At 42.7% G+C, this 72,089-nt stretch overlaps 2 long non-coding RNA genes across 2 annotated transcripts; one reads left to right on the top strand and one right to left on the bottom strand.

The window, feature by feature from the left end:
* Positions 1 to 31,320: 31,320 nt before the first annotated feature.
* Positions 31,321 to 64,962, top strand: LOC307032483. Its single transcript, XR_013806275.1, has 4 exons — positions 31,321 to 31,459; positions 42,441 to 42,554; positions 64,695 to 64,733; positions 64,845 to 64,962. It is a non-coding gene; the product is annotated as an uncharacterized lncRNA (long non-coding RNA).
* Positions 54,321 to 60,828, bottom strand: LOC307033643. Its single transcript, XR_013806594.1, has 6 exons — positions 60,748 to 60,828; positions 59,685 to 59,753; positions 59,421 to 59,486; positions 55,085 to 55,147; positions 54,922 to 54,987; positions 54,321 to 54,556 (listed from the first exon to the last, which is right to left on the bottom strand). It is a non-coding gene; the product is annotated as an uncharacterized lncRNA (long non-coding RNA).
* Positions 64,963 to 72,089: the final 7,127 nt, after the last annotated feature.

Raw genomic sequence — 72,089 nt, 5'->3', positions numbered from 1 at the left:
ATTTCATCACACTGTCTGACATGATTCCCCAATGTTCTTTTAATATATGCAACCTCGTTGAATTGTGACTGCATGCCCTCAAAAGAAACAAATGGGAAAATCTGGCAACGCCCTCTCAGGAAATAGTGGGAGTGCTTTAAAATCCCAGCCACTGGTAAACGCTGGGTTTTTTGGATGGAATCCGCTGGGTGGAGTCTTTTATCTGTATAGATTACACAACATATAGATTAAGAGGACTGCAAAACTGCACTTTCCCAGTGTGCGATTGGATGCCTGTTCTGCCCCATCGGACCATTGTAATGGTAGTGATAACAACTGAAAATGGCCATTCATTGGGCTGATCACTTGGAAATGGTTGTCTGGATTCACTTGCACCTCTTATTACTTCCTGCACAACATCCTGGTTAACCAACGAAACACGTGGTCATAAGCAGTGGACCGCAAATAGATTTAATCAAAAGGGGCCATTTTATAACTGTAATGGCACGCGTGTGTATTCATTTACAAGCTACCAGTTTGCTGCAAGAGTAGCCACTTTATCCTGTTTAATCAGTCACAATAAACACAACTCAATCCAGAGTGAAAAAAGAGGTCATCTGGCTGCAGGGCCTTTTCTTATCATGTCCTCTTTTCACCTTAACTTTCAGTTAGTTTGTGGTCTTTTATAACCTCAGGCTTGTACCTGTTTTTGTCCAGTGGGTGGATCAAGTACAGTCTTTGTTTGTCCTGTGAACAAGATTATTGTTCACAGTTTGAAAACCAGTGAATTTCTGTAATCCTTTGTTTGTTTATGTTCCACATGCTAAGCTCTCTTCTGTTTTATCCTGCTTGTCCTTCACCCCGTCCAGGGACTCTCACTCTCTCCTGGCTCTCTGTGCCTCGTTAAAGATGTTTGAATTTGGATCTTTGTCCTGAGGAGATTCTGCCTGTCCTCTTCGTCACCTTTTTTAGCATATTGTCCTTTTCTACCTCCTTTCCTCTGTGTGTTTGTGCTTTCTCCATTTATGTGACTGGTGTGCTTGAGTTTTGCTCTTTTGAGTCTGTCCTTCAGGTGTTCATAGTGGGAAGGAACTTGTGTGGCTCAGGTCTGAGAGGTGTTACCTGAAGTTGCTCAACAACCTCCCAGATCCATTCTTAAAATATGACCTGCTCCATCAAAATATGTCACATTGGCCTGAAGGAACATTTTGAGTTGTATACACTGTTGGAAAGAGGAGATTCCTAGCTTTCTACTGATATCAGGATTGTTGTTGTACTCCAAATATTAAGCAAAATATGTCACATTATATAATGACTGTTATAGAGTCATCGTTTTGAGAAAAAGGCCTTCAAAGTTTCCTCTTCTCTGGAATCCATCGATCTGATTGATTATTAGCAAATGATCAAAATACTACGGAGGGAAGATATTTTAGTTTGGATTACTGGTCTGGGGGAAGCTCGCGAGTGTGTATGTGTATACGTGTGTGAGTGTGTGTATTTTTGCGTTTGTGTGTATTGTGTTTGTTTCCCAGGGAAAACACTCACGAGAGACACCGGCTGTTGTTATGCCTGCTGTGACGTTAAGTTACTCCGTTCTCTGCTTGTAATTATGCCGTTACAAGCTTCAAAGTTGTATTTATCATCTGAATTTGCCGAAACAAGTTTAAAATTCTGAAAGCCAAGACTTTGTTTCATTGAAATCAGATGAAAACAAACTGTAACGGACCCTACCATGTTACTTACGATTACTATACGCTTACATTCATAATTTCAGCCGGAAGGGAGGGGGAGCGGCGCTGAGGAAAAGCAGAGTGGCGAGTGAGAGCTGTCATCTTCCCTTTGCAAGCTTCAAAAATGCATTTATCATGTGATTTTGGAAATAAAAGTTTCATATTCTGAAAGCCAAGACTTTGTTTCTTTAAAATCAAACAAAACACCCGAACCCCGAAAAAAATTTTTTTACACAAATCCACGTTTATTTTGAAATAGAGCGGGTCACATACAGTGGGGCAAAAAAGTATTTAGTCAGCCACCAATTGTGCAAGTTCTCCCACTTAAAAAGATGAGAGAGGCCTTTTCATCCTAGGTATACCTCAACTATGAGAGACAAAATGAGAAAAAAAAAATCCAGAAAATCACATTGTCTGATTTTTAAAGAATTTATTTGCAAATTATGGTGGAAAATAAGTATTTGGTCAATAACAAAAGTTCATCTCAATACTTTGTTATATACCCTTTGTTGGCAATGATAGAGGTCAAACGTTTTCTGTAAGTCTTCACAAGGTTTTCACACAGTTTTGCTGGTATTTTGGCCCATTCCTCCATGGAGATCTCCTCTCGAGCGGTGATGTTTTGGGGCTGTCGCTGGGCAACACAGACTTTCAACTCCCTCCAAAGATTTTCTATGGGGTTGAGATCTGGAGACTGGCTAGGCCACTCCAGGACCTTGAAATGCTTCGTACGAAGCCACTCCTTCGTTGCCCGGGCGGTGTGTTTGGGATCATTGTCATGCTGAAAGACACAGCCACGTTTCATCTTCAATGCCCTTGCTGATGGAAGGAGGTGGTCACTCAAAATCTCACGATACATGGCCCCATTCATTCTTTCCTTTACACGGATCAGTCGTCCTGGTCCCTTTGCAGAAAAACAGCCCCAAAGCATGATGTTTCCACCCCCATGTTTCACAGTAGGTATGGTGTTCTTTGGATGCAACTCAGCATTCTTTCTCCTCCAAACATGTCTTGTTGAGTTTTTACCAAAAAGTTCTATTTTGGTTTCATCTGACCATATGACATTCTCCCAATCCTCTTCTGGATCATCTAAATGCTCTCTAGCAAACTTCAGACGGTCCTGGACATGTACTGGCTTAAGCAGGGGGACACGTCTGGCACTGCAGGATTTGAGTCCCTGGCGGCGTAGTGTGTTACTGATGGTAGCCTTTGTTACTTTGGTCCCAGCTCTCTGCAGGTCATTGACTAGGTCCCCCCGTGTGGTTCTGGGATTTTTGCTCACCGTTCTTGTGATCATTTTGACCCCACGGGGTGAGATCTTGCGTGGAGCCCCAGATTGAGGGAGATTATCAGTGGTCTTGTATGTCTTCCATTTTCTAATAATTGCTCCCACAGTTGATTTCTTCACACCAAGCTGCTTACCTATTGCAGATTCAGTCTTCCCAGCCTGGTGCAGGTCTACAATTTCCTTTCTGGTGTCCTTTGACAGCTCTTTGGTCTTGGCCATAGTGGAGTTTGGAGTGTGACTGTTTGAGGTTGTGGACAGATGTCTTTTATACTGATAACGAGTTAAAAAAGGTGCCACTAATACAGTTAACAAGTGGAGGAGAGAGGAGGCTCTTAAAGAAGAAGTTACAGGTCTGTGAGAGCCAGAAATCTTGTTTGTTTGTAGGTGACCAAATACTTATTTTCCACCATAATTTGCAATTAAATTCTTTAAAAATCAGACAATGTGATTTTTTTTTCTCATTTTATCTCTCATAGTTGAGGTATACCTAGGATGAAAATTACAGGCTTCTCTCATCTTTTCAAGTGGGAGAATTTGCACAATTGGTGGCTGACTAAATACTTGCCCCACTGTATGTGTTTACCTCCTATTTAAAAATGTACCCATCCTGGTTGTCAATAAAGTGATCTTATTGTTGATCTATTCAGCTTAAAAAATAATAGAGTGGAGCAGAGCGAGTCATAAAACCCGTAAATTAGAGAAAATATTACTACTTACGGTTCCCTGGTCTCAAAGTCAGCATTTTTTGTAGACAATGTTTTTGTTTATACGCCTGAAATAAAGTCTGTTGCTAAAACAAGTTGAAGAGATTTTCTCGTTTTACTCTACTAATGGAGGTTGCTAACAAAGTACTAAATATCTTCATGCTGAACATTAGCCGCCTTTTAGCTAAGCAGTAGTGAGGCATGGCCATGCAACCGTGATTAAGTTCTCTTATAGCCCTCATGTAGCTTATTATTATTATTATTAATAATAATAATAATAAATGGAATTTATAAAGCGCCTTTCACGGGACACAAGGTCGCTGTACACGGTGGACAGACAAAACAAAACAGACAATGAGGAGCGAACAAAACAAGAAAAAAATAAAATAAAGGAAGCCGGGGGACCAGGAAAGGGTCCGAAGGCCATGGTGAACAGGTGTGTTTTTAGTGAGGATTTGAGGATGTCCAGTGAGGCAGCGTTCCGGATCTCAGGAGGAAGTGCATTCCAGAGGGTGAGGGCCGCAGACTCCGTGAGGGGGTGTAAGGATGTAGGAGGTCTGTTAAGTACTGGGGGGCGAGGGTATGGAGGGACTTGTACGTGAGGAGGAGTGTTTTATAGTGAATCCGGGACTTGACCGGCAGCCAGTGGAGGTGGATGAGGATGATATGTTGCCATGGCTTAGTGCGGGTGAGAAGCCTGGCAGCAGAGTTCTGGACATATTGGAGCCTGGCCAGGGTTTCGCTAGGAACCCCGGACAGGACTCCATTGCAGTAGTCCAGACGGGATGTGATGAAGGCATGTATGAGTGTTTCTGTCAGAGAGTGAGAGACGGAGTCTGGCAATGTTTTTGAGATGGTAGAAGGCGGATTTGGTCATGGATTTGATATGCGCCTGGAAAGAGAGGGTGGAGTCCAGGATGACTCCCAGGTTGCGGACTTCAGTGGACGGGGAGATGGAGCACCCGTCAATGGTGAGAGGCAGGTCACCAACCTTCTGGAGCTGCGCCTTGGGAGCCACAATGATGAGCTCAATTTTGTTGCTGTTTATTTTTAGCAGGTTTGATGACATCCAGTTTTTGATGTCCTGGAGGCAGTTGACAAGGGAAAGAGGTGGGAGCTGTGTGGACGGTTTGGTGCAGAAATAGAGCTGTGTGTCATCGGTATATGAGTGAAAGCTGACACCATGTTGGCGGATGATTTGACCAAGTGGGAGCATGTAGATGGTGAATAGGAGGGGTCCAAGCACAGAGCCTTGAGGTACACCATGGTTAACTGGGCCCGGAGGGGAGCTGCAGTCACTGATGGTAACAAAGTGAGTCCTGTTAGAGAGGTAGGACTCGAACCAGGCAAGAGATGTGTGACATAGGCCAAGGTAGTCTGACAGGCAGCTGAGGAGGATGCTATGGGATATTGTGTCAAAGGCAGCGGAGAGGTCCAGGAGGATGAAAATACTGATGAGGCCAGAATCAGATGCGATGATGAGGTCATTAGTAAATTTAATGAGGGCAGTCTCAGTGCTGTGATGGGGTCTGAAGCCAGACTGGAGGGGTTCGTAGAGCTCATAAAATGTCATGTGGTGTTGCAGTTGTGCGGCAACTGCTCTTTCCAAGATCTTGCTCAGTAATGGGAGGTTTGAAATCGGCCTGTGGTTGTTGAGGTCCTCCGGGCCAGGCACCGGAAGCTGTTGGTGGATGGAATCAACTTTGGCCTGGAAGAAATCCAGAAACTTTGAGCAGAGATCGAGAGCACCTGGAGGATGGGGTGGGTCCAGGGGGCGCAGAAGCCGGTTTATGTTTGAGAACAGCATTCTCGGTTGGGATTGTTGGATGCCAATGAGGGTGGAGTAGTACGAAGACCTAGCCAGGGAGAGGGCTTCTTTGTAGGCCTTTACATGGTCCTGGTATGCTTCGCGGTGGAAGGTGAGGCCAGTTCTTGTTTTGAGTCTCTCTAGCCGACGACCAGAAGCCTTCAGGGCGTGGAGTTCAGTGGTGAACCAAGGGGCCGAACGGGTGAATATTTTTATTAATTTCTCCAAAACTAAATATCTGACGCAGACACACAAAGGAAGGATGAATTCGATCATTCAATGTTTCATATCATTCAGTTTTGGGAGACTTCGTGAAAACAGTTTTAAGAGAAATGTCCGAGATGGCATTTCTCTCAACAAGAACCCATTTACTTTATTACTGGGGAAATTCAAAAAAAGATTCCTACCTATTTCTGGTGATAAGAATAGCAATCATTAAACCATTTACAAGGAATTGGCAGGAACGGATTTCTTAAAAAAATTGACATTTTTCTAAGAATTTACTTTTTTCTTCAATATTGACGTTTTCCCCCAGAATTTCAACTTTTTTTCAGAATTTTGAATTCCTTCAAAAAAAAGTACATTTTACTAAGAATGTACTTTTTTTTCAGATTTTTCAGAGGTGATCTTGGAACGCTTGCTTGCGAACTCTGGAGTGATTCATCGCTGGTGTGAACGCAGTCCACACCAAAACATAGGAAGCGTAGTATTTAGTATTTTAGTGACGCAGAATTAAGTGTTGAACAGTGTCGTGTAAAGTAATAATGGTCATAAAATTAAGAACACCTGTCGTCGGTGAAACGCCCCTCCTTACTGCAGAACGTCTCTCATTATATGTGTTATAATTTTTTTTAACGGACGTTGTCTGATTATATAATCATATGCGTGGGCCGCTAGTGTCTGTTGATCTCCAGATTAACAGCAGCATGAGAATAACCTGCCAAAAGTGCCGATGCTCCATGGCCGAGGCTCCGGTAGAAATAGCCGGGATTTGCGGTTTTTACCCCCTTAATGTCTGACCAATGGTTGAACAGCATTTCCGTGCACATGACTTGTGTTTAAAGTTTATAGTCCGTTTGAGCTTTGCATGAACGCAAACCAAACCTTCTGAAAAATGAAACAATGTAACAAACTGTGGTCTGGTGCGCACCAGAGAGCTGACTATTAGGTGTGAATGCGACCTAAGAGACATAATTAACCAAATCTAAACATGGATTATAAACTTAACATGAAACATATAACATAAACCTGATAACTAACAAACAAAACATGACATGAGTAAACAATAATTAAACATTTCAAAGTGAACATGGTGTGTGGTTACCGGTGGTTACACTAGTTGGAAAAAGACAAAAAGCTTCTTGCATATCAGGCTATCATTGAAGATTCCGCTGTCCATTGGCTTTTCCCTAAAGCCAATGGACAGCAGAATCTTGAGATTTGTGAACTAAAAGGTATTAGGACTTAATTTGTTTATTTCACTTCATATTAATTGTTCAACAGTGACCAATTTAATTCCCCCAATTAGAGCAAATGTTCGGTTTCTCAGTTATAATGGATTTGTGTCTCTCTCTAATGGTGTAATTTCTCCCTATGAATCCAGAAGAATAATCACATGCTGTCGTCTACAGTTTGATTCAGTTTACTAGACAAATAATAGGCATTAAAGTATCAGTATGATCTCCGAGAAAGTTTTACCAATAAAAAATAATGTCTATTGATGAATGTTGTGCATTCATATTATTAATTTATAAAAACGAGTTTCAAAGAGAAAGTCAACAGAAGAGTTAAAGGAAAGAAGTAGGAAATAAAGAGTGAGAGAAAGGAAAGGAGATTTTTGGAGTTCAGAGAGGTGGGATAAGAACTAAAGTAGAAGTACCAGAGAGTAGGAATACGCTGTTACAAGTAAAAGTCCTGCATTCAAAATGTTACTACCAAGTAGTACCAAGTGTTAGCATCAAAATATACTTAAAGTACCAAAAGTAAAAGTAGTCATTGTGCACAATAATAATAATAATAATCGGAGACAGACGATGTCAGACTGAAGATAGAAATCGAGTGTATAGAGTTGACAATTTTGTCTGATATGGAAAATACTTTAAAGAGGACCTATTGTGCTATTGGGATTTTCCCTATCCCTTTGTTTGCCTTCCTTTTAGTGCATGTAAATGGTTCGCAAAGGCTAAAATCCAAAAGTTCCCTCCAGAGGGAGTTTCTCTTCCTGAGAAGTGACACTTCTGATGTCGTCTGTGTGGTCTACGGTGAATGTATTCCTGACAGCAACAGGTGATAAGAATCAAAGGTTCCCATAGGATTAAGTGGGCCATTTTTGATTTTGTAATTACAAAGATACTTCAAGAAAACTGTAAATATAAGTATCCGAAATAAATATGTGTACTGAAACAAATACCAATAACTGTATTGCATTGTTTTCTTATGCACAATTACTTCATACTGTCTTTGTCTTTTTCCTCCTGCATCTATTGTGTCCCTCTCAGAAAATAACTGGCCCCAGCCTGGCCCCCCCCCCAGTCAAATTGGTCTAGAACCGCCACTGACTTCTCCAATATATATAAAAGGAAACCACTGATCCATCTTATGAATATAATATTAAAAAGCCACGTTTCAATCCATGGTTTAATTAAATTGAAATCCGCTATACTACTTTTTACTTTGCCCAAATGAGTTACCTTAAAATTATTCTTCCTGGTTTCTTGGCAACAGCAGACCTGCTGTGGCACATTATAGATTATTCCAGTCATGCCAATAAAGCACATTGAAACAGAGGTGAAATGGAAGCTTTCCAATGGAAAACGAAGAGGCTGCTAATATTATTTATTTATTTATACAAATTAAAAATCAAACCCACATTTACAACCAATAGCTGACGGCAGTTGCTGAAGCAGGACTGAGATACAATGCCAACAAAAGCATCTTCACAAAAAGCTTACAGCACATATTTATGTTTATATGGAGTCTATTTACTTGACCTAGGTCAACATTATGTCTGCGAGGCTGAGCTCAAATAAATAAACTGCCAATACATTTGGCTTGACACTGTTTACCACAACATATGTGTGCAACCAAAAGAGAGTGTCCTCTGCTACAGAATGCAACGTTAATTGACAGAACTACTGTGAATCAGCTAAATTAAACATTTACCCCAAGAACTCAAAATGCCTGCTTAATCCAACAGTTAAATGCTTCAATCATGATGAAATGGAGCTATTAACCAGCATTGACTGATGGAAAGAACCAGAACAGCCAGGTAAAACCCCGACAGACATGGCCACATACAAAAGGGACCAAGCCAGAGCTCCAGAGAGGGGGAGCAAGAGGTTATGGCTCTGCAGTGAGCACCACTTGGAGACAGATGCTATTTGATTCTTTAGAATCTACAATGGCTGCTCATTCTTAGAAGTAGTAACTAATCCCCATGATGTTAACTTTAAATCAAAACTAGCTGCTTGTCTGAGGTGGAATAAGTACTCAGATCTTGTACTTCAGTAAAAGTAGAAGTACCAGAGTGTAGGAAAAGTAGAAAAGTATTATCATCAAAATATAGTTAAAGTACCAAAAGTAAAAGTAGTGATTGTGCAGATTGGTCCATTTCAGAATAATATAAATGATATGTTTTATAATGATTGATCATGAAAGTGTTCTCAAAGCTGGTAAAGGTGCAGCTAGTTTGAATGACTTTGTATACTGCAGGGTAGCTTGTGAATTTACTCCAGGTGGAACTAAAGTCTGATTTAACACTTGATTATATTCCACATCATTCATCCACATCTGTAATGTAATTTAAGATATTTAATACATCTACAAATAATAACTGAAGCAATGCTATTTTCTCTGTAGACTGTACTGCAACGGTGCTACAACATATAATAAGTACCCTGTATCAAGATTGATGCAAAACAAGTGATATTAGACCTTTTTTTAGACAGATTTAGCAAAAAAACCTCTTCTGGGGCCATTTGGGTGGATTTTTCATATCTCTGGCTCCCCTTGCTGGATTTTGACATGTGATATCTCTTTCTAACCGTCAGAGCCAATGGAATCGAGGGGAACTCCCACATAGTCCTTATTTGGTCATGTGTATGTCCTAGACTGCCGCATAGCCAAGACCGGAAGCAGCAGCCACTCTGGTGGCTACCATTAGCAGCTAACTTTTGCTCTGCAATTTTTACATAAAAATTGAATTATGGATTATAAGTAAGACAAATTATTGCCCAGAAACGTTATCAACCTATGGATTAACCGATTCAGCCGCGTTTTTTCTCGTTTTAATGCCATTGAACACGTCTTTTGATCAGATTGACAGCTACGGTGAGACGATCTCCATAGAAGCTCCGTAAAGGTACGTGTTGTGATGTCTGTGTTTGCTTCCCCTGTTGCAAGTTCGGATCACTCAGTGATGATACTATATACCTAAATAATCTGTGGAATCTCAGCTTTAATCGGATATCTTGTATGTGCAGCTACAATAAGTAATAAGGGTACTTTTATCTTGAGTTCTGTGCCAATGTCCGTTAGCATTTTTTGCTAAGGGGTCATTTAGATGCTTCTTATGAGACTTCTGTTTTGTTTTAGTAAAAATGGTTTATATTGTCAGTTAGCTGAGATTATTTCCATTAATCTGGTATAATACATTAATAGGTTCTTAAATATTAAGATCCCCTGAGACACAGTGTCGTGAAAAAAAAAAAAAAAACAGGGTTCCCGCCGGCTGGGACCTTGGGGCTTAACAGGTTAAATAATTGTGACCTAATTTTTCTCATGGAAACGAGGCAAAACGTCCACCCTGTTACCGACATTCTCATGTCTATTAAAAAGTGTTTTGACTACACAATCATTATAAATGTTAATTATCTAACAGCTGAAATGTTCCTTCCTCTAAATAATTTAATAAAACATTTAAATGAAAAAAAAGCATTATTTAGAAAAATATGTGTTCTATTTTGAGGCACAATGTAAGTTTAACCCATTTGTTTTAGAATAAAAAAGAATTTAAATGGAATGCGGCCGCATGTTTTAGTAAATTAATTTTGTCAAATCATTCCCTTCAAAGGACTACAAAGACATGGGTAATACTTGTTCATATAATTTAATTATTATAAAATGACACACAGGTAACAGGGTGGACACATTACATTACATGTTACTTTTTAGACGCTTTTATCCAAAGCGACTTGCATACTCCATACTGTGGACAATCCCCACAGGAGCAATTTGGGGTGAAGTGTCTCAGGGACACAACGACATGCTGACTGCAGTGGGGTTTGAACCTGTGAACCCCTGATCTGAACACCAACGCACAACCCACTGCACCACACTCCTAGGACACAAGAGAAACAGGACGTAACAGGGGGGACTTCACATCAGTGAATAAAATAAAATATTTAATTAAGAACATAAATCCTTAAACATTACATTTAATTAATGGTGTTAACATTTTATATTATATATTATCTAATTACATTTCATTTTACCAAGATTACTAACAAGAATTATTATAATCAACAATAACAGCCCACCCGCCCCGCATCCCCCAGGCCCTGACAAATACACACACACTCCAAACTTCAACCATAAAAGTCCACCCAATAGAATATTTATGAACATATTCAACAGTTAATACATATGTAGTACCAACATTCTCCATCTATACATCAACCATCTATTCCATTAGCCAGCAACCCAGGTGTTTCTCTAAGAAATTCCAAACGGACGTTTCCAGCTGGACAAACCTCTTATTGATTGGTTCAATCAATAAGTATGCCTCTGTCATGAGGCATACAATCTGGTCATCTCTGTACCAACTGACGTCTTCTCGTGGACTGGGCCAGTAAAATGGGTTAATGCCATTCCTATGCATACACTTTATCTTCAGGTCTTCTTCCACCTCCAGGATGATTCCTGGGAAGGGTTCACCATCATACTTAATGACGTACCACTGCCCAATTTCTTCTTTAGTGAGGACCTCAGGCCGGGTTGGTTCTCTGGTGCATTCTTGAATCGGCTCTTCTACCAAGCTCACCTCCTTCAGCCCATAGCACGGACAATCCAGTTTGCCCTTGTCAGCCTGGCAAAGACAGGTTATGTCCCTGTATTTGATAATCCCTGGAGAGAGGCAAATTACTTGGTGTGTTTTCATTGTTCCTTTCACAGGCACAAGCTGCGGACCATCCAACATTTCCTGCCCTTTTTTCTCAACTTCTTCTTCTCCCACGAGAAAAAGCTCCACTGAAGTGCCCAACTTTTTTAACTGGTGGAACACGGTTTCCGCATTGGGGATATCTTCTCCATCTTGGACAATTCTGTCAGCAGATATTTTAAGGGTACCCCCAACACCATCTGGAGCACCCTTTCCATGGCTGGCCTCAAAAAAGTTCCTCCTAACGTCTTGAAAGCCTTTTTTTAACGGCTCTTGAGATAGTAGGTACAAGTTACCCTTCTGTTTTTACTGAGTTGCTGGGCCGTCACTGAAAACATGCAGGCGATTGATATCAGGGTGTCTCAACCTCACCATTTCCAAAACAGGGTCAAGATGGGCCCAGATGGCTGGGGGATCATGGGGTCTGGAAGGTGAAATTGTGGTGAAAGTCACTGGAGACAGTTCAGCTGCTGTGTAAAGCACTCCAGTGTGCAGGGTTGCTTGCTATTGTGAACCTCCAAAATGGACGGATTGAATTTCCTTAGAGTACTTAAAGGAGTCATTTTCACTGAAGTCTACATGAATTAGGCATTCATTGCTCCTCAAGTTGTCTAGGCCCCATACTGCCAACCAATGTTAAATATCTGCCTTCTAAATCTGAACAGTCGGTCATGAAAGTCACATGCAAGTCCATTCTCTGTTGTCATCACATTTTTCTTAACAGTGATTGTTGACCTTTTCCCTGGCTCCTCTCCATTATTGATTTTGGCTTCCAAAGACCACTGGGTAATACCTACCTCTATGTTTTCAGGAGCTCTCAGCATTACACTCGCTGTATGCACAGAGTTTTGATGTTGGATTGCACATGGTTGCATCTACCATATCCTCAATATTTTTTGTAGCTGACATACCTTGGCTGTTTAGAGCAGTGTTGCCCAACCGGGGGTACGCGTACCCCTTGTGGTACGTGGGTGGTCCCCAGGGGGTACGTGAAAAGATTTTGAAAAGTTAAAAAAAAAGAAAATATATATATTTTTTTTTTATTAAAAGTTTTACAGGAAAACTGTACCCAAATAATGAATAATGCATAATCTATAATAGTGTAACCAAAATTGGGGGCATTCAAATTAAGTAATAATTTGCTGGCTATATATTATTATTGGCGCGGCGTTCAGCTTCCCACCGGACTGTCGGGTGTTACATCATCATCATCATTGTAGTGGCTCGCTGGTTTTCTTCCTAGCTAGCAAAACATCAGAATCCTATCAAGTGAATGCGCTGGTGTTTGTTGAGATCAACATTTCTGTTAACATAATCATTATGGATCAATGGCTGGGTCGAGCTGGTTCATCCAGAAACAACAGCACAGGTGATACTGCTGAATCAGGAGAACCCGTTCTCAAGAAAATGAAAACAGAGAAAGTGAAGAATCGTCAGTTTGGTGAACATTATGTGCTCTCCGGGTTTACGGTCACAACTACAGAGCCACCGCAGCCAATGTGTTTCATCTGTGGCGACGTGCTTTCTAATAATAGCATGAAACCATCCCATTTACATCGGCACCTTAGTACTAGACATCCCGCCTGTGTGGGTAAGCCTGCAGAGTTTTTCCACCAAAAGCTGGCTGGATTTAAGGGAAGCCAAGAAAAACTAAAGAAAGCAGCATCAGTCTCAACCAAGGCCTTGGAGGCATCTTATGCCGTGTCGCTACTCGTTGCTAAATCGAAAAAGCCATTTACCATAGCCGAAGAGCTAATCTTGCCTGCTGCTATAATTCTCGCAGAAACTATGCTCGATAAGAAAGCAGCTGATGTCCTGAAGAGAGTGCCGTTGTCAAATAATACTGTGTGCCATCGGATCGACGACATGGGAATTGACATTATTGACCAAGTGGTGGAAAAATGTAAAGCGTCTGGTACGTTCGCTTTGCAGTTGGAAGAATCTAAGGATGTCAGTGGGGAAGCACAACTGATTGCGTTTTTGCGTTACAAAGACACTTTGGAGATGAATGAGCACATTCTGTTTTGCAAGAAACTCACAGGGAGAACTACCGGACAGGACGTTTTTAACGTTATTGACAATTTTCTCTCTCAACACAAGCTGGATTGGAAATCCTGCTCTCATGTTTGCACAGACGGCGCTGCGGCGATGACCGGCAGAGTAAATGGATTAATGGCTCACATAAAAAAGGTAAACCCTGACGTTACATGGACGCACTGCATGATTCACCGAGAAGCATTAGCTAGCAAGAGAATGAGTCCAGAGTTAAACGATGTTTTGAATGATGCCGTAAAAGTGATCAACTTCTTACAGTCCAGGCCTTTGAATCATAGACTGTTTCAGTCACTTTGTGAAGACGGTGGGTCAGAACATAAACAGCTCCTGCTTCACACTGACGTCTGCTGGTTATCCCGAGGGAAAACGTTACAGCGGCTGTTCGAGCTACGCAATGAAGTGAGGGCATTTCTGTTGGAGCACACACACCCACTTGTGGCTATGTTCGACGACGCTGACTGGGATACCTCTGATATGTTCAGCAAACAAAACCAGCTGAATCTCTCTCTTCAAGGTAAAGACACAAATGTTCTTAGCTTGTATGACAAAGTGTGTGGATTCATGGAGAAGATCAAGCTCTGGCAGAGCAAATGTGAAAAAGGGGATACAAGTATTTTCCTGCAGCTGAACGCATACATTGCTACTGGTGAATGTGACAGAGCTCCAATTGTGAAAATAGTACACACACATTTGTCCAAGCTCAAGAATGAGTTCAACTCCTACTTCCCTGATATTGACAACAAGTCATCCACACTGGACTGGGTGCGTAATCCATTTGTGACGTGCATTAACAGCAGCATTCCCGCCAGACTGCAAGAAGACCTCATAGATGTGTCCTCAGATAGGAGCCTGAAGATGAGGTACTCAAGCACACCACTGACACAGTTCTGGTGTGGTGTGGAGAAGGAGTATCCTGAATTGGGGAAACATGCCCTGAATGAACTGTTGCCTTTTGGGTCCACATACCTGTGTGAGGTGACATTCTCCGCCATGACCCACATCAAGACTAAACACAGGAACAGACTCAACTTGGAGAATAACCTGGTCACAGCTTTTGCAACAATCTCCCCCAGACTCACAAAACTGATGAGGGAGAAACAGGCTCAAGTGTCACATTAATTGGTGAGTTACCTTACTTTTTTTTTTAAGTCTTTAAACAATGGCTCTTATAATGTATATGATTACTTATGATTGAATATGATTTAAGTGTCACATTAATTGTCGCATTGGGTCACACAGACAAAAATATCCTCCTCTTCTCTATCTCTCCTCGTCACTTCTCTCCTTCTTCCACTCCCAGGTATCACCTTAGCTACACACACACACATTTCTCTCACACACACACACACACACACACACACACACACACACACACACACACACACACACACACACACACACACACACACACACACACACACACACACACACACACACACACACACACACACACACACAGCCGTTCTGCCACAATATATAGACTGTTAATATATCCTGGGGATCACCACGATTGATTGCGTAGTAGGGGGTACTTTAGGTTGGCTTGAAATGCTTTGGGGGTACAGTACTCAAAAAAGGTTGGGAACCACTGGTTTAGAGTGTTGGCCATGAACTGTAAGTTCTCATGAGTTTTACACTGACAGGTTTCTCGATCAGCTTCGGTTGGCACCACAACCCAAGATGGTCTCAAGGTGCAGCAACACGAGTAAGAGACCCGATGTTGATGTTCAGAAAGGAATTTCTGGTGCAGATTGTTCATCGTGTCAGTTAGCAAACGTTTTAGATATTTCGTCTTCTTTTGAGTGACAGTTTGTTTTAGTCCCGTTGTCATCCGGCTGATGTCATCTCTCAAATGGAAAGCTTTTACTTTTGCTTTGCATTCAGCAGGTAATCTGTTGCTCACTTTTCTTTCAAATGTCAACAGCCCTCCATCTGGTCTTTGACCTCGCTTTTTTGCATTTTCTGTGCATCCCTCTGCAGCCTGTATTTCTTTATAATCTTTCCTATTGTTGTTTTAGAAATCTTTTGTTTCTCTCGTTCCCTCCGGGTGTTTTTGTATTTATTTCTGACAATTTTTTTCTAATTGTGTCATTAACTATTTGATTGCGAAGCAGGTCATTCACCCTAGGACGAGGCGATTTTTTCACCCCATCCAAACGCTGGCCCCTCTTTTTGTATTTGTATGTTCTTTTAATTTCTCTCTCCAATGTGGCCTCTAGTTTTCCAATCTGGTTCTGAAGCCTCCTTCTGACATTGCTCCGTCCAACAACGTATTGCTTATAACACAGGAAGTTTATTGTCAGAATTTACAATCACTGAAACACAACATTATCAAAGGTAGTTTTGCTTTATCATGTAAGATAATTCAAATCCAGATTCACACAATCTGCAAAGCATTTAACCCTCAACTTTATTCCAACCTTGAGGGCTCTTGTTGTGCTGCATTGTCTCGATTTCGAGGTGGAGTGGTCATTATGCTAGCTCTTGCTTTATCCCTAAGCTTTTTCTTCTTTCTCTGTAGGCCTACTCTCCTTTCTCTTTCACTGAGGTCTGACACTTTCTTTTTTTCCCCCTTCTTCTCTGTCTTTCTTCTACTTTTTCTTCTCTTTATCCAGGTACTGCTGCCTACTTTCATTGTCTGAATCCCTTCGTGACCTGTAGCGTCGCTGCTTTTCTGCATTAGACAACGCTGCCATTTCCTGATAAATACATTCATACCATTATGTCATATCATTTAAGACTATATATAAAATATATGCATATTAAACAAACAATACATAACAACACATGCTGGAAATAGTTAATCATCTAGCCTTTTAACATCCCCTGTTACTGTGTGTCCACCCTGTTACTGTGAAAAATAGTAACAGGGTGGACATTTTATGCTAAACTTGGCTATTGCTACATGTGTGATGATAATCAAGCTAGCACTTGGTGACAACAGAGAAAGATATTTGATTTATATATTCAACAGATTTTCTAAATGTAAACATTTTGATCAGTTTCCACTAAAATCAAGCATAACAGGGTGGACATGTTATGCTTTACCTCAACAGATCAGTTCTTCAAAAACAATTAAAAAAAAACATTGAAGGAAGGAGCAACTAAACTCTCACCACCAAAATACCTCGTCAGTTAAATGCCATTTTACGTTTCATTATGATACGATACAGAATTTATTATCATGATCAGTGTTGGGCAAGTTACCTTTAAAAAGCAACTAGTAATAGTTATAGTTACTGCTCTCAAAAAAGTAACTAGTAACAAGTTACTTTACTTTAAAAATAATAACAATAAAAATACAAGTTTTTGTGTTGTTTTTTGCTGACTAGTTCTCTGAAGGCATGCAACAGACTCGACAGTTGCGATGGGCAGCATGTCCTCAACAACATACCTGGCAAAATCGTTTTTTGGCTGTTTAGATGGTGTTGCTCCATCTGGGTCACTGCCGGTGGTTGAGACGGTGGGGTCTTTGGCGACTAGTTTTATAGCCCCATGTACATTACGTAGGTGCTTCAGGAGATTGGCATTGCTGTTTTTCGATGTGGACAATGCTTTCTGTCCTGCACACAGTTTACATTTTACCGTAAGATTTTTTGCGTCCTTTATCCCCACAAATTGAAAATAGTGGTTCTATTTCCAAGTTGCAAATGCGCTGCTGCTCTCGCTGATACTTGCATCTGCCATTGTGTGTGTGTGTGTGTGTGTGTGTGTGTGTGTGTGTGTGTGTGTGTGTGTGTGTGTGTGTGTGTGTGTGTGTGTGTGTGTGTGTGTGTGTGTGTGTGTGTGTGTGTGTGTGTGTGTTAGCATTAGCAATTGTTCGTGTGTGTATTTTCCCCATAAGGCAAGACCCGCTCAGCTCTGTCTCTGATTGGCTTAACCTGAAACGTTACCCCGCGTTAACCAATCATCACTCCTCTCTGGCTACTTTCACTTTTCCATGGTGCTGTGAGAGGACATCACTGTATTCGCCTGTAAGTTACATCCGCAGGGAGATTCGGTTCAGTTCCATCACATAATGTAACGCAGTAACGCACCCATTTAAATCACAGTAACTATAACGGCGTTACTTAATGGGAATAGGTAACTAGTAACGCTATTAGTTACCGCAAAAAGTAGTTGCATTATAGTAACGTTACTTTGTACCGCGTTAGTCCCAACACTGATCATGATAGTATTAATATGTTGGCGATTAGCTAAAATATATATTATATTTGATGCAACTTTAGTTACATTTCCATAACTTTTCCAAAACTTTGAGAAAAATATTGTTTTCCATGACTTTTCCAGGTTTTTAATGACCGTAGGAACCCTGTATATATCTAAAAAGATTTGTGTAAGGAGGAAAAGAGAGGTTTTTATTTTCTGACACTGCGTGAGTTCCCCTACGCACCGGGGACACATATTTATGTATAAAAGACATCACAAAGTGCATTTTGCATAAGTCCCCTTTAATGTATATTTTCTTGTGTCTGACGCGTTGTGAGAGTGAACGTGCATATATATTTACTTGTGTGCACAAGCGTGACACGCATTGCAAACCGCAAGTTAACCGCAAGTTTACCTTGACTTTCTAATGCTTCTAATGCCATTTTTGCCGAGGTTCAAGGCATTGGCTACAGACAAACAGTGCCATTTCTCCCACTAGTTCAAGCCATCATACTGTATGTATGTATTGAAAGTGTGACTTTTTAAGACCACTTTGAATAGGATGTAAGGCCTATTTCACGGCAAGAAAGTATGAAGGAAAATTGCTAGGAAAGAAGACATACGTCCCATAATCACTTACAAAGTAAATGTATTCATGTTCAACAGAAGAACAATGACTGAACATAACAGCATAACAGTACACAGAACTGTGTTAGACAAAAAGTGTGTATGTGTGTGTGTGTGTGTGTGTGTGTGTGTGTGTGTTAGGGCTGTGCAATTAATCGTTTTTTAATCGCAATGACTATTTTGGCCTGCCACAATTACGAAAACAACATAATCGAAAAAAACGATTATTTTGCTTTGCTAGGTTGTGACAGTGCACTACAACATATTTGATCTAATTTATTTTAGTCTAATTTATACATCATAATTTATATATGTTAAGTGGCTTGTGGAAGTGCACTCCACAATATTTGTTGATCTTGTTTATTGGTATTTATTATTTTGATATCATTTATTTAATTAGTTTTTGTATTGTATTTTTCAGTTGAATTATACGTTCAGGGTAATCAACAGTTAAAAAGATACTGTTCAAATTATTATTTGTTTTAAAGTTCAATAAATGGATGTTTTTAAGTCAATGAATAATCATATTTAATAATCATGATATTAATTATTGACCAACATAATCTTGATTATTGCCATAATCGAGCAGCCCTAGTGTGTGTGTGTGTGTGTGTGTGTGTGTGTGTGTGTGTGTGTGTGTGTGTGTGTGTGTGTGTGTGTGTGTAGGCATAAGTGGTTTATGAAACCAATATTCAGGTTTACATACCAGCATTACAAGACCGATCGGGTTATGAGACCAATTTTGGTGGTCTCATAAACCTGGAAATTTAAATTCATATAATTATTGAACAATCATATTTTAATTAGGGCTGTCAGTCGGTTAAAATATTTAATCGCGATTAATCGCATGATTGTCCATAGTTAATCGCGATTAATCACAAATTAATGGCACATTTTTTATCTGTTCTAAATGTTCCTTAGAGGGATAGTTTGTAATACTCCTACCAACATATGAGTGGACAAATATGCTTTATGCAAATGTTTGTTTATTATCATTTGATCAATGACAAATATTGTCATGAATATTTAACATAACAACCTCTGAACATTAAAAATATCCGCCTCAATTCAACCTGGAACCTCTCTCATACAATACAATAATACAATACAAAGTGTGTGTGTGTGTGTGTGTGTGTGTGTGTGTGTGTGTGTGTGTGTGTGTGTGTGTGTGTGTGTGTGTGTGTGTGTGTGTGTGTGTGTGTGCATTGGTGCGGCCGGATTATGAGGACAATTCGCATGCACCAGCATTATAAGGACATTTCGACATTTCCCCACAAGTCGCGCAGTGTCGAAGCACTTATCAACATGTAAATAAAAGCCTCCCTTTTTTTCTTTGTATGTCCTAATAAACCGCCTATACCTGATATTTGTGTGTGCTCATTGTGTATAAAACGCTCGTACAGCTGATTCATGGTATTGCAGTTTCATACACATTTCCCTCTCATTTTACACAAAATACGCACTTTTCATTGGCTGGACACACCTGCTCACTGATCGGGCGGCTAAAGAGTCAATCAGGCAGGTTCGCATCCGGGATTGGCCAGCAGTCATCACGCGAGCAGGTTCTCATCAGGGATTGGTCTTTCAGTTTTCGGTCAATGTCTCACCAAGAAACAGTAGCAGACAGTAGTACATGGCTGAGGAGATGGCTGAGGAGATCGTTGACGGCAATTCGGACTTGTAACCAAAACTGGTAAGTGATATTTGTTATCATGTATTTGAAACAAAACAAAAAATGTTTCTTTGGTGGCCAGCTACAACCTAGCATCAAAACTGCAGCTGTTCGTTTATTACTTTGTTTGTCCGGCTCAGTGTACGCCACGGGGCATGCTCCCCATCGCTTTTCGTTTGTTTTAAAAAGTAATAGGATGAAGTTAGTTAGTTATTTATTTAGTAAGTTAATCCTACCAAGACACTGCATTTGACTGGAAACGTTACATTAACCTTTAGCTCTGCTGTCAATTAGCACAGTTTAGCTTAGCATCAACCACATGGTAATGACTTCCGCTTTACAACTGAATTAAATGCAATGTGATATTAAAAGGCTGACTATTTATGCCCACTCATGTTTGTTGATTACTAGTTATACTACTGGCCTGTTACTTTTTGAATAAATAATCGTCTTTAAAATGCTGCTAAGACAGATGTGTGCTGTGTGTTACTGTGTAGCTCTCACATCCGTGCAGCGGGCAGCCGTCATGCGGTTACAACGGAGCGGCTCCTCAGTGTATGATCTGTGCATGCATGGAGGAGCAGACTACCGTGTTTTGCAAATGAAACGTGCAGCGTTTCATGCACCTGTAGGTTTCATGCACCTACATGCAGACGTAGCTGGTAACTGCAGTTGCACTGCCGTCGGAGCACACCAGGACGACGTTCCGGGACTTTAAAAATGTTGTGCATTCTTATTAATGAACTACATGTATCATGCCTCATATTGAACCCCTCTTTTTTCTAATGCATCTTTTTTCACCCAAGAGATGTTATTGTTAACCATGTACATTAAACTTAGCCTGTTCTCTGTTTTATTTTTTTAGCAAGGATGATGCAAAGGAGCTGGAGAAAGACTGCTGAACAGGATGCAACAGAGCATATCATTCTGGGCAGAGACAAACCCTTCCTAGAGGCCAGGTTCATCAACACATTTAAAGGTAAGCCATTCATCTCATACAGTATGTACTATCAAAGACCGTATAGCATTGTTTCATCAATATGACCCTGACCTTTTAGCCATTGCTCTTAGGTCATCAGCCTCACGTATTTTCAACAATGTACGTTTTCAGGATATGTAAATGTGTGCCCCTCTCATCTAATCGATAGATTTATGATCGACAGATCATTAATCATCATACTAAAGTGGCCGCTTAAACAGATGTCTTAGCTTTGCTGAAGAACGTTTACCATATCCTCATGTATGCAACAATACAACAATCAAGGAATACTCTGTTACAGTAAAAGTCCTGCATTCAAAATGTTCCTCAAGTAAAAGTATAAGTACTCAGATCTTGTACTTGAGTAAAAGTATAAGTACTCAGATCTTGTACTTGAGTAAAAGTAGGAGTACTCAGCTCTTGTACTTGAGTAAAGGTAGAAGTAGTCAGATCTTGTACTTGAGTAAAAGTAGAGTGTAGGAATACTCTGTTACAGTATAAGTCCTGCATTCAAAATGTTCCTCAAGTAAAAGTAGAAAAGTATTATCATCAAAATATAGTGAAAGTAGGCATGATAATATCCATCCGGAGTTCATGACCCACCAGAGTGAGACAACATCTGCCTGGCTCTGCTCCTTTTTTACATCCTGCTTCCAGAGGTCCAAACTGCCGAAGACCTGGCGCCGTGCTGCTGTTATCGCTCTGCTGAAACCAAGCAAAACTGCGGAAGACCCCAAGGCCTACAGACCCATCTCGCTGCTCTGCGTCCCATTAAAGATTCTGGAGAGGATGATCCTCAGCCGCATAGAGCCAGTAGTAGACCCACAGCTTCCAAGGGAACAGGCTGGTTTCCGGCGGGGCAGATCAACAGTAGATCAAGTAACCCTGCTCACCCAGGACATCGAGGACAGCTTTCAGGCCAAAGACAAAGCTGGGGTAGTGTTGCTCGACCTAACGGCCGCATATGACACCGTCTGGCACCGTGGACTTCACCTGAAGCTGCTGAGGACAATCCCAGACCGGCATATGGTGAAGTTCCTAATGGAGATGCTGTCCAACCGCAGCTTCATCCTTCGGACCAGCGATGGCCAGCGAAGCAGACTGAGAAGATTGAGGAACGGGGTGCCACAGGGGTCTGTCCTCTCACCACTGCTGTTTAACATCTATATCCACGACCTCCCGGAGATAACATCCAGTAAATATGGTTACGCGGATGATCTGGCCATCATGCTGCGTCAACCAACATGGTCAGCGGTGGAACAGGGTCTCAACCAGGACATGGGCATCTTGGCTGCCTACATGCGCATGTGGCGTCTGCAGCTCAGTACTGGGAAGACTGTGTCGGCCGCATACCACCTGTGCAACAGAGAGGCAAAAAGGGAACTATCGGTGTCCATTGACAACAAACGTTTGGAGCACCAACTAGCCCCCAAGTACCTCGGTGTTCGGCTGGACAGGACATTGTCCTATAAACAACACCTGGAAGAAGTGAGAGCCAAAGTGACAGCAAGGGTCTCGCTTATCCGCCGCCTCGCTGGTACAACCTGGGGTGCCTCCGCCAGGACGCTACGAATATCCACACAAGCCCTGGTGTTCTCTGCTGCCGAATATTGTGCCCCAGTCTGGTGTAGAAGCCCACATGTGAAGAAGATTGATCCTGTCATTAACAACGCCCTTCGGATCATAACTGGTTGCCTGAAGCCCACCCCCGTGTCCTACCTGCCAGTCCTAGCGGGGATTGCCCCGGCCGGCCTCCGACGAGAGGCCGCTACCCTTGCACTTGCAAGGAAAGCCCAAGAACATGACTGGCATATCCTGCATGAAACCACAACTAAGGCAGCGACCCCAAGCAGACTCAAGTCCCGTCACCCCTACAACAGGAGAGCACAAGAGATGCTTGGTTCCATCCCTGAGGACCTGTCTACAAGGGCATGGTTAGCAACTTCCTGGAAGCAGGAATGGGAGTCGGCTGAGCTCACACGTCTGCACCATCACATCCAAGACCCGGGAGATGGAGTCGAAGGAGAACATCTACCACGCCGGCACTGGACCCTACTGACTCGCCTCCGTACTAGGGTTGGTCGTTTCAAATCATCAATGAAGGAGTGGGGCCTGGCAGACAGCGCAGTATGCGAGTGTGGCGAGCCTGAGCAGACTGCCGACCACATAATCACCACCTGTCTTCTGTACAGACCTCCTTCAGAGGCTGGCCTCTTCCAAGTGGGACCAGAGACGAGAGCGTGGCTTTGTGACACTGAGCTGGACATATGACGACGATACACGAAAGAAGAAGAAGAAGAAGTGAAAGTAGTGACAGTAAAAGTAGTGATTGTGCAGATTGGTCCATTTCAGAATAATATATATGATATGTTTTATAATGATTGATCATGAAAGTGTTCTCAAAGCTGGTAAAGGTGCAGCTAGTTTGAATGACTTTGTATACTGCAGGGTAGCTTGTGGATTTACTCCAGGTGGAACTAAAGTCTGATTTAACACTTGATTATATTTCACATCATTCATCCACATCTGTAAAGTAACTAAAGGTATTAAATACATGTAGTGGAGTAGAAGTACACCATGTACCTCTGAACTGTAGAGGAGTAGAAGTACACAGTAGCAAAACATTGAAATAATTAAGTAAAATAAAAGTAGCTCAAAATTGTACCCAAGTATAGTACTTGAGTTTATGAACTTAGTCACTTTACACCAGTGGCTATAAAGATAGATAGACTAAGCCTTGCAAAGGGGCATACAAATACATGTTTAAAATGCTCAATAGTGCTGCCAAAAATATAAACTGACTGCTACACAATTAAAATAAATTCCCCACACTTGTACCTATTTGCTGTAAAGGAAATATTCCCAGACGAGGAGATAACATACAACTATGGGGATCCTGCTTGGCCCTGGTGCTCAATAGTGAGGTTCTTTTCTCTTTAGGACATTGCTTAACTGACAGGGAAAAAGTGTTGCATTGCTCTTCATGGTACTACCACTCAGCTCAGTTAAGCAGATTTGATTAATTTCAGCAAAAAAGATTGTACTGTTAACATTATTCTCTGAATTTCACCTGATTTAATACAAAATGAGTCAATAATGTTTTAAAGTCGTGCCTGTCTTTCACTTATTTACAGGAAGTATGTGGTGGGACCGAACTTCGTACAACTCCAAACACATCAGGGGACAAGATGGTGTCAAGGGGTGAACACTGAGGCATGGACTCAATTGCACGACTCAAAACTCAGACTCAGATAGCGTTTCAAAATAAAGACTTTACTGGAATTTTGCACAGTAATAAAATAAGGAAAACAAAACACTCTTTCCAGGAAAACTAGAATGGTGATCTATAGCATAGGTCCGTGAAAGGTCCGTGAGGTAAGCCGATACGTAGGTCTTCGAGAGACAACGAACTGACAATTAACAGGAGGGAGCTAACACAATATATACACAGGTAAAGGGGACACAGTTGGAAACAATCAGGGCGGGGAAAATAATCAAGGACGCAGGAGACAGAAAGGGGCGGGGAGCGTGGAGGCCTGAAATGAGAGGAAGAAATAATTAAGGGCATAGACATAAAGCACAAGACAAAGGGACATGACAACTCTAACATAAAGAATAAACTTTCACTATAAGTTTCTTGGACATGACAGTACCCCCCCTTCTAGGGACGGCTCCTGACGGCCCAGGCTCCTCTGAGTTGAGGCGGTCAAAATCCTCAATGAGGTGTTTGTCTACGATGAAGCGGGAAGGAATCCATTGCCGCTCCTCAGGACCATAACCCTTCCGGTCAACCAGTAACTGTCGCCCTCTACCCCTTTTCCGACTAGCCAATAGTGACTTGACCGTGTAAACCGGACCTCCATCGATCATCCGGGGGGGTGGGGGGGGTTTGATGGTGGGAACCATAGCGCTCTCCTTTCAACGGTTTTAATTTCCCTACATGGAAGGTGGGATGTACCTTCATGGCCCTGGGAAGCCGTAGTCTCACTGAGACTGGGTTTATGATCTTGGTGATGGGAAAAGGACCCACAAACCGGGGAGCCAGTTTTCGGGAGAGTACGTGGAGGGGAAGGTCTCGTGTAGAGAGCCAGACCTTTTGGCCTGGCTGGTATACAGGGGCTGGCCGGCGTTTTCGGTCTGCTGCTCTTTTAACCAGTTGCGCATTCCTGCAGAGTATCTTCCTAGCCGCAGCCCACACGCGCCGACAACGCCTGACCAGAGCGTGGGCAGACGGGACCGTGACCTCCCTCTCCGTGGCTGGGAACAGTGGCGGCTGGTAGCCATAAACACAGTGAAACGGGGACAGGCCCGTGGCAGAAGTAGGGAGGATGTTGTGTGCATACTCAACCCAGGTGAGGTGCTTGCTCCAGGAGGATGGATTCTGGGACACCAGGCAGCGCAGACAGGTCTCCAGTTCTTGATTTAGGCGCTCTGTCTGGCCGTTAGACTCCGGATGGTATCCAGACGAGAGACTGACCGTGGCACTGATGAGGCTGCAGAACTCCTTCCAGAAGCGTGACACAAACTGGGGGCCCCGGTCGGAGACAATATCCTTAGGGAAACCATGAAGCCGAAACACATTCTGCATCATGACCTCCGCTGTTTCCTTAGCTGAGGGCATCTTGGGCAGAGCAATGAAATGTGTCATCTTGGAAAATCTGTCCACTACCGTGAGAACTGTGGTTTTACCTCCAGAGAGGGGCAGGCCAGTGACGAAGTCCATGGAGATCTCTGACCAGGGCCTGTTGGGAATAGGGAGTGGTTGTAATAGTCCTATTCGCGACCTGGAAGAGGTCTTGTTTCGAGCGCAGATAGGGCACGCCTCCACATACTCCTTCACCTCCTTCTCCATGGATGTCCACCAAAAACGTTGTTTAATAATGAACATAGTTCTCTTGAGTTTGTTGTCATTCTGTTGTTGCTGGGAGAGGACCGCTCCCACCCCCTCGTTGGAGGCATCCACTTCCACCACGAACTGGCGAGTGGGATCCGGCATGGTAAGTATTGGGGCAGTGGTGAACATCTTTTTCAGCCGAGAAAAAGCCTCCTCAGCCTGAGGAGACCACACAAAAGGCACCTGAGGGGACGTGAGGACATGAAGAGGGGCTGCAATAGCGCTGAAGCTCCGCACAAAACGTCTGTAAAAATGAGCAAAGCCTAAAAACTGCTGCACTTTCTTGCGAGAGTCAGGGGTAGGCCAACAGGCTACTGCGCTAACTTTTTCTGGGTCCATCCTAACCTGACCTTGGGAAATGATGAAGCCCAAAAAAGTGACTGTTTCTACATGAAATTCACACTTTTCAGCTTTGACAAACAACTTATTTGGAGCAGTTTCTGTAGAACCAGGCGGACATGTTGTTTGTGGGTGTGAAGGTCAGGGGAGTAGATCAGAATGTTGTCCAGATAAACAAAAACGAAACGGTTCAGAAACTCCCTCAACACGTCGTTGATCATAGCCTGGAAGACTGCAGGAGCGTTTGACAAGCCAAACGGCATGACCAGGTATTCATAATATCCTGAAGGGGTGTTAAAACCCGTCTTCCATTCATCGCCCTCCCTGATCCTGACCAAATGATAGGCGTTACGCAGGTCTAACTTGGTGAAAACCTTGGCTTCCTGAAGCTGCTCGAAAGCGGACAAGATGAGAGGGAGGGGGTACCGGTTTTTAACCGTAATGTCATTGAGAGGTGAGTAGTCGATACAGGGCCTAAGAGACCCATCCTTTTTGCCCACGAAAAAAAACCCTGCACCTGCTGGGGATGAGGAATGACGAATAAGCCCTGTTTTGAGGAAGGCATCAATATAGTCCTTCATGGCCTCTTTCTCAGGTCCTGAAATTGCATAAAGTCGACCCTTAGGAATGGGAGACCCGGCAATCAAGTCAATAGCACAGTCATATGAGCGGTGAGGAGGAAGAGCCAGAGCTTTGGACTTACTAAAGACTTCACTAAGGTCGTGGTAGCAGGAAGGAACTGAAAGTACATCCGGAAGATATATTTTTGGGACTGTATCCTGCCTAACACTCCCAGTGTTACATATCTTGTCAATCTCTGCTACCTGCTTAAAACAGTGATCAATGCAATTCTTTCCCCAACCCTCCACCCTCCCAGATTGCCAATCTATGTGAGGGTTATGAAGTTTCAACCAGGGAAACCCCAAAATGAGTGGATGTTGGGCTGAGTTAAATAAGTGAAAAGACATTGTCTCGTGGTGGTTATCATTACATCTTACTTCCAAAGGCTCTGTTTGGTGAGTCACTTTAAACAACAGCCGCCCATCGAGAGCACTCGCTTCAAGAGGCTGGGGTAGAGGTTTAGTTTTTATGTCCCATTTTTTAACTAAAACCCAATCCATAAGACTTTCGTCCGCCCCTGAGTCAATGAGAACACCATGAGTAACTACATTGTCTCTGATTTTTACCTGGATCCGGGTCAGAGTGCGAGGAGGAAAGTCAGAGGAAGAGATCCGTCTCACCAACGTACTCCTCTTTATTGGTGAGCCTCCTCTTTTACCGGACAAGCCACTTGTGGGTGTCCGCGCTGCCCGCAGTAGAAACAGAGACCCTCCTTGAATCGACGCTGACGTTCTGCCAGCGACAGCTTGGCGCGGCCCAACTGCATTGGCTCCTCCACGGAGCCAGGGGGCGCTGTTGTCCGGAACGCAGGTGGTGAGGGGTGACGGAGCCTCCAAGAAGAAGTAATATCAAGCGGCGAGCGTCTCCTCTGGAGAGGCGGATCAACCGCATCCTTGGATTTATTCCTTCTCCTCTCCGTCAAACGATTGTCTATCCTTATAGCCATGGATATGACAGAGTCCAAGTCAGCAGGCAGATCGAAAGGCGCCAGCTGGTCTTGTAAAGAATCCGAGAGACCGCTGACGAAAGGGTCAAACAATGCAGCGGAGTTCCAGCCGCTGTCGGCTGCCTTAGTCCGGAACTCGATGGCGTAGTCAGCCACACTCCGCTGATGTTGTTGCAGCTTGATCAGAGCCCGAGCTGCTTCCCTGCCCGGCGTGGTTTGATCGAAGGTCTTCCTCATAGTGTCTATGAAGTTTTCCAGAGACCCGCAGATAGGCGAGCCTCGGGACCATTCTGCCGTGGCTCACGCTGCTGCTCGACCGGAGAGATGAGAGATCATAAAAGCCACTTTGGAATTGTCCGTGGGAAAAGCAGCCGGTTGGTGGTGATAGTGTAACTCACACTGCACGATGAACGGCCGGCAGCCTTCTGAGTCTCCGGAGTACTTTTCGGGTGGAGCCAGACGCATGGAAGCACTGTGCGGCTCAGTAACCCAGTTGGGATCGAATCCGGTCACCGCTGGAACCGGAGGAGTCGTAGGAGGAGAAACAGCCTGCAGGTGAGTGAGCACACGCTGAACCTCTGCTGCCAGTAGATTCACTTGAGTCGTCACCGATGTTTGTAGTTCCCTCTGGCTGCTGGTTAGATTCTGCACTCCCTGCTGCATGGTGGCCATATGCTCCTCTTGTTGCCCAAGACGTTGGCCCTGAGAGCGGATAGCGTTCTTAATCTGATCTGAGTCGGCTGAGTTCATTTTCATGGTCAGTTCGTACTGTCAAGGGGTGAACACTGAGGCATGAACTCAATTGCACGACTCAAAACTCAGACTCAGATAGCGTTTCAAAATAAAGACTTTACTGGAATTTTGCACAGTAATAAAATAAGGAAAACAAAACACTCTTTCGAGGAAAACTAGAATGGTGATCTATAGCATAGGTCCGTGAAAGGTCCGTGAAAGGTCCGTGAGGTAAGCCGATACGTAGGTCTTCGAGAGACAACGAACTGACAATTAACAGGAGGGAGCTAACACAATATATACACAGGTAAAGGGGACACAGTTGGAAACAATCAGGGCGGGGAAAATAATCAAGGACGCAGGAGACAGAAAGGGGCGGGGAGCGTGGAGGCCTGAAATGAGAGGAAGAAATAATTAAGGGCATAGACATAAAGCACAAGACAAAGGGACATGACAACTCTAACATAAAGAATAAACTTTCACTATAAGTTTCTTGGACATGACAGATGGTAAGTTTCAATGTATTGTTTTTCCACACATTGTTGCGTGTCACTGACTGGTATAGATTGAAGCTGTTTTACCAGGACTATCGTCTTGGAAAGGGGCTCCGTTTCCCCATACTTTGGGTCAAATTGAAACGGGTTAAATGTCATACTACACAGAAAGATAAAGGCCGTCTGGTCAAAGGGTGTCTTGTAGGGACAGCAGTCCTTGTAAGGACAGATGATGTCGACAGGAGTTAAAAATGACAGCATTGAAAGGTTTCTGTATAATGTCATACTACACAGAAAGATAAAGGCCGTTTGGTCACAGGGAGTCTTGTAAGGAAAGATGATGTCAACAGGAGTTAAAAATGACAAGATTGAAGTGTTTCTGTATAATGTCATACTACACAGAAAGATAAAGGCCGTCTGGTCACAGGGTGTCTTGTAGGGACAGCAGTCCTTGTAAGGACAGATGATTTACAACCTGTTGACATGACTAGACATGAGATCATTGCCTTCATCCAGCATGTGCACACCTCCATAACTGTTAAACCTTCGCAGCACACAAGTCAGATCAAACCACTACCAAGGTGACAACAGTGTCTTTTTTTTGTGTTACAATTTCAGGCTCACTGGGAAGTAGCTTGTAACCCTGAGCCCGACAGAGATCCTCCGTCCTCCCCACCAACCAAAATGGCAAGTTGTACTTCACATCACAATCACTTTCTGTGTCGGGCTGTAGAGGGAAACAATACGGGCTTGTGACAGTATTGTACTTTTCTTAATGCTGTGAAAGATTAGTCAAATTCCAGAAACTGAAACATATGTGTCTCTATATTATTTAAGCCATAGTTTGTAGATTGTTATTTGCTGCACCATGAAAAGATAAATGCTCAGAGTAAGAGTTAGTAGAAGTCGTATTTGGAACAGAGGAGACGCGCTACAATGGCATTCATGAAACAAAATGAGGATGCCAACTTGTAATATGGTTAACATTCCAGTCCTACTGTGCTCATCAGCTTTCTTCCTTGGATGAGATATGCTGATGGCTGCTGCACACATAGCATGCCAACAGTCAATGTGTTAGTAGATTTTTAACAATTATTGCTCTGTGATAAATTGCTTTTGGGCCCTAACATGTTATATAGCGGCTAATAATGTCTTTTTATTTTCATTGCTGGCTAGTGAATTGAATAAAGTCGTGTTAATGTTCAGATTTGTGTCCCATTGATAGATGAATGGAAATGAGTCGATAATGTTTTAAAGTCGTGCCTTTCTTTCACTTATTTACAGGAAGTATGTGGTGGGACACGAGAGGCTGGGACCAAACTTCGTACAACTCCAAACACATCAGGGGACAAGATGGTAAGTTTCAATGTATTGTTTTTCCACACATTGTTGCGTGTCGCTGACCGGTATAGATTGAAGCTGTTTTACCAGGACTATCGTCTTGGTAAGGGGGCTCCGTTTCCCCATACTTTGGGTCAAATTGAAACGGGTTAAATGTCATACTACACAGAAAGATAAAGGCCGTCTGGTCACAGGGTGTCTTGTAGGGACAGCAGTCCTTGTAAGGAAAGATGATTTTACAACCTGTTGACATGACTAGACATTAGATCATTGCCTTCATCCAGCATGTGCACACCTCCATAACTGTTAACAGTCCCATGACATGGCCATTTCCACTGATCAATTTTGACTGATCCAAAAGGTCTACTAGAATAGATATATAATGTTCAATGTTCCAAACTCACATTGGTTTCTCATACAGCATCTCTGTACAGTATGTGTATTCACTCTCTGTCCTACACGCCTTGTTGGAGCTCCTGCCCCCCCCCCCCCCTCCCAGTGTGCGCTGAAGTGTGTTTATGTGTTACAATGGCGTTTGTTAGCAACCAGAAAGTGACACCAGTAATGACAAACAGATGAGAATGCTGCGTGGGGTCTTGGTCTGGTTTCAAAAACTTAACTAAAATTCAATTTCACTTGCTTTCTTCTTTGTTATATAGTGAAATGCACAGTGATTCGATGTTAAAATAATGCTCAACAAATGTTACCAGTACATTTTTCTGGATAATGAAGAAAATACAAACTTGGTATTCCTTTTTTGTTCAAAGGTGAAGGACATCTGCCTTTCCAGTAATGAAGGTTCCTTCTGTGATAAAGACTACATTCCCAAAACTGCGTCTAGTAGCGATGGATCCAGCGCTGATGAAGACTGCCCACCTGACTCTGAAGCAAATAACGATCGGGATCCTCTCATTGCCACCATCAGGGATTCAAAGCCACCCCATGGTAAGACTGCACCAACCGTCTCTACAAAGAACTGTGTTGTACAACAAGACACGGCTGCTACTACCTCTGACACATTCCAACTTGATGAAGATTTCATCCCTTATGGGGCTTCCTGTTCTGATAACGAACCTACCACATACAATACTCAGAATCTTCCAAGGTTTAACACGACAGCTGTAACAGTCTCATTCTCTGAGAGGGCAATAATTAAGTGTGTTGCAAACCCCAAAGAATCTTCTTGCGCCCTCAAAAATTATAACATTGAAAGGTGTGGTTGGAGGATCACCAGATGGAGGAATAACCCTGATTTTGAATCACAGCTTGGCTGCTCTCCACCAGTCTGTCACATGGCTGCTGGGTGACTTTATGTCATTCCTGGTGCAACAATTCAAGCAACTCAGCATTGATGGATGGCACATTACCAACCATCTTCCTCTGGATCACATTCCAGAGGTTTCCCATGGGGTTCAGGTCTGGAGATTGGGGTGGCCATGAGAGGGTCTGGATCTGGTGATCCTCCAAACACACCTTGATTGACTTGGCTGTGTGGCATGGAGTATCGTCCTGCTGGAAAAAACAATCATTTTTGTCAGAGCAGAAGGAAGCACGACTTGTTCCAGGAGAACCTTGTACGTGGTTCGATTCATGCGTCATGAGTGTGTGTGTATAAAATGTCCAGTTATACCTGATGTCCTTATAACTAAGGTATTGTTAGGCTAGTGTGTGTGTGTGCGTGTGCGTGTGTGTGTGTGTGTGTGTGTGTTTGTGTGTGTGTGTGTCTGTGTGTATAAAATGTCCAGTTATACCATATGTCCTTATAACTAAGGTATTGTTAGGCTAGTGTGTGTGTGTGTGTGTGTGTGTGTGTGTGTGTGTGTGTGTGTGTGTGTGTGTGTGTGTGTGTGTGTGTGTGTGTGTGTGAGAGAAATGTGTGTGTGTGTGTGTGTGTGTGTGTGTGTGTGTGTGTGTGTGTGTGTGTGTGTGTGTGAGAGAGAGAGAGAGAGTGAGTGAGTGATGGATAGTCGGAGCTATGTGCAACTCAAGGAATATGCTCGAACGGGAGCTGCCTGGACGCTGCAATCATGTTGGGCGCACTATCCGTGCTGATCGTGCTGACTTTTCGTACAATGTCCCACTGTCTGGCTACCTGCTGTTGGAGATTTGAGGATGTTGCAAACCAACCTCGTCTCCGCGTGTCGTTTGACAAGCTAGGTGAATTCGGGAAAAGGGATTAAGAAACACCAGAATACAAGTTAAACAATAATCCGGCTTTAATGATATACAGTAACGATACAAATACAAAGAAATCACGAAGCACTCTGCAGAGTACTCCGGGCTCAGGTTCTACCACGTGTGTGAGACAGGTCTCAGGAACGGCTGGTGAAAAACAAGAGCGCGAACCAAAGGAAAACACAGGCTTTCATACTAAAACACAGGAGGAGGTGTGTACGTGCATTCCCCCAGAGGTCATCTTATTGGCAGAGATCAACACATGGCCTGTCGCACCCAATCAGTGCGACACAGCAGCTTTTAGCCAGCACACACACATCTCCTTTATGGCCCTGTGTCCCTGAGTCCATCTTCCCGCCTCCTGACTGCCACACACAAGTTAAAAGTATGTTTTAAGATATAGTTGTTATAGTTGGCTAAATATACGTAATACATGTTAATTACTTTCATATCAATAACAACGAGGAACACATTACCTATGCTCTTAAGCGGTATTAGAGATGCTTTTCAAATAGTCAAACTTCTCACAGGCTTACCTATGGCCCTTCCATTTGTTTGAGCTATTGTTCACATCTTTACTTCAAATAAAAGGTTTCACATTGTATATTTCCAGCTTCCTTTACACATACTGCTATTATTAACACAAAGTAACTAACCACACACCACTATTGAAAACAAGTCGATTCCCCTGACAATTGACATGCTGAAACTCCTGGAATGCGTCCCTCCCCCACCTCTCTCGTCCCTGTCATAAAAAACTGCTTCCATTTCATATAGAGTAATAAAAGATGTTTAAGCTAATTTCTCCACAATGTTTGTAGCCATTTAGTACCCAGACATGAAAGAATAAGAACAGAGGTATAGTTGACCAGTAATCATGTAGCAGATCTATTTACTGCAATGAAAACACATACACATCTGCTACAAGATTGTGTCACACACACCCATTTTTTACGAGGGAAGCATTCCAGCGTCTGGCACTATCTCCAAATATGGTGTCCCCTTCTCACCTCTCTCTCTAAACACAAGGAATTCACCTCAATATATTGGGGGAGGGAAAAGATACTTTGTCCTTTCTAATTTAACACACATGAATATAAATAAGGTGGCATTAAAATGAATATACCAGATTTAACTTTCCTGTCATACCACGTTACTTTAATACTTCAAATAATTCAAATAATCCTTCAATTCCCCCTTTTTGGTCTCGCATTAACGAGACCAACACACATAAGACATTTGAAACAAACTACTGTCATTCTTTGATACTGTGTCTGTCCCCCTTCATTAAACCTTTGAGAACAGAAAACAACCTCCAATGACAGTGAAGAAACTATCAGAGTGAGAGCCTGAGTGCCAGACGGCAGCATCCTTGCGTGTTGTTGAATCATCAGGGCCCCCCCCCCCCCCCCCCCCCCTCAGCGGAATACGCCAACAAGGGCAGCTGATAGGGAGGGGGAGATGCGGCCTTTCCTTCAAAGGTGGAACTGATGAATCTGATCAGAGAGAAGTAGACTCCTCTGCTGCCTCGAGAAGTCCCCCAGCCCGCTGACGCCTCCTTCCAAGTCGTCTGCTGTAGGGATGTCCGCGAGGTCCTTCTCCTCCAGTCCGCTGATGCCTGCTTCCAAGTCGTCTGCTGTAGGGATGTCCGCGTTGACGATAGCCAGGTCCATCCTGATGTCCTCCAAGGTCCTAGCCGGAGTGTTCCTCGCCACACACTGGCTCCAGTAGTACCAGATGTCCCCCTTTGCTCCTCGGCGGACGGCATGAGATGTCCTCTGGGTCACTCTGTAGAGGCCGGAGAACCTGGGGTTGAGTCACGTAGGCCTGACGAACTCCGCTGTGTCGGCCTCCTGCTCCTCGGGTCCCCCTTTTGGCGTCAGCAACCTGTGTGGAGAAATCTGATACCCACCCCTCAAGTCTACGCTCAGTGCTTCTGGGCCCTCAGGTGTTTGACCCACCACTGGTAGGCCGCTTCAGAATTCTAATACTTGGCCTGTGTCAACAAAATAAACCCCAACATCTTCAGGTGAACTAAATAACATATCTCAATAGCTCTGAATTCCTGACAAGCATCTGTGTTATTATAAATGAAATCCTTGAGATCCCATTTAAAATCTAAATATAATATGAACTGCTAATGTTTCTGGTAATGGAACAAACTAATGTTATGGATTAAAAACAACTAAAATCATGATACTGACAAAGTGAATAATTTCCAGGCGAGACTGCTTCTACCTGTCACTGCTTGGATATTATCAAGCTGAAAAATGAATACAGAAATCCAACATACTGTCATCAACTGTCTTTCCATTATGACTTTAAATTAAATGTACATCCCCCTAATGATCTAAACAGTCTATGGCTTTTACTTCTTTACCAGGCTAGTTACAAGATGTTGTCTAAATTAAATTCTATCTCATTACATTACTATGTTTTAACTTAGCTGTAATATGTTCTTTCTACATTTCAAACCTCAGTTACTTTAATACCTGTTGAAATATTACAAAATTGTTTTCATTATCACAGTTCACCTTCTCATTCTCATTCTGGAATTACCTCTCTCAGTAGCCCCTTGGCCACTGATTCTGCATCTGTGTTACCTGTTATAACTCAATCAATATTAGAAACATGTCAACATTAATCAAACATTATCTTATCCCCAGATATGGAGCAGGTTAAATCTAAAACTGTCAATCAATGGTCAGATTGAACATCTGAGTTGGGGCGGCAGGTTTCTTCCAGTCCCTAAATGAAAATATCCCACACTCCCCCTTTTTACACATGTAAACATGTGTAATAAAATCCTGTATGGGAAGAAAACCTTCAGGTAACCAGTGGTTATAAGAAAATACCAAACATCATTCACAAAAGTACATCCATCATTTTTCACAGTAAACACTCCAGGGAAAATAAGTGTTCATTTCCAGCTGGCAGTCCTAAAAGAAACAGAATCTTTAGATTTTAGTTTGAGTTTTACATTTGCAAACCGCCAACTCCTGTGGGAAGTAGAAACGGGTCACATGTGCATTTTTCCAAATGCGTGGAATTGTAGGAAACCTGTGTTTCCCATGGAGCTCCAAAATAATGTATTAGTCCAAAGACATGCTCGGTTAGTTATTGTTTTAGAATCATGCAGTTACACTGATCACATGCAGAAATTCCTCCACACTCACACTGTCAGGTTGTAAAGTCAAGTTTGGTCAGCCCCAGAGTCAGTCATTGATAGTGCTTTTCTCAAGTCACACTGTCAGTCAGGGTCAAAGGTCATTCGGTCTCAGTTTCATTGGCCATGTGTCGTGCTCTGCAGAGACTTTGATATTTCAGCATAGGCCAGTATCCTTTGTCTACAAAAATCAGTCATATATGGAGCGCCATCATTTATCAATTCCCGATTACCACCTTAAGTCAGATATCTCTAACTTGTCATCGGGACGGCTGCTTCCCACATTTCCTGCAACTTGGTACAAAACTCACTTCATAATAGTACTACTACTACTGCAATTTATTTACAACTAAGTAGTATTAAAATGTCTAAGAAATCTAATTCAGAAACTTGTGTACATAACTATTATCTTAAGTCAAAACATTACTAGGATCTGTGTAGCTCTGCATTTCATAGCTCCTTATACTCATTTATCTTCAATTCTGGTCTACTTAAAAACAATGTTAAACTCTTTAGCAGTGTGTGGAACCTTGGGTGTCCGAACATGCAACCATCACCCTTTACTCTATCAAGGATTAAAAACAGTTTCCATCCTAAAGCCCTCCTATGGTAATAACTATGCCACAATGGTGAAATCAATATTGTAACAAATGAAATCACTGCTTTATTCACACATGAATAAAAATCTCTTGAAGAATAATTTATTAATATGATGGAAAGATTGAAGAATATGGTTCTACACTGTGCTACTCCAAAACACCCCCTGCTTAAAGTGTAGTGCATATTTCCCTCATGTCTCCCCTTTAACCCTCAGTGTGTTTTAGGATGATTTTCTCATTTTACATTAATAGTTTCCTCTTTACTGCTATTTTGAATTTACCAATCGATTAATTCATGGTTAATACCTCTTTTTATCTTTACTTATTTATCAAGTCAATTCAAGTTCTTTAAATGTGGTGTCTTCTATGTGCGTTTTGTGAATAAGTGTGTTTATGTGTAAACTCACTCATTCCCGTTCTCCTTTTCTCCTCCCCTGGTTGTCTCAAGCCGTGACCCCGACCTCCTCACTTCAAATCGACTATGCCAACTCCTCTGATTCTGTCTTCTCTTCAGTCCATCAGCTCTTGAATCCATCCGCTGTAACTGTTTTAGGCAGCCTTTGGCCCAGTCACATCTGCAGCCCACATCATGCCACTGTTCTTGCACTGCTTTGCATTCCATCTCCCCTTTACAGTCTCTCTGCTGCTTCATGGAGGGCGGACTCTGCTCTCATGTCCCCCACTCTGCTCCTGTGCCAAATCTCGTGGCTCAGCTTCATGCCCTGTCTGAGGGACTGATGAGAGTATTTCTGTATGTCAGCAAGCGGTTTGGTTCTGGATGCCTCAGGTGGAGACGGTTCAGCTCCGGTTCTCTGTCTGTTTGATGGAGAAGGAGGAGCCTCCTTTTGGGTTGGGTCTTTTGTCTGCTTGGAGGGACGGGGTCGTAGCCTTTCTAACTCAGAGGGGGAGTCCAGGTCCCGGGACGCATTATCCATAAGAAATCTAGCACACTGAGATTGAATCAATCCAACCCTTTCCACTCTGTCTCTTTCTAATCATACTATATGTCTTAGTTGCTAAATGCCATCTAAACAACACCATTAATGTCTACTAATGATATTACAAAAACTCCCTCTATAAATTGTTTCATCCATTGTTACATATCTACCCAACCTGAGTCTTTCAGGAAACCATTTTCTTCCATAAATTGAAATACCTGTTTCAAGCATTACATATTTCACACACTACGAAAGAACATCTCCATACTTTCTCCAATATTTTAAATCCCACTGTTACTTAGAACAATAGTAAACCTGCAGAGCACACTGATCAGATCACAGTAATATACTTTGACTCAAGTATAGGCCCATGTCTACTTTCCATTTTACTTATTACTTTTGGTGAATATTTATTTATATTGTCTAAATACCTTGTCTATGATGTGCAAAAAGTTAGAGTATAAAAATGTGTTTTTCTTAATGTATTTACACCCCACGGATTCTTGAGTTTACTCATCTCCTAGTGTTGTCGTTCCTAAAAATGTTAGCAAACACAAAACTCCCACTACAACATTTATAGATAAATTGATCTAGCAAAATGAACTCTTTTCTAATTCAAAATGTGACAAAAGAACAATGATTTGTCTTTCACAAGATGGTGGTCTAACAGAATGACTCTTGACCTCATGGGGTCAAATAGATTTAGCCATGAGGCGGCTGACTTTAAAATGAACTGGGACAAAGAAACCACATGCATGTGGGTACATTATAGTCTAGAAATATAACACAAAACAACACGACTTAAAAATAATAACAATTCAAATGACTTCTGGTGAAAAGCATGAAGAACAAAACAACTTAATCTACTCTCAATGTTCATGTACACCATCACTGTGTATTTAATCAGTTGTTACCGGTTGTATCCTTAATCAAACTATTTCACCATCTTCACTTATTTTAGGTTACTCATTCAACAATATGACATTCTCCCGAATAGTAGTTAACTTTATATAACTTTTACTCTCTATATTTTAGCAACAACCTTACTTTTCTCTCTCTCTCTGTCTACTCTCCAAAACATCTCATTTCTCCTGACCACAAGTTTCTCATAAATCACCCCTTTGTGTAACCGTGTGAGATGGCTGGAGTAAAACCTCGTGCAGGACCTCTGTCATGCTTAAACATTAACAGATTCCCTCTGACGAACTTACAAAAATCTTCTCTTTACTTTCTACTCTTTTGTTCCTGTATTTAATATAATTTTCCCCTTGGAATATAATTAAGTACAATCCTTAGTTAATGACAAATACCATGAAATTCACAACGCACTGCAACGGTATCAATCAGTTCTCAAAGACTATATTTAAATAGCAGCAAATCATTGTTTCTTATTTATTTCAATATATCTTCCACTTCAAATCACACCTTGATCTGTTAATTTTCTATGTATTTCACTCCAACTTCAGATCACTAGAGAAAAAAGCAAGCAGACACACTCCGGGCTGCTGCTGCTGCTCTCGAGAGGAAAAAGGGTGGGGGAACTCTCACAGACAAATACTGACACCCCCATCTCTCTCCCCCGCTGTAGCTCTCAGCCTCTCCTTTGGAAAAGGGGGGGCTTCTTTCAACAATTAACACTTCTGCTATCCTTTTATTCAATTTTTTGCTTGAACCCACTGTCCTCGTAAGCTCTTAACTCACGCTCCTCTCGTTAAAATGTTCCCTTCATTATGACTTCGTATCTATTCATCTGACTTAGGCTGTTTCTGTTACCAGTCAATATTCACAGACTTCATATCTATTGATCTGACTTACTGTCCTTGTTACCAGTAAATATTCAGAGACTTCATATCTATTGATCTGACTTACTGTCCTTGTTACCAGTAAATGTTCACAGATTCAACCCCCACAGAACAAAGGATTAATGAGGTCCGGTCACTTCAAAATTGCTTTTTGAAGGTTGCGTTACTCTCCTTTGGATTTTACTTATAACTCAACTTCGATTCCTATGAACCTAAGAATTGTTATTCAGATTCGTCTCCTGGATGCCGTCTGAAAACGGTCACTGGACGTCCCCCAACGAGTCTTCAGCCGTCTCCTTTCTGAAAAAAGTACGGGGCCTTTCACCTTCGTCTTACATACCTCGTTGATTCACTTTTATGTTATATAACTTTCCTACCTATCTAAAATATGAATCTGTACTGTTACCATAAAAACACTGTAAACTTCGTCTGACAACCCTAAAATTTGGAATATGGTCAAATCACAGGTTTCGAATTAAATCGTGTCTGCTCACCTGGTAGCCTATTGTACAGAGCTCTGTTTGTAGTTGTCAGAAGAGGCCGAGATGTTTAGCCCTGGACTATTCCGTCCGCTCGCCGCTGGTGGTCTCTTCCCCGAAAACACCCCACTCAGAAACGTCGGGTTCACCATTTGTTGGAGATTTAGAGGATGTTGCAAACCAACCTCGTCTCCGCGTGTCGTTTGACAAGCTGGGTGAATTCGGGAGAAGAGAGGGATTAAGAAACACCAGAATGCAAGTGAAACAATAATCCGGCTTTAATGATACAAGGCAACGATACAAAATACAAATACAAATAAATCACGAAGCACTCTGCAGAGTACTCCGGGCTCAGGTTCTACCACGTGTGTGAGACAGGTCTCAGGAACGGCTGGTGAAAAACAAGAGCCCGAACCAAAGGAAAACACAGGCTTTCATACTAAAACACAGGAGGAGGTGTGTACGTGCATTCCCCCAGAGGTCATCTTATTGGCAGAGATCAACACATGGCCTGTCGCACCCAATCAGTGCGACACAGCAGCTTTTAGCCAGCACACACACATCTCCTTTATGGCCCTGTGTCCCTGAGTCCATCTTCCCGCCTCCTGACTGCCACACACAAGTTAAAAGTATGTTTTAAGATATAGTTGTTATAGTTGGCTAAATATACGTAATACATGTTAATTACTTTCATATCAATAACAACGAGGAACACATTACCTATGCTCTTAAGCGGTATTAGAGATGCTTTTCAAATAGTCAAACTTCTCACAGGCTTACCTATGGCCCTTCCATTTGTTTGAGCTATTGTTCACATCTTTACTTCAAATAAAAGGTTTCACATTGTATATTTCCAGCTTCCTTTACACATACTGCTATTATTAACACAAAGTAACTAACCACACACCACTATTGAAAACAAGTCGATTCCCCTGACAATTGACATGCTGAAACTCCTGGAATGCGTCCCTCCCCCACCTCTCTCGTCCCTGTCATAAAAAACTGCTTCCATTTCATATAGAGTAATAAAAGATGTTTAAGCTAATTTCTCCACAATGTTTGTAGCCATTTAGTACCCAGACATGAAAGAATAAGAACAGAGGTATAGTTGACCAGTAATCATGTAGCAGATCTATTTACTGCAATGAAAACACATACACATCTGCTACAAGATTGTGTCACACACACCCATTTTTTACGAGGGAAGCATTCCAGCGTCTGGCACTATCTCCAAATATGGTGTCCCCTTCTCACCTCTCTCTCTAAACACAAGGAATTCACCTCAATATATTGGGGGAGGGAAAAGATACTTTGTCCTTTCTAATTTAACACACATGAATATAAATAAGGTGGCATTAAAATGAATATACCAGATTTAACTTTCCTGTCATACCACGTTACTTTAATACTTCAAATAATTCAAATAATCCTTCACTGCCTAAAGTCAAGTGCTCGGCGCAGTTGTCGGCGAAATGTCGCTCCTCTGTTTTCATTGAAACAGCTCCTTATATCCGTTAGCACAGCTAGCTAGCACCAGATGCTAACAACAACAATACACGTAAGGTCTCTCTCTCGCGCCACACATACTCCCTCCCTCCCGGTCCTCCCGATGGCCAGTCGGTGCCTGCCGGTGAGCGTGGAAGTGTGGTCTGCCGCAAGCGGACGGCAGGAGCGGGGCTGTCAGCATCAGCTTGTAGATGGTATTTTAAACTTGATGCGCTCTGAAACTACGGGGCGGCCGAGGACAAAAAATACACATGGGTTAATCGAGTTAAAATAATTAGTGGCGTTAATTTTTTTTTGCGTTAACGCGTTATTAACGACAGCCCTAATTTTAATGCATAATTAATAATTGTATACTCAGTACCATGTCTGTATTATTAGGTAATATTGCTATTTGACTGTTTTCACCCCCCACACATGTTGTATGACCTTTACAAATATTGACCTCATACACCATGATGTGTGTGTGTGTTGATTTCTAAATTAATAAATGATACAAAATTCCGCCAAATGTTACACATTCCCCCGCCATTTTACACACAAAATGGCGCCAAATGTCAGCCTCGCGCATGTAAGTCATACGTCATACTAAGAGACCTCGCCCCGCGTCTGAGTGTTACCTACAAATGACGGCATTATTATCATCCTGGATCTTCAATGAGTCGCCTGGATAATGGAACATAGTGAATTAAGTTGTTCATATTTTATACATTAAAAACGATATGTCTGTTAGATAGACACAACTGAATAAAGTGAACGTTAACTTATGTATTTGATCGTGTCCAGCTGTCCATAATTTCCCTCTGCCTCGACTGTCAAAGCAGAACTTTAACGTCAATGTTAACATTAGGCTATACATTATACATTATTTTATAAGCTACATAATACTTTATCATTTATTTTATTATTAAAACTTCAGTCACGAAAACAGTGAGGGCAGCAAAGTTAGGTTTGTCATCATTTTAACTTAATTGGTAAATGAGCATTCTGCTTTTAAAGAAAAATACAAAACTTTTAAATTCATGAGGTTTTTTTAAAGTGATATTTTACCGTTCAATATTTGTCTTGATGTCAAATAATCACCCTTAGATAAATAGATGTGTGCTTTTAAAAGAGGCAGTAAAATGCCCCCAGATATTAGTTCTTAATAAAGTGGCAAATATTTGTCAATAATGCTGTATTTGTGTGAACAGATTACAATATTACACATATTAATATTATTATATTGTGTCCGTGGAGACTGATTTGTCATCATATTTTTTAGTCAGCAAGATGAGGAGTACATGAGAACTTAACCCCTGCCAAGAAGCAGAACGTCAAATCCGAATGGGAAAAGATAAGGACAATTTGAGATGGGAGCACATCAATACCAGCAAAGGTAAGATTTGTTTTCTGTTGACTTGTTTAACCTCTGTTATGTGATAAAGAATGTACTGGGGCCTCATGTATAAAGGGATATACGCTCAAAAAATGGCGTATGCCAGTTTCTACGCAATGTTTGCGATTTATAAAATACTAACTTGACGGGAAAACGTGCGGTCCTCCACGCAAACTCTAACCCTATTTAGGGGCAATGGATGTCCACTCTCTGGAGACGACCCGTTAGCCAAAGTGACAAACCTAATGTTAGCCCTATTTACAGGCAATGGACGTCCACTCTCGGGAGACGACCGACAGTGGTGAGGTTAGCCAAAGTGCCAGACCTAATTTTACCCAAGGGAAAAGTGGTGAAAATGAGAACATGTATCTGAAAATAGTGCCTCATAATGCGGGCATGTGGACAGTAGCCAGAGACTCACAGGCACACACACATGCAGAGATCCAGGGGGCGGAGCACATGGCTTTTATTACACAGAAATAAGTCTCTGAGAGGCGGGGAGACTCAGAGGACAGGCTGCGTCACCTCACTTTGTAACCCAGGAAAGGAGCAGGAATCCTGGCTGCGTGAGTGGTAAAAGCACATTAAGCTGTTTTAATCCGACAGCCGCTGATGCGCACGGAAGTTTGTCCGTTTCGTTAACATTCGGATAGCCAAATGGACGGAAATCCGTCCGTTTCGTTAACATTTGAATGGCCAAATGGACGGAAATATGCCCATTTCGTTAAAACGCCGGACTGGAGCCTGTGCAGGACCCCAGTGAGAGCTCCAGACTGTGTGCACTGTGTTAGGGAACCATATGAACGGTGTACATGAGTGTTAAAAGTGCATTAAACTGTTTTAATTCAACAGCAGCCGCTGACAATCTCACTGTGTTACCCAGGAAATGAGCTGGATTTGTGGGTAGGCTGAGTGTTAAAGGTGCATTAAACTGGTTTTAATTCAACAGAGGACAGGCTGCTTCATATCACACTGTTACCCAGGAAATGAGCCGGATTTGTGGGTAGGCTGAGTGTTAAAGGTGCATTAAACTGGTTTTAATTCAACAGAGGACAGGCTGCTTCATATCACACTGTTACCCAGGAAATGAGCCGGATTTGTGGGTAGGCTGAGGCATTAAACTGTTATAATCCGACAGCCGCTGATGCGCACGGAAGTCTGTCCGTTTCGTTAACATTCGGATAGCCAAATGGACGGAAATCCGTCCGTTTCGTTAACATTTGAATGGCCAAATGGACGGAAATATGCCCATTTCGTTAAAACGCCGGACTGGAGCCTGTGCAGGACCCCAGTGAGAGCTCCAGACTGTGTGCACTGTGTTAGGGAACCATATGAACGGTGTACATGAGTGTTAAAAGTGCATTAAACTGTTTTAATTCAACAGCAGCCGCTGACAATCTCACTGTGTTACCCAGGAAATGAGCTGGATTTGTGGGTAGGCTGAGTGTTAAAGGTGCATTAAACTGGTTTTAATTCAACAGAGGACAGGCTGCTTCATATCACACTGTTACCCAGGCAATGAGCCGGATTTGTGAGTAGGCTTAGTGTTAAAGGTGCATTAAACTGGTTTTAATTCAACAGAGGACAGGCTGCTTCATATCACACTGTTACCCAGGAAATGAGCCGGATTTGTGGGTAGGCTGAGTGTTAAAGGTGCATTAAACTGGTTTTAATTCAACAGAGGACAGGCTGCTTCATATCACACTGTTACCCAGGAAATGAGCCGGATTTGTGGGTAGGCTGAGGCATTAAACTGTTATAATCCGACAGCCGCTGATGCGCACGGAAGTCTGTCCGTTTCGTTAACATTCGGATAGCCAAATGGACGGAAATCCGTCCGTTTCATTAACATTTGAATGGCCAAATGGACAAGCCTGATTAAAGCATATGCAGGACCCCAGTGAGCTCCAGACTATGTGCATTGTGTTAAGGGACCATATTAATGATAGCATCAATCATTTAAATGCAAAAATAACGATTACAAATCATTTTTAGGGGGAAAACGGTGGATCTGTCCATTTCGTTAACAATCTGATAGCCAAATGGACGGAAATCCGTCCGCTTCGTTAACAGTCTTATAGCAAAATGGACAAGCAGGTAAAAACAGCCGAGCCGCTGCGGTCAGGGCCTCAGACTCACAGGCACACACACGTGCAGAGAACCAGGGCGGTGCACATGGCTTTTTTACTCAGCAATAAGTCTCTGAGAGGTGGGGGAAAGTTGTGTGGATAGAGGCAGAGCGCAGCGGCTGGCAGAATGCAGCGGCAGGCAGAGCGCAGCAGCAGCAGCAGGCAGAGAGGAGCAGGCTGCAATACCCCCCCCACAGAGCCCACCCAGAGGAAAGGCTGCGTCACCTCACTTTGTAACCCAGGAAAGGAGCAGGAATCCTGGCTGCGTGAGTGGTAAAAGCGCATTAAGCTGTTTTAATCCGACAGCTGCTGATGCGCACGGAAGTCTGTCCGTTTCGTTAACATTCGGATAGCCAAATGGACGGAAATCCGTCCGTTTTGTTAACATTTGAATAGCCAAATGGACAAGCAGGTAAAAACGGCAGAGTCGCTGCTCTCAGGGCCCCAGGCTGACAGGCACACACACATGCAGAGGTCCAGGAGCAGGAATCCTTGGTACGTGAGTTTTAAAAGTGCATTAAACTGTTTTAATCCGACAGCCGCAGGTGCTGACGGAAAGCAGGCGGAACAAATGGATTATTTTACCCAGGAATAAATGTTTGCAAGGCGGGGAAAGTGTTCCTGCAGCCCCTCCATAACGGTAATAATGATTAGAAATGATTTCCAGGGCAGAAAGCGGTTTTTAAATGTGGAAAAAACTATTTTAAACTGTTTAAAAAGCACAAAGTGATTTGAGTGCAGTTCTCATGTGTCCCCACAGGAGGGCGCATCATCCCAGGGAGCACAGTGCATTAACAGTAGAAAATACGACAAAAACAGGGCAAATCAATGGATTTAAAGTGCAGGGAAGCTCCGCACTACACACAGGTACATTCCTAAATCCCCACCATGGTGACCACGGTGATTTAAACTAGTTTCTGCGGGGAAAAGAGTGCTAAAAATATGATTAAAGCCTGCTAACAGTGTGGTAAAAATCTGATTGTGTCAGAGACCCATAGTAATGCAGGGTCGGGCCGGGTCAGTACTTGGATGGGAGACCGCCTGGGAATACCCGGTGCTGTAAGCTTTATTTATATACAGGTACATCCATGGTGATAAGATAAGATGTATACCCTAAAATAGCATGCTAAGCGTGGGTGTATTAGTTTCAAAGCATGCACACTCTGCTCATGTCAGACTTCCATGAAATAGACCGGGAAAAGCACCTCTCTGTGGCTGCTCACAGACCCCGAAGTAGCTCCAGCTCGGCTTCCTAATACGGGCACAGGTTTTTTCACACCTCCAGGAGAGGGACCGGGAAAAGCACCTCTCTTTGGCACCTCACGGAGCCCCAAAGGACGGCCTAATGACCTCCAGCTCGGCTTCCTAATACGGGCAAACAGGTTTTTTCACACCTCCAGGAGAGGGACCGGGAAAAGCACCTCTCTTTGGCACCTCACAGAGCCCCAAAGGACGGCCTAATGACCTCCAGCTCGGCTTCCTAATACAGGCAAACAGGTTTGTTCACACCTCATGGAGAGGGACCGGGAAAAGCACCTCTCTTTGGCACCTCACAAAGTCCCAAAGTACTGCCTAATGACCTCCAGCCTCTCTCCCTCACATGGAGCTCAGGTTATTTGATACCTCCAGGAGAGGGACCGGGAAAACCACCTCTCTGTAGCCCCTCACAGAGGTCCAAAGGACGGACTAAGGACCTCCGGCAACAGTGGCACTTCCATAACCTCGTGCACCGTGAGTCCCCGGGCCCCCGGACTTAAGCACTCCCCCACGGACTAAACCCAGATGATCACATCCTACAGAACCTCATGCCCCTGGTAACCCTAAAGGGGGTGCATTTTGCGGTGCTTTACCGTCTGCACATCGGCATCCATATTCGGCCTTCTTCACGACACCACCACCCCTTCTTTGGAGGATATTGTCATGCTCCTGGTAACCCTTTAAATAGTCTGATACTACCAGGGCTCATCACCGCACTTTACAAGCCAGAAATAATGTTTAAATGGTCGGGGAAAGTGTTTTTAAACGTCTGGAAGAGAGTTGTAGCCTGTCATTTTGCACGATATCATTTAACATTGAACATCTCCTGGAAATGCACAGAATATGTCCATTTCCAGGAGAGATTCCATGTTAAATGATATCGTGCAAAATGACAGGCTAAAACACCCAGGGATACGTGTTTGAAAGGCGGGGAAAAGTTGTTTAAAATAGTCTGATACGTCCAGTGCGCATCACCCCATTTTACAAGCCAGGGAGGGTGTCTTAATCATGGGTAAACATTGTTTAAATAGTCTGATACCTGGCACTGTATTTGCCCCTGGGAACCTTCAAGGTTATACTAATGTTTTATTATTTATTTAATTATCACACGATTTTTTAAAAAACAGTATACAAAATATACATAATAAACATAATAACAACATGATTAGCAGGGGCCTGGGGGCCATATTAGCCGTCTAACTTGTACGGTGCACCGGGGAAAAAAGGTTGAGTCCACGGCCCCTGTCCCCTCATCAGGAGTATTAACCGGCCCTGAAGAAGAGGTATCGCTGCTCTCCGCCCCTGAGCCCTCTTCGGAGGTAGCTGACGGTGGTAGACCTCCTTCTGATGATGCTGCTGCAGCTGCTGCCGCCCTGAACATGGAGCAGATCTTCAATCCCTCCTTTATTCCAGGCGTATTCGCGTAGAACCGGTCTGCAGTGCTTACGTCGTGACACATAAACCTAGCGAGAATCGACCAGCTTTCTGGATCTTGGTGATGCTTGATATTGTCAGCCAGGGCAGTGCGCAAAATGGTGAAGGTGACGGCTGTTTCTAGCCCAGCATCAGCCCAAGCCCTCTTCAAGTGAGCGTTCAGGTTCTTGGAAGTGTGCTTCCCCGTTGTGAAAAGGAAGAATTCACTCTGAGGACCCGACAAGCCCTCTTTTATCCCCATCCACCGCATGACCCAGCTAAGAGACCCAGCTCTTGTGATCCTGCACGTGGATGATGTAGCCCTCAGCAGTGTCCCTTCTGTCCGCCTCAAAGACCTCCGTGTTGGTCATGTTTGCGTACACACCCGGACGGTGGCCATACAGGAGGCTCCAATGGAGGGTTAGATAGCCATATAGCAGGTACTGGGTGATTGAAGTCGGATTGCTAGCCATCAGGTCAAGGAGATCAGGGATGCGCTGCTCAGCGGCCGCCATGGCGGCGAGAAGCTCCGCCTGGCTCGGCAGACGATCCAGCTTGTACCTCTTCACCTTAAACTGGTGGACAGTGACAGACTTTTTCGAATTGTTCATGTTGGCTGTCACCTCTCTGATGATGTGGGTCATATCAGACTGGGTGAGCCTGCACCCCCGGAGCTTTGACTCAACCATTTCCTGAGGTACTAGTCTAACATTCTTCAGGAACAACAGCGATGTTGTGACTGCCCGGCCCGACTTTGAAATATACTCGCTCCAGCCACGGACCCTCTTCGTATCTTTTAGAAACAGCCAGTCTGACAGCCAGTCAACACCATGGGCCATGAATACGAGGAAGTTCTTTATCCGGCTGACCTTGGACAGACAATTCTCTTTCCATTTTACTGTCGGTGCGACACCCTCACAATGACCTCTGTATGTCTGAATGTACATCTCCATGCTTTTAGGCAACGTGATTTTACGCATGGTATTCCCCCGTCCCTTCCCAGTGGACCAGTGATTTGGGGGAGAGGGCCAGTCCTTAGCCAGATTAGCTTTCAGCTTATTGTAGACAGACTCACGGGTCTTCTGGCATACAGGGGTCTCACTACCGGAGGCTTCTGCGGACCGCATGACAGTCTTGGCCGGGGTCTTGAGAGGGGTATTGCTGCCGGAGGCTTCTGGGGACCGCATGACAGTCTTGGCCGGGGCCTTGAGAGGGGTCTCACTACCGGAGGCTTCTGCGGACCGCATGAATCTTCACCAGGGTCTTGAGAGGTGTATTGCTGCCGGAGGCTTCTTGGGACCGCATGACAGTTTGGACGGGGCCTTGAGAGGGGTCTCACTACCGGAGGCTTCTGCGGACCGCATGACAGTCTTCACCAGGGTCTTGAGAGGGGTATTGCTGCCGGAGGCTTCTTGGGACCGCATGACAGTCTTCACCAGGGTCTTGAGAGGGGTATTGCTGCTGGAGGCTTCTGGGGACCGCATGACAGTCATGGCCGGGGCCTTGAGAGGGGTCTCACTACCGGAGGCTTCTGAGGACCGCATGACAGTCTTGGCCGGGGTCTTGAGAGGGGTATTGCTGCCGGAGGCTTTTGGGGACCGCATGACAGGCTTGGCCGGGGCCTTGAGAGGGGTCTCACTACCGGAGGCTTCTGCGGACCGCATGAGTCTTCACCAGGGTCTTGAGAGGTGTATTGCTGCCGGAGGCTTCTTGGGACCGCATGACAGTCTTGGACGGGGCCTTGAGAGGGGTCTCACTACCGGAGGCTTCAGCGGACCGCATGACAGTCTTCACCAGGGTCTTGAGAGGGGTATTGCTGCCGGAGGCTTCTTGGGACCGCATGAAAGTCTTGGCCGGGGCCTTGAGAGGGGTCTCACTACCGGAGGCTTCTGCGGACCGCATGACAGTCTTCACCGGGGTCTTGAGAGGGGTATTGCTGCCGGGGGCCACTGTGTTCATGCCGGGGGTACTTGAGATTGCCAGGCCCTTAAATCGCATACACTCTTCCTCTTCCTCAAGCACAGCACCAGTGGCACTCTGCTTCCCGGGTTTTAGCCCCTTTTTCAGCCTGGAGCGCAGGGTCTTCACCTCATCAATGAGGGCATCCTTCTGAGCCCTCAATGCCACATTTTCCAGCCTCACCTGCCTGCAGTCCTCTTCGTCACACTCGGTATGTGGGGAGAAGGTGGAGGGTGCACCGGGTATTCCTCCTCATTGTCTATATCCAATGATGTAGCCATTCCAATGATGGGATTAGTCTCTCGGAGGTCATGGAGCAACTGCAGGGCCACACTATGCTTCAGCCTTGCCACAACCTGATGTGCCTCATCTCGGGAGAACTCAGGGTGGTCATGAGTTACATGACGGTCTATTCTCTTCCCAGCATACGAACACCCTGTGATAGGGCAGGGTTTGGTCCGAACATTTATTCTGCCATTGGCCATTTTAAGAATGATGCCTCTTTCCTCCAGGTTCCGCACTGCATGTTTGTGCTTAAGGTGCTTGTTCAAAGCCAGATAGCAAAGTCTGCACACCGGGCATTCGGACAACATCCTTACTAAAACAGACACAATTAACTGTATTTAAATTGTTTTCTGTTTCTCCGTTTATATGCGTCAGCGTAACCGGTGATTGCAACCATAGGTCCGATGCTTCACCGGGTTACCACCGAGTTAAATGGTCCCACCTCCGCACCAACGCGGGGCTGACATTGGGTCCGATGCATCAATTCATGGTGCCCCGACCATGAGAGGGTTTGGGGTGCCCCGGAACCAGGCAGTACCCCAGCAGGAAACACGTTTTATGGTCAAAAGAGGAAAGAGTGATATAACCGGGGTAAAGCAAAGAAAGTGTCCGACAATAGTGACTTGTGAGGCGGCCAGAGAATCTGTTATCTCTCGGTCCTATCCTCCAGGTAATGTATTCCAATTCATCCATAGAAAAGGGGTGAAAGTGAGAAAATGTATCCGGAAATAGTGTCTCATAATGCGGATCGAGTCTCCTCAAACTCCCCTTGCATTCCTCCACAGTCAGAAAAAGTCTGAGTTCACTTTTTGGAGATCCATAGAAAAGGGGTGAAAGTGAGAAAATGTATCCGAAAATAGTGCCTCATAAGGTGGGTAGAGTCCCCTGCCAACTCCCCTTACATTCCTCCAGTGACCAGTTTGCAAATTTAAAGTTTGGTAAGAACCATGCTGGGGGGTCTCCAGGCAACAAATGTATCCGAGCCAGAGTGCACATGGAGCGGATACATTCCTCCATGAAATCAGACACCCGTTTTTTTCTGAGTCCTCTCAAAAACCGGGTTTCCGATTTCGTGCAGACGGTAGTCTGAAATTGATGAATGAATTTTTTGGACGGAGAAGGGGAGGCTTGGATTCCCCTCTTTGTTGTAAGAACCAACGGGGGAGTGGAAAAGTGTCCGGGGCTTCGGCCCAAAGCGCCGAAGGGTTGAGCTTTTTCGAGCCCCTTCTCTCCGCTTCTCCGTTGGCACTCTGCCATTTTTTCGAATTGTGCTGCCTCCAGGACAGAGACCGGGGAAATCTCCTCTCTGTGGCCCCTCCAAGACCCCCAAAGGACGGACTAAAGACCTCCAGCATGTGTCCCTGAAATGGGCACCTCCATAACCTTGCACACCGTGAGTCCCCGGGCCCCCGGACTTAAGCACTCCCCCACGGACTAAACCCAGATGATCACACCCTACAGAACCTCATGCCCCTGGTAACCCTAATGGGGGGGGTGGATTTTGCGGTGCTTTACCGTCCGCCCATCAGCATCCATATTTGGCCTTCTGCACGGCACCCCCCCCCTGCACTGGAGGTTCACACTTTAACTTGTTTGTTATATTTGATTTCTGTCTCCAGAGACAGAAATCTGTCCATTTCGTTAACATTTGACTCACGAAATGTACAAGAAGGTAAAAGCAGCAGAGTCACTCTCAGACTCACAGGCACACACATGCAGAGATCCAGGGTGATGCACATGGCTTTTCTACCCAGCAATAAATCTAAAGTGGCGTGAATAGAGGCAGAGCGCAGCCGAGAACAGGCTGCTTCACAGCACTTTACAAGCCAGGAAAAGTAATTGAATCCTGAGTATACATGTTTTAAATAATCTGATACCTCCAGGGCGCATCACCGCATTTTACAAGCCAGGGAAGGTGCATGGGTAAATATTGTTTAATTGTTTAAATGTTTTTAAATGTGTGGAACAGTGTTTTGTCACTTTTAAAACTCTCCCGCCATTGACCGGAGAAATTGGGTTGATGTTCTATTCAATCTGACCGTTAATATTCCATTGAGACGAAGTACGTACAATGACCGGAGTGATCCCATGTTAATTTTGTCCCAAAACCGGAGCATTCCCTCACCCATGCGTACGCACTAAGCACAAACACGAGAGAGACGAGAAACTGCGACACCGTTGGCAGAAGGAAGAATGGAGAGAAATATGTGGAAATAATACCATCAATAAAATGTTACCTCTCATTTATCATATATGAATTCATTTTCACAAATTGATTAAACCCAATCTTAAAATGATTTAACAAACGCCTGTTTGAGACTCCTCAGTGCACACAAAAACATAACTTTGAGAAATAAATAAATACGGATATGTAATTTAAAACCATCTCTAATATGTTGTGTTAATGTTATGAAATGTTTTCTCATAAATTATGCGGTAGGCAGGAAGACAGAATTCCGTCTAAACTGACGCCGTTTTGCATTTCTATAGGTTGTAGAGACGAGCATGGTTTTATATGCTAACACGTTTAATCGTGTTTTATGCCGCTTGCTAAGACTTGATAAGTTGCTCGTAAAACACAGGAGGTATGAAAACTAAGAACACCATATGTGGAAAATTGTACAGCTAATATTACTCAACACATTAGTTGTATTTCCTTTAACTGGGGGGGGGTTGAGATGCACAGGCTGCAGCGGAGACGCTGCGCAACGCTGACCGACAGCTGGGACACAAACCACCAAGTACAAAAAAATAATTCAGATCCAGTCGTCATGACTCCACTCCGGAGGGATTCCCCGATCATTTCTTAGAGTTTCTCATCAAGGGGGTGTCTCCTGTCCCCGGTACAAACACACTGCCTGAGGAAGGTTAGGCTATGTGTATTATTTTTGTCATTAACCTTTTTCGGACCACTTATTTATTTATTTTGGTGACGACCCGACCTCCATGCTGCTACTCTGGTTCAAACTGCATCCACCAAACAATATGATTTATCTCGACCTCCCCAAAATAACCAAAATCTGACACGGTGTGAGATGTCTTTTTTAGCTGTTCTGTCGTCATTTTCTGCGATCTTCTTCATAAAGTCCGTAGGCCTGTTTGAGACGAGCTGCGGCTCGCCTAGAAAGTAGACGAGAATAGCCGATCACAGCCGGAGCAGCCGGGGGAGGTCTCAAAAAACTCGCCTGAAGTCAGACAGCTCGGAGTCGGCTTCTTCTTCTTCTTCTTCTTCTTCTCTCGGTTTTTTGGCGGATTGCAAACAACAAAATTGATATACTGTATATGTGAGCCTGTTTTGTAGAAGTCCTCGCTAAATATGGTCATATGACTTTTTGGGTATGTGAAATAGTAGATCATTGGTATAAATGGTCTGAAATCTCCATTTTACTCTGTGTAGTATGATGTGTCCAATTACAACATTGTTAGTATCAGTGATTACATTCTAAAAGTGTAATTCATTTGTGGTAAATGTATGACATTCTGTGTTTAAAGAGAAGTTTATTTCTGTAGTAAGTACAGTGCAATGAAGAATGTCTGTCTTTTTCTTTACTTGTCCCTCTGTGCTTTCTACCTCTCCAACAGTATGAAGCTCCAGGTACAAGATGTATTTATTTATTTAATATATTTAAGTTTACTTTGTTTACAGTTAATATGTTGTTCAAGTTCAGATAAAAAATCTTTCTTTTTAAAAAAACATTTTTTTCTTCGACCGGAGTTTTAAAAAAAGAAAGAAAAAAGTATAGGTTAAGGAGCGGTATCGGAAAAAAACCAAACAATACCCAACCCTAATGGTTGATATCACATTAATTAATTGACAATAGTAATATTCTTCATTATTCCATTGTTTAGTTATTACAATTTCAGAAGAGTTTAGTTTCACTTACCAAGATGGCATCTTTAATGTCATATAACATTTACATACAATCACTCCACCAACTCCTCTCCTCACACACTACCCTCCTCTCTCTCCTCTCCCACTACCCTCCTTTCTCTCCTCTCCTCTCCCACTAACCTCCTTTCTCTCCTCTCCCACTACCTTCCTCTATCTCCTCTCCCACTAACCTCCTTTCTCTCCTCTCCCACTACCTTCCTCTATCTCCTCTCCCACTAACCTCCTTTCTGTCCTCTCCCACTACCCTCCTCTCTCTCCTCTCCCACTAACCTCCTCTCTCTCCTCTCCCACTACCCTCCTCTCTCTCCTCTCCCACTGCCCTCCTCTCTCTCCTCTCCCACTACCCTCCTTTCTCTCCTCTCCCACTGCCCTCCTCTCTCTCCTCTCCCACTACCCTCCTCTCTCTCCTCTCCCACTAACCTCCTTTCTCTCCTCTCCCACTACCTTCCTCTATCTCCTCTCCCACTAACCTCCTCTCTGTCCTCTCCCACTACCCTCCTCTCTCTCCTCTCCCACTAACCTCCTCTCTCTCCTCTCCCACTACCCTCCTCTCTCTCCTCTCCCACTGCCCTCCTCTCTCTCCTCTCCCACTACCCTCCTCTCTCTCCTCTTCCACTGCCCTCCTCTCTCTCCTCTCCCAATACCCTCCTCTCTCTCCTCTCCCACTAACCTCCTTTCTCTCCTCTCCCACTGCCCTCCTCTCTCTCTCTCTCCTCTCCCACTACCCTCCTCTCTCCTTTCCTCTCACCACCCTCCCTTCACTCCTCTCTTTCATCTCCCCTCATTCCTCTCATCTCTCCACCCTTACCCTCCACCAACTCCTCTCCCCTCACTCCTCCAACTCCTCTCTACCCACTTCTGAAATTAACTACAGTAGCTTTCTTTTTTGGGCAGTAATGGAATTGTAAACTTGGCTCTTAACGTCCTTCCAGCTCCGACTGCACAGCACAGGTTCTGCATCCAGAGCCGTTACACACGGTTCTTTTCCAGGCGCCCTTTGTAGTGTGATGAACCGGCCGAGTTGGCGCCGGACTGCTGCTTTTTCTTTAGAGGTCCAAGGCCTGCACCTGAAACAGAAATCACAAATGTAAAAGAGGTCGTCCTCACTGTTGGAACAATCATTCAGTCCAGCAAATTAATTTATATTATTTATGGATGAATTGTGGTTTTGAGTGTATGTGCTTGGTGGCAGCTTGGTAGTATAAAAATCTCTAACAACCGTTATCTCTGTCCTCTGTAAGCATCAAAACACCAATTTAAATAAAGTAAATATAGATTTATGACAAAATAAAGCTTAAATAGAAGTTAGTGCCTCGCTAAAGGGCAGGTCAAGCAGAAATAGACATTCTTCTTAAATGTGTTTCTCTATAGATTGCGTCTATTCATATTATGGATATTGGATATAATCCTGTTGTGAGTACATGAAATGTACCTGCTGTCTCAGCCCTCTTTGGCTCCTGCGAGCGTCTCTTGGTGGAGATCAGAAGGTCGGCTTCTTCTACAAGGAGAGAAGAAATCCCCTTAGCATTAGCTTTGATTCATCATGCTAACAGATATCAAAGTGTCCCGGCAATAAACTGAAGTGATGTTCATACCTTCTGAATCCTCCATTAGTTCAGCCGTAGCCGTCGTGTTGGACCGCTTTGCTTTAGAAGGCCCTTTCAGAAAAGAACAGGAGGAGAAATATAACATACTGTATATTATCTATATGACTGTGTGGAGGAAGCACTTCACACACCACACTATGGCCCAATCCCAAATCACCCCCTCGACCCTACCCCTCCGTGACAGAGTGAACTCCGTCTGTAGCCACACTCGCAGCTGAATGAAGTTCCCTCCATTAAGGGTTAAGGGTATAAATCGGGGCTCTTACACCTTTTCCAAAGTCAAATTCAAGCACTTTTCAAGCATTTTCAAGGTGCATTTTCAAGCTTTTCAAGCATCTTACAGCTGTTGTAAATTACATATTTATCTACATGTACTTATACTCAAATTAGTATTTCCCTGCCTCACATTAAATCAGATGTTCGTTATGCTGTATAAACAACCAAATGTGTGTTTTGTGATAGCATTCTATACGAGGGTGAAAAATTAAAGAAAACTAAGTTTAATATTTCAAAATGAGTGATCTGTACGTAGACTGGGCATGCCATTTAAAACAATCAGCCAAATAACTTTTCAATACATTATGATTACTATTTTTGAGGTACTTTTAGGTTGGCAGTAAACACAAGTCAGAGGTACATGGTGTACTTCGACTCCACTACATGTATTTAATACCTTTAGTTACTTCACAGATGTGGATGAATGATGTGAAATATAATCAAGTGTTGAATCAGACTTTAGTTCCACCTGGAGTAAATCCACAAGCTACCCTGCAGTATACAAAGTCATTCAAACTAGCTGCACCTTTACCAGCTTTGAGAACACTTTAATTATCAATCATTATAAAACATATCATATATATTATTCTGAAATGGACCAATCTGCACAATCACTACTTTCACTATATTTTGATGAGAATACTTTTCTACTTTTACTTGAGTTACATTTTGAATGCAGGACTTTTACTGTGACCGAGTATTCCTACACTCTGGTACTTGTACTTTTACTCAAGAACAAGACCTGAGTACTTCTACTTTTACTCAAGTACAAGATCTGAGTACTTCTACTTTTACTCAAGTACAAGATCTGAGCACTTCTACTTTTACTCAAGTACAAGATCTGAGTACTTATTCCACCTCTGGTATTGTATTAGCCTGAATTGTAGCCACAAAATCACGCAGAGCTGCATAAAAATAGACTCACAATGGTAACAAGTGGAAAATAATATTTACAAATGTGTACAATGATTTGTAGGTAATTTTGACTACTCAAGACACCTGACTTATACATCTTCAAAGGAAGACTGTGTTCATTCTACAATTACATGGGATTAAAGCTAAATGTAGTTTTACTTGTATAATACTTCAATTTTAGATAAAAGACAGTTTGTTTTCATCTGTTTTCAAATAAACAAAGTAGTGGCTTTCAGAATATTAAACTTGTTTCGGCAAATTTAGATGATAAATACAACTTTGAAGCTTGTAATGGCATAATTACAAGCTTAGAACGGACTAATGTAACATCACAGCAAGCATAACAACAGCCGGTGTTTCTTGTGAGTGTTTCCCCGGTACACAAACACATTTGCGAGATTCCCCCAGACCAGTAATACAAAATAAAATGTGTCTTCGGGTCAATGTGACTGATTTCGATAGAGCAAGTCACATTTGGTTTAGGCACGAAACATACCACCAGTAGAAATACATTGCTTTCAAAATCGCTCTGTGTCGAATCAATAGATTATATTTTGTGACTATAGCTGTGTCCCAATTCAGTGGCCGCATCCTCCTGAGGATGCATTCGGAGACCACATATGTCACTTCCGCCAAACGAAGGCTGTCCCAATTTAAAAAAAAGACAAGACTCCTCCGAATTCGGCCCGCAAATGCAGCCTTCTTTCTCCAAATTTAGAGGATACATCTGATGTACACTCCACGGTGTACCATATCCCAGGATGCAACGGGTGACGGTGACGAATGAGTTTTAAAAAAAATATATAGCTTGTAACGTCCCATCAACGGCTACAACGGTTTCAGCTGGATTCGTTTTTAAATGTAAGTATGGGGTTTCAACATAGGGTTTCAACCATAGGTTTCAAGTCACCCAAATAGTAAACGACATGAAAGAAAAGTAAACCTATTTAATTTTGTATTTAAATATACGGGCAATTGGAGATGTCTTCTTTATATTACATACATAAAATAATATGAAGTGAAAATATTTCTAAACCCTGTTTGGTTTTCATATTGTTGGGATTCATTATAAAGCTAATTTATTTATTTAACTGCTTTTGTTATACAAATCTTACTGCAACAATTTTGTTTTAATAGGGAGCAAGGAGCAAACTGCGCAATTTATCCAGATGCACGGGGATTTTTTAACTTAATTTAAACATATTATATAACACCAAAATAAGTACAGCGAGATCTGACTCCATATTGAACAGTTTTGAAAACAGTTTGAAAACAGTTTGAAAACAGTTTTGAAAACAGTTTGAAAATATTTTGCCTAGTGTCAGAAATTATTACTGGCACTTGTGACTGCAGCTGGTTGCTAGGTGACGGGGGCGGCAAAATATAGGGGTAACTGCCTGTGACGTACAAGGACATGCTCCGTAGACCGTCTCATTTCGCAGGGTCCTCCGCGGACTGCGAGGCCCAGCCTCTGAATTGGGACACACAGCATACACGAAATGCCGTGAGACTGGGTTGAATTACAACAGTGAGTGCTTCATCCTCTGAACACCACACGATGGCGACTGTGAGGCACATATTAACATAGGTACGATCCTCTGAAATGATTGTCCCCTGCAATTATTATTATCCCTCAATCGAGTTCGCTATTCAGCTTGCTAACGTTAGCTTAAACAAACATAACATGCAACGTTAGCCTAATCTAAAATGCTCTACTACGGCGTACCTTTCATGTGGCTCGTCAGTGCCGACTCTCCCATCGTTATTTTTGCAAACTTTGCAGGAGGCTACTCGTGGGCTTGACCCTCGTCTTAGCCATGGCTTGTATTTGTCTTCTGCTAGCCAACGCTAGTTGAAACTGCAACCTCCTGGCATACTGTCATCTATCACTCTCATCAGAATGCCCAGGTCACACACGTAACGAAAAAAACTTGCAGGTCGCGCGCATAGCACGGGAAGGCCGCAGCGGAGCTGTTTTATGTAGAAGCGAAGCAATTAAGCTAGCTCCGACTTCTTTATTTTCTTTTAATCTAAAAAGCAAACTATTCAGTCAGACAGCAATTTAATGTAAAAGTAAGGCATTTACATTTTCAAGCACTTTATCTCAATTTCAAGCACCATTCCCAAAATTCAAGCACTTTCACAACCTTGAAAACACCACGTCAAATTTCAAGCATTTTCAAGGATTTCAAGCACCTGTACGAACCCTGATAAATACAGCGGCAAGCTTTGGGATGGCCTCCCCTCTCTCCGGCAGAAACAGGAAATTCCGTAACTGTATGTAACAGCGGTTTCAAATCAGCATCTATTTGACAAAACATTAACATTGATAGCTAAAATAAAACTCCAAACATCTTTAATTGTGTTACTTTTTTGTAAAATTATTTTAGTTTTAAACCTGATGTTTATAAGCTTCTTAGTTTTCTCAACAGTCTGTAAATATACACAACTTTATAATAAAATGCACACATTTACCTTTTTCTAGACTAAACACAGGTATGATCCTAAGTTAAAAACATATGAGGTTATCATGAGGTTGTTAACATCGCAGTTTATCAGTGGATGTTTGCTGGAACTACGTGTAAACAGCGTGTTTCCGGACGGACAAACACAGCGTGACTCCGGTCAGGTAGAGACTGGTCTCCAGTCAGCACCGCTGCAGACTCGCTGTTTGAGGGCTTGATAGCCCACTCCCCCTCCACACCGCTCCACACTCGTTGGTTTGGAACAGCACTTAATATGGCGGACTCTCCGCGCGAACGCGCAAACGGAGGGGGAGTGTGTAGGGGTACGGTGTAGGGCGTAATTCGGGATTGGGCCTAAGTCTCACATCTTTTATTTTAGTCTTTATAAAGTAAATGAAATGTGCTTGTTCATTTTCAAAACAGTAGATTGTTTTCCTTGAAAAGAAAACGTGTTGTTCTGCTTTTGTTCACAAATATAAATATATATATATATATATATGTACAGATGCTAGTTATATTTGTAAAATGTTTTGGCATTACTATACTGGCCCGGCCAATTGAGCTATTTGAAATATAATCGCAATACAATTATTTAGTTTAATGTAACTGATTGTAACTGACAGTTGCTAAACAAAAGCAGAAGAAAACAAAAATGAGAAAGAATGTACCTGGTGTCTTAGGGCTTTTCGGCTCATCTGAGCGTTTCTGCAGTGATGTCAGAACATCAGGTTCTTCTGCAAGGAAAGAACAAATCAGCAGGAACTATGATTAATTATCTGACAGTTCCACTGTCAGCAAAACAGGTAAAGGCTTAATCATTATTCTTTTTCAGGTATTTGGAGACAGTATGTCAGATGAATTTAGAAAGTACTTTGCAGATTAAACAATAATGTTAAAAATTGGGTCTTGAGGTGGTTAAAAAGTTCTCTTACCAGAGACCTGGACATCACTTTCACCATGTTGTGCCGCCTGTTGAGCTACTTTTGAAGGAATGCTTTCTCCTTTGTTTGAAAGACAAACACAAATACAACATGCACATTAGGGTCCATTTAAAAAAGGCACACTTGTTCAAATGTAAAATGTGCTAAAACAATGCAAATGTAATCTACAAGCCATATTTCCCGGCCTCTAATGATTTTGATTTGTGAGCATAGATAAATAATAGTTGCATAATAGTGTATTTGTTAATGTAATACATTTTTCTCAAATGCAAATAAAGATTTGACCACTAACAAACACATCTGCAATAACGCACACAAATTTCATTTCCGGTGCGAAATAAGGTGACCTGAAGGGGCCCTGACCGATCGTCAGACTACGGTCCCGCGCGAGCGCCTTTTCCTGCGGGTGAATAACCTGACCCCCGGCTCGATGAGCGAACTATGAATAAATCAAAGAAAAGTAGCGGAGGAACACAGGATTTAATTCTGTGTGGACAGAGTTATATGCTTTCACAGCAAACGATGCTGGTTTACCGGTATGTTTGATATGTAGAGAGAAGTTGTCAATGGTGCTGCAGCCTTTAAGTATCGAGTAACAACAAGGGAGAGGAAGACAGCTGACAATCTTCAGTCATAATTCAATGGGGTATGTAATTTATTTCAGAAAACCCTTTTTGTTATATTCCATGGAATGCTCTTAACGTCCCGAAATAGCATGGATAATTTACAAAGGCTTTCAAAACACAGCAGGAGCCCAAGACAATTATAAAACTTATCATTATTTCAGTACAGTTCAATTGGTTTTATTTTAATAAACGGTCATCAACCGTTAGTGCCAAAGCAGCAGGCTATAATATATTAATTACTGCTGTAGACTACAACCACTACTTGTTTAGCTAGCATAAACTCAACAAAGCTAGCGTTAGCTGGCTAACTGACGTTATTTTGCCGCTAAACTGCACGATATAAAACATTGGTCTTCAAAGCGGATTTAATCCTCAATCACAATAATAATATTCAAAGTAATACTGGGCAAGTAATGGGCAAAACTTACCGTTGATTGACGCGCCATGTCAGCGGGCTGGTAGCGACACGAACCGTTAGCCCCACAGTCAAGCCTCGTCGTTGTGATAGCTCCGCCCCTTAGCTCCAACCCCCCTCCCTCCCCCCATATATACAGGTGAAAATTACTTTTGCGACACATTTATCGCAAGATGTGTAGCAAAAGTCAAAACCGCAGATTCGTCTATTTATACTGCCAAAGAGCAGATTCGTCAAGTTGTAATGACTGATTTGAGAGGTTGTAATAACCAAGTTGCAGTTGTAATGGAAAATATATTTAAAAAATATGTATTTTTCTGCAAGTGAACATTTCATCACTAAGTTCATTTTTTTTCTTCTGTGAATTCAGATTTGGTTCATAGTTACGTGGATATTTTATACAAGTGTAAATTTGGTTCACAGTTACGTGGATATTTTATACAAGTGTAAATGTATGCACACAAGCTCAGATTATTTTTCTACAAGTGCTCACACCAGGTTTTACACGCTCTCGCATTTTGCACCATATCTACCTTCATAGAGAAAGGTGGTTTAATATTTGTATATATTTTTAAACATGCACATACATGATCTATCTCCATGTTCTTTGAAAGACATTGTGTCTTCACAGATCATTGAAATGTCTGTGAGTACAGGCTTTACGCTGCGCTCCCGCGAGGTGCAGTGGGCATGCATAACACGGCGCTAACAGTTCACGAGTGAGTGTGAGTCTCTCCCCCCACCCCCCCGGCAGAGTTGTGCACAGGCCGACGGGTTATAATGGATTTTGACGGGAATGCCACGATCCTGTCCGTCAAAATGACGGGCAGCGAAAAAGTCTAGCGCAACCTCTGTTGAGGAGCTCTACGGATCTGTCCATTTGGGTATGGTCACGTCACTGTACCAAGGAAGAAAAAGAGAAATCGAGGCATTCTGGGACAGCATAGACAGGTCTTTTCTGTGTTAGAGTTTTACTCGCTACACGGTGTACTTTGAGGGTATGCGACTTTGCAGACCGTTTACATGCATAAAACTAGGATGGGTCAAATGCAGAGAAACAAAACAATTTCCCCACAAGGGATTAATAAAAGTCAATTTTCTTCTTCATACACAACCACCTCCTGGGTGCACCTGTGTGCCGATTGTGTGTGAGTAGCACAATAACAATTATTTGGAAAAATGCATATCCGTGATGGCATTATTTCAGATTTCTATCACTAATCATCTGAATTTCTTGCCCGACTTTAATGTTTGTATAGTTTCTGTTGGGAGTTTATTTATCGATGTTCAAATGGGCTGCCTATTTGTGTCAAATGTGTTAAGAGTCGGTGCTTATTCCCTAAAACATGACATTTTTCCAAATGCGTATTAATGTTAATAAATGTTCTTCTAAAATCGAATTGAAAGGTTTACAAAATGTTTATGTGTTATTTACTTTTTGGATGACTTGTATTTATTGAATCCATTCCCTTTTTTTCGATCTGTACTGATATGAAGCGATTGTAATATGATTCAAACCCCATAAACTAAAGTTTGAACAATTATTTTGTAAATTCTTACGTATTATTTAAAACATAAATAAACATGAACAACATAACAGCACAAATGAACGTCATTTTTTGCGAGTGGTGACGCTGTTTCATCGGGGGGTAAAATGTACCCCCCTCTGCGGTCCTAGTGTTAACCTGTTAAGCCCTGAGCCTGTTTTTCAGGCCTCAGGCTCGAAAATTACATGCCCAGAACAAATGACAATATCTTCACTTCTAAAACGGGTAAATTAATATTCTTTTTTCTAAAAGCAATAATACACCTGTGAGTTGGCTGTAGAAGAGTCAGAATCAATATACATTCAGATTGAACATAGTAAAAAAATGTAAATTATAGTTTCCGTCCAAAACAAAAACATTACTTATAGTGAAAACCACCCTTGAATTATGGGATAGTAGACAAAAAGCTTTAGGAATCCAAATTATAACATAAGTACCCTGTATCACGATTGATCCAAAACAAGTGAAATTTGACCTTTTTAGAGAGGTTTATAAAAAAAAAAACCTCTGGGGTCATTTGGGTGTATTTGCCATATCTCTGGAACCCAACCGATTTTGATGATTGACAACTCTTTTGAACCGTTAGAGTCAATAGAATCAAGGGGGCATTCCTAAATCCACCTACACGTTACCATTGAGGAGTGAGGGTGATGCGCAAGCAGTTTGCCCAAACTGAAAGCTATGTTACGCTCTGAAAACTGAAAACTAGGCTTATTGCCATAAATGTGATGATGGATTATCAGTAATCATTTGAAAAGGGACACAGAGACATTGGATTAACCTTCAGCAGGGTTTATAAGCGTTTGAATGCCATTGAACACAACTTTTGATCAGAAAACAGCAAAGGTAAGACATATTTGCCATTTTTGCCCCGTAAAGTGAAGTTGTGTGTTGTCTTTTCTGGCTTCGCTGCCGTGAGTTTTGGTCGCACAGTTATGATACTTGTAACGATCAACTATCAAAAATAACTGTGGCACAAGGGGTTCTTGATATGAAATAATATTATAAAGGCAAAATAGAACTGATAAACGGACAATCTACTCTTTCCACAAAATAGTGTCCACGGTACTGTATTTAGCTACTACTGTCTACATCCACACATTCACAAAATAAACAGAGACAGGTTTTATGCGTTATTCAATTATATTGACAGTTTTCCAGCCAAGAAAAACACAAACAAAACATAACAAAAAGTCCGCTCGGCGACAAACCAAAATTGTCTTTCCTGCCTAATCCAGGCCATAGTTCATTGACACAAACCTGTTGCTCCTGCGCCTGTCGGCAGCAAAAAACTGAAATGTTTATAGGCCTATTTAGGCTATAATCCACAAAAAAATAAAATACGATGATCGGCGTGGCACAAAGGAGCGATCTCACCCTGTGTTGGAAATGTTTTGATAGATGATAGATTTTGGGGATTTTCATGATCTAGTTAGATGCTTTTGTAGTCCTGTGGGGGGTCACAAATTGGTCAGTGGGCTGCAGCATAAATTATCTTTGAAAGTGTCATTTGCGGAGTCTATTTGTATATAACATTAAACAAGGGATTCTTATTATTACATGATATGCTTATTGTGCTCATGAGATTGCTATGACTATAAAATAAATACACACAATCACTAATCCCAGGTTCTGATGGGTTAGATACCAACGAAGGGAAGAAGAAAGTTTTCAGCTTGCAATAGAAAGTAGCAAGGTCAGGTGCAGACACTGGAAGAATAGAAGGAGTTATTCATAAACAGGACATCACTCCGACCTTGAGCTTTGGGTGTGCAAGGCACACATGTAAGTGTTGATAATGAAGAAGTGAAATGCGCGATTAAACTGCATTCCTTATTCACATTTCACCTGATATTCGTTATGTATCCACATTTTAACCACACCCAATCCTGGTATAAGCATGCCATGATGTTTAAAAGTGCAAACCTTTATTTATTGTTAAGAGTATTAAATCAACACAAACTTTGTTTAGCATTCAGCACTATCATTTGGTTTGGGCTATGTTGTTATACACTAGAATCGCTCATTACAGAGTCTGTAAATCTTCCAAAAATATTTAAGCTACACCTTTTACTTTTCACAGGGACAGAGGAACACACTCTGACCCTCATTAAAGTGAGGTCAGAGAATGACCAGCTTTTTACAGGCCGAAGGCACACCGCAAAGAAAGCCTGGGAGTGAGTGACATTTTCCTGGTTGGGAACATATGATCCTTAGCATTTACATATTGGTGGTTACAATTTGTATTTTAATATTGTCTGCTGAACCTGTGAGTTTAAATATCAATTGCTTTGTTAGATGACACCTGTTGCTGCAGACCTTATTAATTGCTGACCAGCTTGAAACCTCTCTTGTATAACTCAGGGAAATTCTAAAGGCCCTTGGGCTATGCGGTTCTGTAACCCCCACACAGATCGGGAAAAAGTGGGACAACCTAAAAAGAAAATACAAGGTAATAATTATGTTGTAATTTTTTCGTTTACTCTTGTGTGTCTGTGAAACCATGGTTGTGTCTGCTCAGCATATTGATGTATAACTTTACTTCTTGTTTGTGTTTTTGTAGGAGTTGAGATGCCCCCCAACTGGGACAGGGACCGACAGGGGAGAGGCCACAGCAGCCACATGGCCGTATTTTACGGCCATGCATGAGGCCATCGGTGGGAGGCCATCCATCGATCCTCCCACCCTGATGGACTCGGCCACTGCTGCTGTGGCTTCTGGCAGTGGATCAACATCCACTGAGGCTGTCCAGAGCTAGGACACAGTGGAGGATGAGGAGGCCGACAAGTCTGTCTCGGACAAGCAGGAGGAAGTTGAGCCATCCACCTCTGCCGCTCCCCCTCCCCGGAAAAAAAAATGCAAACCACAGCTGTTGCAGTTCCTGGAGGCGGCCAAGGAGGAGGACCGCTTCAACCGCCAGCAAGCAGCCAGCGAGGAAACCTCTAAAAGGTTCCTTGAACTATATATATATATATATATATATATGTATACAAATATTTAAGTTTGTAATAAACATTTAAGTTTGTCGTTAAATCAAGCATGTAGCCTTCTTTACAGTTCGAAATACAGAACAAAAACCAACAACTGTTAACTGAAAAGATAGGAGATCTTTATATTATACAAAGCTGAATATACATGTTATGATTGTGACGTGACTAAAAAGCCAACGTTTTGAAAGTCATTGTGCAACCAAAGGCATAACTGTCTATAGTCATACTAAAACTCATAATGAACCACTTTAATTTCTGAATTTTAAATCTCCACCTCAAATAATTATGCGCCTAAACCAACCGTGTGTAAATTATCCAAATGCAATATCAGGGATGTTATATTAATAAAATACATCAATATAAATTGAGTCAAGTTACTGCAGCTCAAGCCCAATAAGTACAGTACAATTACTAACACATGTACCTTCTTTCTTTTTAAGTTCAGTCAAACCAATATTTTATCACTGAACATGACTCAATTTCAACACTAAACGTAACACTTTCAGACGAAATTCTGTGTTGGCCTATTTCACATATAATTTGTAATAAAGACATGGGTCTGTAAAGTCCTTTGCTCTAAATAAACTTGAGCAAGGTGAAATTGGAAATAAGGCATATAAATGGCACAAACAAAAGAACAGAGTAATGCATCTGGCCAGTAAATGCATTTTTAACCTGACAACAAAACAAATGGGTAACAAAAAAACTGGCCATAACAAAACTTCCTCTCAACAATAATCGTGATCGTGCAGCGGGCTGTGGTCAGGAGCCGAGATTTGGTCTGCCAGTCTGTCTCTCCGGCCCTGTCCACCTCACTTCCCCCTCACAGGACGAGGTGGAGACCTCTCTACCGTATTGCAGTCTTCATAGCCTATATCTCAATATCTCCGTCGTGGTTGAGATATAAATCAGAGGTGTGCCTGGACCAGGCCCGTGGGAAGTAGGGGTGCTGAGGGTGCTGCAGCACCCCCCGGTGGAGGACAGGGAATCTGCACTTCCACAAGATTAAATAAAAAATAATAAAAATATATTAATAATACAAAAACAGTTTCATTCAATTGTGTTGGTTATGTTCATATACTGACAATATTTAAATTATAGGATGTGGTTTAAAAAACGAAGATCTTATTTTACACATTTTGAGTCTGGTCGGAAATGACGTCAAGCACATACAGACAAATTAAGTACAGTACAAGTACAGTAACAGGACGGACATACTATAATGGCGGCACAAAAGCGAATATTAGATTTATTTTCGAATCCTTCAAAAATATGTGAAATTGATTGCAACACAACCTCGGACAGCATGCCAAGCAATAGCTCAAGCCCAAGTACCTCGGGAAACTCTTTGCTAAGAGAGAACGTCCTTAACACTGTTGAATTCGTTGACAGCTGCCAAAGAGAGGATGAAGCTAGCGCTAGCACTAGAGGAGAGGGGGGAGCTAATCCCAACGGCTCCAAACCAAGTGAGGCTGCTGCAACTTTAACGCATCCGTCGTGCCAGCCTCGTAACCACGTTTTCCCTGGTAGGCATTTCGGAAAGGAAAACTTTTCCCGTTCTTTTCAACCCAGCTGGTTTGATAAGTGGAGATGGCTTACCTACAGTATAGAGACTGATAGCGTTTTTTGTTTTGCATGCATCCAGGCTGTGCAGAAAAAACTAATATCTTCAGAGTCAGACCATGGTGATAAGTTTTTTGTGGGGAAGGGATTTTCCAACTGGCAAAAAGCAACTGCTAAATTCAGTTTGCTCTAGAAATCGCCTATACACACAGAGGCAATCAGGAAACTTTCTGGATTACAGCAAACTCCAATAACTGCACTCCTTTCAGATGGTGAAGTTAAAAGACAACAGACGGCGAGAAATGTCCTGGAGATTTTTTTCCGTTCGATTTACTTTCTTAGAAGAAAGGCATTGCCATTTAGAGGAGACACAATGCGCGACGGCATTCTCTACGAGTTGATGTTGGAAAGGACAAATCATTTACCCAAGGAAAGAGAATGCGTTATGAGGCGAGACAACTGGGTCAGCAACACCATACAAAATGAGATTATCTCCCAATTTGCGCATTCTGTTCAAAGGACAATAGTTTCCCGTGCGTCTGGCAGTGAATTTTACGGACATTCCTATTGCTCATATACAGGTGTATTGCTTTGATGGTGCCGCCAATATGTCAGGCCGTTTGTCCGGTGTTTAGGCCCGGCTGAAAGAAGCGAGCCCACACTCACTGTATGTACACTGTTGCAATCACGCCCTGGATCTTGTACTCCAGGAAGTTGCACGTGAGGTAAACCTGATTGCAGAAGGACTAAATTTTGTTCATATTGTTCACAGCAACGAGTGTTGCTGTGATTATCAAAGAGTCGGCGAAACGCAACAAATTGTTTGAATCACTATTTGGCTGTGAAGACGTCATTGTTAACATTCTTGGTTTATGCCCAACGCGATGGTGTGTGCGCACCAACGCAATTCAACGCTGTTGCGCATCATACTCTATCTTACTGGCAACACTGGAGAGTTTGAAGGAGGACAGAAGTGTGAGAGGGGATACCAGGGCCAAAGTTGCCGGGCTTCACAAACAGGCCCTCAAAGGCAAAACTCTTTTCAGCCTCCGCGCATGTGAAGTGCTATTTGGCCCTTGTGAGGCTGTCGCGAAAACTCTGCAGAGCAAAAAGGCAAGTGCACTCGGTGCCATTGAGTGTGTTAACCTTTTGATGGACCGCGTTAGTGCCCTGCGAGTTGATGGTGTGGCCGGTATGATCAACGAAGTAAAAGAGAGTGCTACCCGGTACAGCCTAAAGATGCCTGATGAAAATGAATACAGGGTAAGCAAAACACCTGCCCGGTATCGTCAAACCAGAGAGGCTGAATCTCTGCAACAGGCAACGTATGATGTCGGATGGAGGACGGAATTTTACGAGGCTGTGGATCTGGTTCACTCTGAGCTCAGCAGGAGATTCGACCAGGATTGGATGAGAGTAGCGGCATTCAGGGAGAAGATCGCAATTGACGCAGCAAACGGAAAGCCGGTTGCGGTACTGGACGCAGAGGCTTTGAAATTACCCACGGGATTTGACCTAGGCCGACTGCAACTGCAGCTCCAGATGTTGGGAGGTGTCTTTAAAGAGACTGTTCACACGACAGTAAAAGAGGTTGCATCAGGTCTGTCAGAACTTCATCCTCAGACAAGATCTCTTTTTGGAGAAGCAGAGAGGCTAATGAAACTCTGCATGTGCCTTCCTATATCAGTTGCATCTTCGGAGCGAAGTTTCTCCACACTCAGACGCCTTAAAACCTGGTTGAGGAGCAGCATGTCCCAGAAAAGACGTACACACCTTACACTCATGCATGTGCACGGAGACATCGTTGAACAAATGGATATACAGGACATGATGAAAAGTTTCCTCAGTATGAATCCCGAGCGCAAGAACACCTTCGGAGTATTAGCATAAGGTAAGACATTTTTTTCATGCAAGAACGCCATGTACAGTGCCTAGGCCTACTATTGCTATTTTTAGTTTTAAGATAGATCTGATGCCGTTGTTTTTCCTGTGTCAGTGGTTGTTTTGCAATATGTCAGTTTTGCAATATGTCAGTTTGCAATATGTCAGTGGTCGATGCGTTTATTATTTTTGTGGCATTGTGCTTGCCCTTGCTTTGGAGGGGGTTACAGTTTGTTTATCCAATCATCCTGTGTCTGTAGTCGCCATTTTATCATTAAAGTTTGGCTTCGGAGGAAGTACCCAGTCGCTGTTGTTGCTCATAATCATTAAGTATCTTTTTTTAAACGAAAAAGAAAAGAAAAAAGAACATACAACCACATTTGCAGCATATACAATTTAGGTATTTTTTCTTACGTGTTAAGAGTGTTATTGAGCCATCAACTTTTAGATTTAGCTTGAGGTTGTTTTAGGCATGTGGAAACTAACAATGAAGACAATAAAGATGAATACTTGATTCAAAAATAAATATATTATTAAATTAACTTAACAAATTGTTTACAAAATTAACATTGCTTTTTATTTAAATTAAATAAATAATATTTCACATCAAAAGAAACAACAATGTTTTAACAAATCATATTAAATAATGTGATGACAGAACTGTAAACAGAATAGCTGAAACGTTTACAAAATAAAGAGTAACTCTGTTACCTCTAATCATTAACCCATGTTTGTATAATTGTGTTAACTCTGTGTGTTGCTGCTAGCATACATAACACCTGACGTGGAAAAGTTACTCGTGGACGGGGCTACAGAGCTACTAGAAAGACAGTCGAACCCGGTGCATTCCTCCGTCTGAATGTGGTGCACTTTTGCTAAATGTTTAGACAAATTGCTCGTGTTACCGCCCTTACATGCTAAACACTCTTGGCAACGAGCATTGTCCACCTCAAGACGGGTAACATTTAACCACACCTTGGAGCGCTTCTCTCCGCAATCCCTGCCGTGTGTTGCATGCATGTAGCAGCTGAGTGTGTGTAAACTGCCCCGCTCCCCTCGCACACAGACGGGGGAGAGAGATCTCGTTTGGATTGCAAAGATCGAAAATACACCAACCATAGACGCATTTGTTTGTCTTTTTGCATGTTATAAACGAGTTGGCGACACTAAGACTGCGAGATAATGTTTTTTCTAGTAATAATACATGACCTCGCTACTCGGAGGGAAGTCGCTGTCATATGCCTTGTGAACACTCCGATAATGCCTCTCCATGTTACCTTCCTTTGGCCGAGCGACGCTTACGTTACAAATAAGCCAAATAACCTTTGAATGTGACATCACAAACAAATATTCTTCCTCCCATTCTGGGTGGAAGTGGTATGTCTTTAGCTTTTTGCTCGGTCCGCACTCATTTTGTTGTTTGTCTCTTTAACTTAATCTGAGTTTTCCCTGCACTTGACTGATTTTGCATCGCTTTGCATTCTGGGTTAACTGACTGGAAAGCGATAGGTCGCTTTTTCTGTCAATCAAGTAAACTCCTGAATTAAAGTCCTTATCTTACATTAAAAACTTTTTTTGGCAGTTGATTTCTGGGGGGTGTATGCAACAGATAGTCAATGTATGTTTCTTTATTTCATACTGAATAATATGTAAAAAAAGGAAAAATATTAGGTCCAATAAAAAAACTTTGCTTCTGGAAGCAGGCCATTTCGTGACGTCACGTGTGGTTCCCGGCTGCCGCTGTCTGGCTCCCTGCTGCCGTCCGGATCGCACAAATCGCTCCCATTTCTCCCGTAAAACCTTCTCTTTCGGGAACAAATGAACGGTAAAACCATCCCGATTGGTGTTGCTACACCCGCCAACGACACACCTCTTCACCATGATCCGGAAAAAACAAGACAAACTCGGAGATAAACACTGATACACAAAGTTGACATGCGGCTATACCAGCAATGCTACACTGTGTGATGCTGGGACGGGCTGAACTCACCAGGATTCGCGGAACCACACGTGACGTCACGACACAGCACCAAGCAGCGGCAAGTTTGAATCCAGACTTTTCTGGATACCTCTGAATTTGACCCATTTTCCCGATATTAACAAGTGATTTACAGCAAATAGGAAACGATATTCGATCTATATCACGTGTTACTGGAATAAGACCCAACAAGTTAATGCATTTTGAAACAGTTCTATGATCTTTCAGCTACAGTAAATTACGCAAGATAAGGACTTTAAGTGACAGGGAGCAAGGCCTGTGACAAACAGCCAAAAAGGGCTTTAGTTTTCGAGATACCGCTCCCGGAGTTAGGACAAAACACAACTTACTTTTTCCTCATCTCTAAGGCCTCCCATACATGAAATGGATTGTTGTATAAAAATATTTTACTGCAAAAGTGGTGAAATTGATATATAAAGTTAGACACCCCAAACTAAAAATAAAGCCTGGCCGTCTGGGGGTTGAGGCATATAAACTCATGTAGATTCACAATGGAAGGTCTGACAGGTTTAAAACTTGGCATACCTGAGGTCAGGACATCCCTCTGCATTATAAAAAAGACTGAATGTCAATATCTTAATGTAAATCGGAGATACAGTCATTTGAACACATACCTACAATAGGCGGAAATGTAAATCTATGTAGAATGTTCTCTTTACTTTGTAGTGACTCTGACATGGATTGCCATTGCAACACAAATGAGGGCTTGTTGGAAAGGTGCGGTTCTACTGAATCCAGCAATACTCATGGAGTTATGTCACTAAACGTATAAGGTGTCCCAAATGGGGAAAATATGAAATAGTCCTAATTAAATCTATAGTATCACCAATTAGTTTTATTTTGACTTCACTTATCATGGGTGGAAAATATTAACAAATGTGACCTGCTCCATCGAAATCAGTCGCATTGACCCGAAGACACATTTTGAGTTGTATACACTGTTGGAAAGAGGAGATTCCTGGCTTTCTAATGATATCAGGATTGTTTTTGTACTCCAAATATTAAGCAAAATATGTCACATTATATAATGACTGTCACTGAGCCATCATTTTGAGAAAAAGGCCTTCAAAGTTTTCTCTTCTCTGGAATCCATCGATCTGATTGATTATTAGCGGAGCAAATGATCAAAATACTACGGAGGGAAGATATTTTCGTTTGGATTACTGGTCTGGGGGAAGCTCGCGAGTGTGTGTGTGTGTGAGTATACGTGTGTGTGTGTGTTTTTGTCTTTTTGCGTTTGTGTGTTTTGCGTTTGTTTCCCGGGGAAAACCCTCTCGAGAAACACCGGCTGTTGTTATGCCTGCTGTGACGTTAAATTACTCCGTTCTCCACTTGTAATTATGCCGTTACAAGCTTCAAAGTTGTATTTATCATC

Source organism: Notothenia rossii (genome assembly GCF_949606895.1).
Source record: "Notothenia rossii genome assembly, chromosome: 3".
Classification (NCBI taxonomy): Eukaryota; Metazoa; Chordata; class Actinopteri; order Perciformes; family Nototheniidae; genus Notothenia; species Notothenia rossii.
The sequence above is the reverse complement of the archived record's forward strand: the minus strand, read 5'-3'. Positions and strand labels throughout refer to the sequence as shown.